Source organism: Chanodichthys erythropterus, chromosome 12, assembly GCF_024489055.1.
Source record: "Chanodichthys erythropterus isolate Z2021 chromosome 12, ASM2448905v1, whole genome shotgun sequence".
In the NCBI taxonomy this organism is placed as follows: Eukaryota; Metazoa; Chordata; class Actinopteri; order Cypriniformes; family Xenocyprididae; genus Chanodichthys; species Chanodichthys erythropterus.
In genome coordinates this window covers 32,266,381-32,338,469 of record NC_090232.1, presented here as the reverse complement: position 1 = coordinate 32,338,469, position 72,089 = coordinate 32,266,381, and the positions used below count along the sequence as shown (strand labels likewise).

Below are 72,089 nucleotides of genomic sequence, written 5' to 3'. Positions count from 1 at the left end.
TTATTGTTGGTGATGATTTCTATTGATAATGACGTGTACTTATTCTTGTCATGTATATTGGACAGTTTTTTAGAATACTTAATTGATTAATTGTATATTTAATTGGGATTAATTGTATACACCAGTTGATTGTCTATTTATGCTCTTTCTACTTGGAGTGAAATTACACCTTGACAAAGGCTTTTTGCCAAAACGTTGGTAAATAAACTATTTGCAATAGTTGAATGTGCAGTCATATCTTTTCATATATATTAGGAAGGCATCAAGGCATGTCCGAATCCAATGTTAGCTTCACTTCCTGTCTCCTGAGATACCTTCATCTGATTGATTTTTGAAGGCAGCATGGATGTATCCTTCACTATCCCACAATTCTTTGCTTTCCATTCTGTGGCAGTTGAGCTAGAAAAATAAAGATGGCGTCTGAAATGCATTTGCTGTTCAATTTGTGTGTAAATGTATGTTTTTGACCAACATTTTCCACTTTTGATGTCATTTTTAGTGAGAAATTACTATTGTAGTAATTAAATATTAGTTTAGTTCTCACCAAAGCTTGTGGTATTATGTGGTACATCATTAAACTGATATGCTGCCTCAGAAGTCTGTCTGAAATCAGTTTTGTGAGATGCCTTCATGCACAAACACTGCCTTACAAGTCATTGCCTGATAGGGCAGCGAGGCAACAAGTCAGCTGCCTAGGTTTCCCCTGGCTTAAAGCATCAAAATACCAAGTAAGTACTAGAGTTAAAGGATTAGTTCACTTTCAAATGAACATTACCCCAAGCTTTACTCACCATCAAGCCATCCTAGGTGTGTATATGACTTTCTTCTTTCTGAAATATATTAATCTGAGCTCTTTAATGGCAGTAAACGGGATCATTGAGTATGAGCTGAAGAAAGTGCCTACATCCACATCCATCCATGATAAACTTACTCCACATAGCTACGGGGGTTAATAAAGGCCTTCTGGAGGGTAAAAAAACATATCCATATTTAGCAAGTTATCAGGGGCGTCGGACAGGGGGGTTAAAGGGTACCGAGTACCCAGGGCCCGAGGCAGGGGGGGGCCCTTAGAAGTCAGTTTTCTATACATACATATACATGCACTAACATTTGTATAGCATTTATTTACAAATAAAAAAGTTGCTGTGCAAAACTAAACTTGTAGTTAGGCACTGGTTTGGTATAAAAAAAAAAGTCATTTTCATGCTGTGCAGGGCCCCACCACCCCTCTCGAATCAATGTAAATGGTACGACCCACAGGTCAGGTGCTTCTGCGGACCTGCGGTGATTCGTGAATCAGTTAATGAGACAGGAGCTGGAGTTAGCCGTGATATGAACTAGGAAGACAGGGGAAGAGTCATGTCTTTCCTTAAGAAAGGAAAATCAGGGGCTCAAAAACGAAAAGAAAAGAAGATTAAAGAGAGAAAGGCAAATGAGGGCAAGCAGTTGCTCACTCAGGTTTTTGAAAAGAAAGGTGAGCTACAAATGCATCATCGAGCATTGACATTGTTTTAACATAAATATCTACTCCAGGTAGAATAGCATACATTTATGTTCGTACTCTATTTGAATAATATACCAATACTTTATAGTATCACACCCTACATAGCGAGCAAACAATATTTCTGAGTAAATAACGGAGTGAGAAGCAGACGGAGGCGGAGCCTGCGCAGCTTGTCTCCTTTTCTGCTGCAGTTCTCCCCAGAGTCAGAACTTTACATGAAAACACTGTATATTTCCCTCCATTATCAAAATCTAACACCCGCGAAAACACAGATCGTTAGCGCCTATTTTACCGCATTGTTATGCAAATTAGCTCGCGCACGCTCTTACATTAAGTACAGGATTGTTCTCAGTTTAATGCACATCTTAATGATTGAAAATGACTTATTTTAAAACGTAATTCAAAGACTGAATGTCTAGTTTGGCGGTTAGTGTACCCTGTGATTCTATAGTCTGCATTTATTTTAAACAGACAAATAATCAGCAATTAACTTGTACTTAGCCTACACTTTAAAAAGGGTATTGTGACAATAAAGGATATTTTAGCAAGTTAGTAGTACTTTTGACAATGAAACAAAAATATATTAATCAGAATGTGGCTTATTTTGTTTACATTTTAAGTGTTTTTATGATAAAAATGCAATACCCCACCCATTGGTATCACTATGGTATTTGGTACAGGGGCCCAGCAAGATGGTTTGTACCCAGGGCCCAAAATTTGGTGCTACGCCCCTGCAAGTTATAAAGTAAAATATCTAGCCTCTGCCAGACCACCTTCCATATTAAAACTACAACAACAACAACAACAACAAAAATGGAACTGGCATTGCATAAGTTAATTTTTTCCGTAAGCTGAATAGGGGAGGTGTAGGATGTAGCATAAGCTTTTTGAACTGCGTCTTACACTTTCTTCGTAATTTGAATACGGAAGGCGGTCTGGCGGAAGCTAGATATTTTACTTCATAACTTGTTAAATATGGATCCCTAATATATCTACAGATCCCTAATATATCTACTTATAGATGACTGCATGCTTTCAAACGCTGCTGTGTCTATCTGTGTAAGCGTTCAGTTAAAAAGAGCATCAAAGGTGTCTATTTACAACATTTTTGAAGCGTTGTTTATTGTAGCCAATCACAGACATATCTGTTGAGTACATGAACACAATGGCCAATCAGAGGAGGTTAAGTTAGTCAGAATCCACTCAAAAAGCTAGATGGAAATGCTGGTATCGTCACATTTTTAGTTGATAATTTCAGTATCAACTTGGTACCGAACTCATTCCTTTTGACAATACTGCAAAGTACTTTTTCTTATCTCATCTTAATATTGTGACAACATATACACTGTATTGCCAAAAGTTTTGGGACGCCTGCCTTTATGTGCACATGAACTTTATTGACATCCCATTCTTAATCTGTAGGGTTTAATATGGACTTGGCCCACCCTTTGCAGCTATAACAGCTTCAACTCTTCTGGGAAGGCTTTCCACAATGTTTAGGAGCATGTTTATGGGAATTTTTGACCATTCTTCTAGAAACGCATTTGTGAGGCACTGATGCTGGACGAGAAGGCCTGGCTCGCAGTCTCCGCTCTAATTCATCCCAAAGGTGAGGTCAGGACTTTGTGCAGGCCAGTCAAGTTCCTCCACACTGAACTCACTCATCCATGTATTTATGGACCTTGCTTTGTGCACTGGTGTGCAGTCATGTTGGAACAGGAACTGTTCCCCAAACTGTTCCCACAAAGTTGGGAGCATGAAACTGTCCAAAATGTATTGGTATGCTGAAGCATTAAGAGTTCCTTTCACTGTAAATAAGGGACCAAGCCCAACCCCTGAAAAACAACCTTAGACCATAATCCCCCCTCCACCAAACTTTACACTTGGCACAATGCAGTCAGGCAAGTACCGTTCTCCTGGCAACCACCAAACCCAGACTCGTCCATCGGATTGCCAGACAGAGAAGAGTGATTTGTCGCTCCAGTGAAGACGTGTCCAGACGTGAGTTTCTGTTGTTCCCAATTTCTTCTGAAGGGATGGATTCTGGAATTCACTGCCGCTTCAATATATATATTTTTAAGTTATTAAATCAACATTTATATTTCTGTTAAATTATTTGAATTTTATATTATATTTCTGTTAAATTATTTGAATTTCTTCAATGTATGTTAAAGCATCTATTTTCCTCTGTACCTCTCACTAAGAGTGAGTGTTTTGGGGAAAGTTTCCTGCTCAGAGCAGAGCTCAAATCAACTCCAGCCTTGAAGAAGCTGTGAATCATGTGTATCTGTGTATGTGCGCTAAGTGTTTTGTGCAGGTCCCTTTGTACTGGACAACTGGCATTCTGCTTGAGACCAGCAGACGCCATGTCATGACCCCAAAAGGACATCCGGTACCTAAATCCAGGGTCCCCCTCATCATCACCGTGACGAAGGGAGATATGCTTCTTATTATCTGTCCATATGTGGAAAATTTCTAATCTTGTCTATTTTTCTTTGCCAATCAGAATCATCCAACCTGAAGTACATAGTTAGTTGACTCTGTTAGAGTATAATTGTTGTGGAAATGTGAATGTACGGGGAGCGGCCTATGAACTCCTTGTGAGACTTGAAACTGGCTTCTGCTGATGAAACTGCAAACTATTCTTCATAAAATTTTTCTTCAATTTATTTATTTTTTTAAACTTTGACTCCGGGTCTTTATTCAACATATCTGGTCCTAAACTGTTTATCCCCAACACTTCCACATTATGATACCACTAACAGTTGACCGTGGAATATTTAGTAGTGAGGAAATTTCATGAATTCACTTAGTGAAGTTAATAAACGTAATTTCGGGAGGAGTACGCCCATTTAATCTTCCAGTTAATACCGAGGTATAAAACCAGCATCTTACCTCTTCCCGTTGTTAGTTCTTTTGGCATTTGGCCCGCCCAAACCGCATCATGACTGACTTCCAGGAAATCGAATCGTTTCCCTCCGACGACGAGCTTTCTAATGTGCCAGAAACTCCTGCACGTTTTCCCCCAAACAGGTTGGATCCTCCTTCACATCATATTTCACCTGTTGATCGCCCAGGTCGCCGGTCTCATCGTTCCACAAACCAGCTCAACACACCTCGCTCAAGAAGACCAATTTCTCCTCCTCCATCTAGATCATCACGGGGCTCGGCCGATCTTCGCTGTGATGCATCTCATCATCATCCTCTTCAGCAGCAACCCCTTCCGTCCCTCCGGTAGAGAAATGGTCCGTCAACGCGCTCAGGCAAGCGTTATCCAACGCGGGTATCCATTTCTCCCGGAGGAATACAAAAGTACAGCTTCACGATCTGCTCGTGCGCTCGCACCAAAACTCTCCGCATCCTCCCAGCAACACGCAAGTTACAACGCAAACAGCGGCTCGAGCTATAAGGTTTGCCTCCAACCCGCCTCAGTTTCAGCCCGCATCAGCAGCAGCAGCGGCGGCAGCCGCGGGCGCCGCTTCCTCGTCCGGCACTCATTCCAGCCGGTCTATCGCGGCCGCTCGTAATAGTTCCGCGTCCTCTCCGACCGTTACTGTTACCTTTCCTCCGCCCACAGGTGAGTCTTCCTCTGTTTACACTTCCAACATTTCTCTTCCTCTTGTCTTTCAGTCTCAGTTTAATTAATCTAGCCATGGAATAAATAATTTGAGGCTACCTTTGCAAACGGCTAGCAGGTGCGGACATGATCTCTCTTCTCTCCTCCCCTCTGTGTCAATAAGTGAACCCTATCGCACCCTTGACTGTGGTCCCATGACGTTAATCTAAAAAATTCAAATACCAAATCGAATCCTATACTGACCATGGCTGAATTTTGTATCGCTTTTGGAAGATATACAGAAATTATTTGTTCGGTCTTCCCCTCAAGGCGCAAAGAGCTGAATGATTTTTTAACCATCATAGCCGAACTGTCCCACTCCTTCGGCGGTACCCATTTCTACACTTATTACAGGCTTTTTTCAGCCAAATGCGCAGCTCGAGTCACCCAGTGGAATCAATGTCCTTATTGGGGAGCTCTCGATCTTGAGCTGTGCAATAAGGTTTTTCTGGGTTGCCGTAGCGTCTCTTGCGTTTTGTGTAATTCCGCCACACATGAGCCGCCCACGTGCCCCCTTTTCAATCCTGCCCCTCCAAGCGATCTGGGCCATAATGCAGGCACTTCTCAATTCATAAATTCCACATCTTACGTACCACAGTCCAGGGGCGATTCCAAAAGCCGCAATTTCAGGTTCACTTCAGGCAGACAAGTATGTAATAATTTCAATCAGTTTGGCTGTACTAGACAACGCTGCAAATATCGTCATGTGTGTAATTTCTGTGGTGGAGCTCATGCCCCCTGTCTATCGCTCCTCAGCAAACTCCAATAAAGAATTGAAAAAGTATCTCTCTTCTCCTATCATTGTCTCCTCTTTAGCGCACAAACTGGTGCATCACCCAGACCAAAACTTCACACAGTATCTACTTGCAGGTTTAAAGGAAGGTTTTAATCCTGGTTTGGAAAGCTTGCCTACCACTAGCCTTATTTGCAAAAACCTACAGTCTGCAATAGCCGAACCTGAAGCAGTTGAAGAGCCAAAGAGCTAGAGTCTGGATTTATGATTGGCCCCTTTGATTCCCCGCCTTTCAAATTGTTTCGGATTAGTCCCATCGGTGTAGACACAAGGAAATTTTCAGGGAAAAAACGAATGATCATTGATCTCTCTGCTCCACATAACAGCACTCATCCAAGTATTAACAGCCTCATCCCGCTAGAAGAATTCTCCTTGTGCTACCATAACATAGGCCAAGCCATCAATCTAATCAAAAATGCAGGTTACGGAGCCTGGTTAGCAAAAGTTGACATCACTTCAGCATTCAAAGTCATGCCCATTCATCCAGATTTCTGGCACCTTTTTGGCATTCGCTGGAAAGGGAAATTCTATTTTTCAGTGCGTTTAACTTTTTGCTGCAAAAGTAGTCCCAAAATTTTTGACATGCTGTCAAAAGCACTTTGCTGGATCCTGCAAAACAACTACGCAGTCCCTTACCTGGTGCATCTTCTGGATGACTTTCTCACCATTTCCCCGAACTTCTTTCCTTCAGCTGCTCACCTCTCCACAGTTCAGGAAGTTTTTTCTAAATTGGGAGTTCCACTGTCCCCAGAGAAAACATCAGGCCCTACCACATCCCCAGAATTCCTTGGAATTAACCTTGACTCTGTTAAATTCCAAGCTTCCCTTCCCAAAGACGAAATAGACAGGATAATCACCATCTCATCCAATCTGCTGGAAGCACCTCAGTGCAGCAAACGTGATTTGCTATCCCTGCTAGGCCACTTAAACTACGCCATGCGTATAGTGCCTCAAGGACGCCCCTTCATCTCCCACATGCTGTCTCTTGCATCTTCTATTCAGGAATTGGATAATACCATATCTCTAACCCCATCTTGTCTCACTGATCTGAAACTATGGATCATGTTTCTTAAACAATGGAATGGCCTTACTTTCTTTTACGAGGACATTCAATCTCATTCTAGTGTTCTCCCTCTGTTTACAGATGCCGCTCCCTCAGTTGGCTTTGGAGGTTTTTACAAGAGTCATTTGTTCGCTTCAACCTAGCCTCCTGAGCTCTCTGAGTCAAATCAACGTGCCGCATCCTCAGCTCTTTTTGAGTTATATCCAGTCGTCATAGCCACTTTTTTGTGGGGTCACAAATGGTCTTCTAAAAGCATAGAATTCCACTGTGATAATCTGGCCACTGTTCACTGCATTAATAAAGGCCGTTCAAATTCCCCTGAAATCATGCCCCTCTTGAGACGCCTCACCTGGTTATCCACTTGTAATCAGTTCATCTTCAAAGCCGTTCATATTCCAGGCCACCAAAACCAAATCGCTGACGCACTCTCTTGTTTTCTGTTTCAGAAATTCAGATCATTAGCCCCGGAGGCGGACCCAGACCCAACCCCAGTTCCTCCTTATTCAGACTTGATATTCCTGTAGCTCACCCACTCAAACATCTCCACACCTCATCCCTGGATTCAATATTCCACGCCATCTCACCCAGAACATTACAATCCTACTGGACAGATTGGAGAGCTTTCAAACAATTCCATTCCTCCTACAACCAGACTTTTCCCAACTTTTCCCTCCTTTCAGTGTCTTCATTCATCTCATATCTCAACCAGATTAAGTCCATCCAACCCAGTACTATCAAAGTTTATCTTAGCGGCATTCAATTTTTCTATAAACTAATCTATGGCCATCCATGCCCTGCCACAACAAACCCTGAGATCACACTCCTTATCAAAGGAATTCAAAAAACCAACCCCACTCGTCCTGATTCTAGGCAACCTCTAACCATTAATCTTTTAGCGAAATGCCTGACTTTCCTCCGTTCTGGTCATATGCCCCCTGATACAGCAAGAACTCTGGATGCTATGTTTACCCTGGCCTTTTCCGATCTCCAAGTTTTAGACACGGACACCATCTGTTTCCTCCTAAAATGTAGCAAAACTGATCAATTAAAAAACGGCAATTTCATCCATATCTTTAATCTTCCGACACCAATTCAGCCATATCAGTCTCTTTCCTATTTCCTTGCACACAGGAAGGTTCAGATCTCCTCTCCGCTTGACCCGCTTTTCATTGATGGGAACAACCTTCCAGTCACTAGGCATTGGTTCCAGAAAAAGCTTAAATACATCCTCACCCACTCTGGTATCCAAGCTCACTTGTATTCATCTCACTCCTTCCGCATAGGAGCAGCCACCACCGCAGCCCAAAAAGGTCTGCCAGATCATCAAATCAAACTACTGGGTCGGTGGTCCTCAGACGCCTTTCAGTCTTACATACATTCTGACCTCAGCCTCATCAAACAAGCCCATCTAACTCTTGCTTCTCTTTAGGATAGCCGTCCCACGAAACTCAATACAACCTATGCCTGCCAAATCTTGCTTTATTTGATACTGCCTCTGCAATGCTCCGCCTAATTTGATACTGCTGCTGCAGTGCTCCACCTAATTTGATATTGCCGCTGCAGTGCTCCGCCTAATTTGATATTGCCGCTGCAGTGCTCCGCCTAATTTGATACTGCCGCTGCAGTGCTCCGCCTAATTTTGATACTGCCGCTGCAGTTCTTCACCTGATGCTGCCGCTGCAGTGCTCCACATGATTCCTTGCTTCCGCCACAGCGCCTCACCTATCTTAAAACTGCTGAAACAGTGACCTACCTACCTCAATACTACCGCTGCAGTACCATCTTCAATTCCTTCTTTTCTTCAATTTTGGGGGGGTCTTCTGGATTATTGAAATAATTCACATGCCGATTCCTTCAATAATCATGATCCATTCAAATCCTACAATTCTTGCTTGCTGTCTAAATTCTGTATTTATGTTTTGGGGGGCAATCGGAGCTCGAGTAGGATATTCTTTCCGGGCCCCTCTATAGCAGACAGCAAGCCAAATCTGTTTACCACTTAAGCTAAGATTATATGGGCACACAAACTCGTGAATTGCACAGTTGGCAACCTATCACAGTACCATGCTTGAATTCACTGCGCTCCTGAGAGCAACCCATTCTTTCACAGTCTGCATGCCTAAGTGCTTGATTTTACACACCTGTGGCCATGGAAGTGATTAGAACACCTGAATTAAATTATTTGGAGGGGTGTCCCAATATTTTTGGCAATATAGTGTATATGCATTACCATTTGTAATATTTGTGGCACATAAATTACACACTTCAGTGACAGCCTACATAAAAAAATGTATTATTATCTTTGTCAGTTATACCATTGCAAATTCCTAGGTTCATGATGATTGTTTTATGATCTAATGTTCACCACAGATATTCCACACTGAGATTTAAAATCTCAATTCAGGCTAAGATAGGCAGCAAAGAAGAATGTTTCAGAAACAACAAAACACACAAATTCTGAATATGGGACCTAAAGGAAGTCTGGTCATCATTTAAAAATCCTAGGCATTTAGGGGTGGAAACTACTTTAGTTTGTTGACCTTGAGTAGCAACAATGCTTTCATGAAACCCTGATTTGAGTTAGAGGAAAATGTTTTTGTTTGTTCTGTATTCAAAACAAGTTTTGGATGACCAAGCAGACCTTGCACTCAATTAATACAGCTTTTCGTAAATAACTAAAGCTCACTTTAACACTGTTACAAACTGCACCATGTAAGAGATGTGTTTTGTGGACATGGTTTATAATGCAAGACAGGACTCTCTCCCTGGCCAATATCCACAGAGCTGATTTATTTGGACTTCATGCAAAAATGTAAGGATAAGAGTGTAAGTTCTCTGCTGGGGGTCTGGCTTGTGTTAGAAAAAAAAGAGGTGAATTGGGTCTATTGAGGCTGCTGTTGCCATGGAGAGCACTACCACAGTTTGTCAGATCTGAAAAGAAATCTATGATAGAGATCCTGAAGGATGGGCTCCTAGTCAGTATTCTGCTCTGAGCTATGTGAACAGCCAAAATTTGACAAATCTGATATTGTAATATTCCAACCTGTGCCTGACTTCCAAAGAATTAATAATAATGTTTCTCGGAAACTATAAAAACATATTTTATTACCTCATTTTTGTTTTGTTTTATGAAATAATAATCAGAATCATTTCTAATGTCATTAAAAGTTATACAATTATATCATGTGAATAGAAATTGCCAAATAATTATGAATGCCAAATTCAAAGCCAAAAAATTTGTCAGTGGACCTTTACAAAATGGCTTAAATTAAAGGGATAGTATACCCAAAAATGAAAATTCTGTCATCATTTACTCACCCTCAAGTTCTGATGAACACAAAAGAAGTTATTTTGAAGATATAGATAACTGAACATTTGATGGGCCCCATTAGCTTCCATAGTATGGAGGGGAAGAAAAAAAAATACTATGGAAGTCAATGGAGTCCATCAACTGTTTGGTACGGACTATCTTTTTTTGTGTTCATCAGACGAAAGAAATTCATACAGGTTTGGAACAACCTGAGGGTGAGTAAATGATGACAGAATTTTAATTTTTTTCACAACACAGCTTTGCACAACTAGAATTTTGCAGGAACATAACAGAGTTTACAGAAACTGATGCTCAAATAATGCATTTTTTTATCCATAGTACCATCTGGTGGGGCCTGGCCCCAACAGCACATAATCTAGAGAAGCCACTGAAAAACAAAATATGGAAATGCTACTCCAGGAAAAATACTAAGTTGATTCCAGAAAAGAATGTGCATTAACAAAAGTTAAAGTGTGTTGCATACAGCACCATGGAGATCCACAGAGAGATATGACATGGATTATGTCCTAGCCACAAATAATTATTTAATTCAATTCACAGATCACTCAAACAAAAGGAAAACAATAAAAGTGAGCAATAAAACCCTCTATCAAGAGGCATTATGTTGCTTGTAAATAGAATGAAGATACTACAGCTGTGGAACATGCCGTGCCTTGGAGGAAAAATAAAATATTCCTCCTGGAACATATGTTCATCAGTTTGTTTACAAACAGCTGTGTCTCATGAACTGTGCCCATGCACAATGACACCAAAGACCAAACAGAAAAAAAAAAAAAAAAAAAAAAGGCAATCTGAAATGAACTGTTTTCAGCTGTGCTACACATGTTTTTGTTTACTTTAATTAATATAATACGCATCAACTTCTGCAACTTCTAGACCATGGTCTTTGTCAGTGAACAGTCCTTATGCTTACCTATCTTATAAATATTAAAAAAAAATAATATATTTTTTTTTTAATAAAAAAAAAAAAACATTAACTATAGCATTTATGGGAAAATGCAATCATCTGAACAAGAACTCGTCCACTTATGCTTAAATCAATGCAGATTTGGGTGTTTTGGTGACGTCCCCGTGAAAGTAGAAAAACTCATCATCTGACGATTGTTAATTTTTTAATAATGAAAAAAAAAAGAAAAAAAAAAACACGCTGTTAATTTATTTGAACTTTATGCGTTGCAACTAGGTATAAACATTTAAATAATAAAAATGGCTCTAGCAAAATCACAAAATAATTAAAGAAATAAAAGTGGTGCTTTGCAGAAGCAACATATAAAGAATAGTTCACGCAAAAAGAAAATCATGTAATTTACTCACCCTAGCTGTGGCATACAAGTCGAGCGCTACATTCTTCTGAAATTATTCCAAATTTTCTGTCAAAAACAGACTGAAATGTAATCGTTATATTGTTATATAATATAATAATCATTATATAATACATTGAACCCGTTTGAATTTGGCGCACACGGGAGCATGCCGTTTTTTTTTTTTTTACAGAAATTATGCAGTAAGATTGCTAATTTTAGTGGCCAACAGTTCACGATGACTAATATCATAGTTCTGCTCTGCCGGGGCCAGTTTCTTGGATGGATGAGTCACATGGATGAGTTTAGAGAAAGTTTAGGCAGATTCCCCTGCCATTGGGATAGCACTGTCCCCACTCCCTTGGGGACAACTTTGTAACGACTGAGACAAATCAGACACAATTATTTGTTATAGTTAACCAATACTTGTTTAAAGCTCACTCTGGAGTCTGTCCCCATCCCCCGGGAAGACCAGCCTTAGTTATATTGCCCTGAAGTATGTGTGTGTTGCACGTGGAAAAGCAGAGACACAAAGAAACCTGCATTTTCCACACAGAACACAGACGTTCTTGCATTAATTTATAGACAAACTGTTCTATAAATGAACATTCATATTCCCAGGAAATAGTATCCATTATTACTGTTGTTGTATTGCAGTCATTGTATTTACATGTTTTATGATTTTTAAGTTTTATGACATTTAAGGTAACTTCAGTTATGCCATGTTTAGTGTCTATGGGTTTGTATCGAGAAGATTTAAATGCTTGTGTATGTGGTATGTCCATACCTGTGCAAAACATTAGTATTACAAGAATCTTTAATAGTTCTTCTTCAAAAACTCAGCCAGGTAATCTGCTCGGTCGTAAAAGCCCCGACAAGGGGGTGTGTTGTCACCCGGAAATACAACATCTTCATTGGTCCGGTCAACAACTAAGAGGTGTGACTTTGACCAGAGGTTAAAAGCCAGTGAAAAAGGCCACTCCCTTTCTCTTTTCTTGCTTCTGGACGACTGAATGGACCTCCTTGCTGCAGGCCTCAGCCTACAACCCAGCCATGTGCTCATCTATAAATTGTTTCATAGTACTTGATCCAACGCAGAAGATACTGGTAACAACTTCGGACTGACAAAATCTCTCCTCAGCCTGCAGATCCAATGCTCCTCAGCCTAAAGGCATCTTGCAAGTATCGTACATTTGAACACTAAACAGCAATTTAGTATTGATGTGTAAAACTTACCTTTGTCAGAAAAGGTGTTTTATTACTGAGAAAACTGATGATTCTTTTCCAGATTGTCTAACAGTTCCCCTTCCGGTTCAACTCGATCATTACTCATTCTTACCTATGTATGTGTGTGACCTTTGTGTATGTTATGTGTTTGTTAGTTTAGCTATGTGTTTGTGAGTTAGTTAATAAAGTATTGTGCACAATACATGTTTGGTTCTGACTCCATCTGCTAATAAATTGCCTCTTAAGTGGTTTAGATCCTGACTACGTGCTCTGAGTAGTACAGTACAATAAGAATGTTGACCAGGGGAAGTGGATATCGATACTTCACCATCCGGGAGTTCAATGCTCGATAATCGATACATGGCCTCAAGCCTCCATCCTTCTTAGCTACAAAGAAGCTGGATGCAGCAGGGGATGTCAATGGATGAAGCCCTGAGTGAGTGTTTCCTCAATATATTCCACCATAGCCTTTTGCTCCTGGATGGACAGACAATAATTCCTTCCTTTATGTAGAACCGCCCTAGGCAGCAGGTCAATGGCACAGTTCCATGGCCAGTGTGGTGGAAGTTTTGTGGCAATCCGCTTGCTAAAGACATCCTGGAACACCCGATATTCATGGGGAACTTCAACCTCCTGATGGGATTCTGGGCTCTCGATGGATGTGGAGTTCACATTGATGGATATTTGGGTCTGTGGAAAGATAACTAGAGCTGGCACATTATGAAGGCAGTTCACTCCATTGTATGACGTCCCCATTGGCCCAGGAAATGATGGGTTGATGTTGTTCCATCCACAGGTGTCCCAGTATGACCTCTGCTGTAGAACCCTCCTGCACCATGAATCAGATTTTTTCAAAGTGGAGACATCCTATTTGCAGAGTGATGGTTGAAGTGCAATGGGTGATGAAATCTCTGCCCAGCAGTTTTCCCAGAATGGTTGGTTGGTGAGGTTTAGTTGGTGCGAGCAGGGGATTTCTCTGAGGTTGAGACATTTGAGGCAGTGGCTGGAGATGAAGTTCCCCACGAAACCAGAATCGATGAGGACCTCCGCTAAAACAGTAACGAGTTGTACTGAGGGTGATCTTGGGATGATTCAGATGAGAAATCTCAGGATTAATGGTTACAGTACTTACCGCTGGGCAAGGGAGTCATACTGGGCACTCCGACGTGAGATGCCATCAGCTCCACAGTAGAGACACAGATGTTTATTAATGCATCTTTGACATTCTATACGAGTGAGGTGATAAGAATCCACTCGCATGGGCTCGTGAGCTGGTGATGGAGGGGAAGCAGCTGATGTTGCGGCTGGAGGATGCAGCATTCAAGTCAACTGCAGTTAGACATTGAGCAATCCATACGGATCAGGAAATTAAACTCTACAGTCCAATGTTATCGTAGTAGATGGCCATTTGAGCATGAATGGATGGTGATAACCCTTGACCATAAGCGGTGAACAAAGCAGTTTCATCCCAGCTGCAAGCTGCAGTGAGAGTCCTAAAATGCAGGACATAATCAGGTAAAGTGGAGCGTCCTTGCCAGAGGTTGTAAAGTTGATAGTGCACTGACAGTGCATTGGCAGCTTGAACGAACACGTTCTTAATGCGAGTAGTGAAAGAGCCCAGTGATTGTGTAACAGGTGCATCGGATTCCCATAATGTTCTTGCCCACTGTAGAGCTTTGCCAGACTGGAGAGGAATTACATATGCGATTTTGGACTGCTCTGTTGGAAATCGCTGTGGCTGCACCTAAAAAAAAAAAAAAAAAAAAAAAAAAAAAAATGAATACTGCAGTAGGAATCTGCTGCAGTCCTCTGCTGTGCCAGAGAATGTTGCTGGATGGGCCATGGGACTCGCAGAACCATCCAGCATCAAAGGTGCATTGGTAAGTGGTAAGATTGATTGCTATAATGTTTGAACAAATTCTGCAAAGAGATTACAAGATGGATTAGCTGTAGAATCACTCTCCATAATGTTCATGAGACTCAGAGAATACATTTCAAAGGGATTTATTTTCAGGAATTCATAATCAGCAACAGGTAAGACACTTGCTTGAATGGAATTCTTGTGCAGGTGTTTTGCAGGTTGAGCAAGCCACAGGAGAAGATAAAGAGATCAACACAGTCCAAGAAGGTAAGTAGTTGGGTAGCAATGCAACATATCATTGACGAGACCAGAGGACCATGGACCATGGAGTCCATGATAAGCGCTTGCAGGTGTGTGGGATTAGAATTCAAGTGATTGAGATCATGTGGGTGGAGTGATGGGATGTGGTGTTGTGGTGTTGGCTGATTCTGTGACAATAACATCAAAATTGGTTCAATGGCACATTTCTGAAAAAAAAACAAAAAAAACTTGACAAGCGAATCTACTGTTTATGTATTTATCATATTTGTGGGATTTTTTCTAAACTTTTGAGAAGGAATGTTAATCATTTTAAACAGACTAAATGAAAGCAAAAAAAGGATTCTGCCTTAAAACGTCTGTTTTCACTGTAAAGGTATCTGCTTATAACAGTGGTTATTTGCACGTGAGTGTTTTAGTACTCAATTCACAAGGAATTATGCAAAAACGGTCACAAAATCTGAGCTGAACACAAATGCTGTTAAGGTCCATTTTAATACTGACCAAAACATAGCCCAAAAAATATCTGTTTCAACACCTTTTTAAAGATGCAATTCCAGAATTGTATTAAAATAATACATTCCATCAAACATATCCACAATTTTTTATCAAAATCACAGAGCAAAACCACCAGACAATCCTGGCATCTGAAGGGTCAAGAGCCTTAAGCAGACATATAGTCATGAAAAAGCTGACTTTGTACTTGTGTCTCATTGTGTTTTAAATGGTCTCTGACTACAGGAACATTAAATCTCAACCCTCCCCCTTGCCTCATCCCCCCTACTTTACTGGAGTAATATAGCCTCTCTACATGAGGCAATATAAAACTCAAATATAGCAGTACCATGCAGAACTCAAATCAAAAGGAATGTTCAGCCTTGTTGGAGCAAAAGCAGCACTGAATCTTATGCCAAAAGATATACCTACTTTATGTAAAATGATGCCGGCTCTGTTAAGTACTAGGATTGACTTTACTGTTGAGTGTTTTCCAAGAACTAAAGAAAATTTGCTACAAGGATCAAACCTATTAGCTAAATGCTTTTTAATCCACCTTTTTAATCCATCTCACTTCCCAATATTCCAGCCCAAATCATCACCCGCTAGCTTCTTGCTGCGTCGCAGTCTTGTTGGAACGTGTTGGCCACTCACCAACCATCCAGAAATCAATCTATCTAGACCATACATTTTGTAGTGCAGCATTCATCAGTGAAACTATATAAAAATTAGTCTTCTATTTCTACACCCACTGTAAACGTTTCTCTTTGTGAGCTTTGATGGTTATGGAGATAGAGGTGGCTAAAATCCAACTGTACGCACAGCTGCCAGCCTGCATGGAAAGGTTCATGAGACTTCAAAGACACCAGCAGCATCAGTTACCTATTTTCTGCTCAACAGTGTTTTTTTTATAGCTGTCCTTTTAATACAATTAATTTTTTTTCACAGAAACTTTCCTTATTAAGCCTTTATCTGAGCGAGCACTCACAAATCTTATGACAGTTCAATGATCTCAATACACACAATATTAGTTGTTTTCGTGCCTTTTGCATAACAGTACACCATGTCATGCTTTTCATCTTCAGAAAGATCTTTCCTCCTCCCCATATTGCATGAGAACTGTGACTTGCTTAATAATGTGGAACAACCTCTTTAAGCAGGGTTTCCATTTACCTAAGTAGACCTGGCAAACTATTTAACAACCCTGTCTGAGATTGATATCTAAAAAGATATGGAGAAATAAAACACAAACACTTTCTTTGAAAAACTAAAATCTGAATGTTTTGTACTGAAATTCCTACTGATATGTCGCTTGCATAATAATTTGGAAAACAGTGTATATATGTAGCTTGACAGAAATTAAATCTGCTGATCAAAATACCTGTGGCTAAAATTGCACATCTACAAATGCCAAACTTAAGACTTTTGTATTGAACATAAATGTATTTGTTTACCAATTTTAGAGCTGGAACTTGAGGAAAGTATGCATTGATGATTGACTGTCGATGAGGATTTGCACAACAGAATAAGAAGTCTCTGTGTGTATTAACCCGAGTCTACCTGAGGCCTGAATTTTCCATTCAGTGGCTTCCTGTAAAATCCAAGCCTTGACAGCTTTTCTGTGAGGCATGCTGACATCGCATCATTACCAATTTATGAGAATTAAAATCTGAAAACCTTTACACAAGTGTACCTCCTTGCTGTCACCAGGAAGTGATGATAAATCACTCAACTCTCCCAAAACACCGGAGCAAAGTTAGCAAACAGTCTCTCTTCAGAGGACATTTATATTAAAAACATACACCGCTCCTGCAAGACCTCTGCTGAAAGTTTACACATGTCTGAGAACAGTGTCACACTATACAGTAGGCTTATATGTGATCATTGTGAAAGTTAGGATTTGTGGAGAGGAATAGATCTAACATTAACTTTTACAAGGATCTGAGAGGATTCCAAGTTGTAGCATTATTTAATAAGGACAGTAATGTGGATAACTGTGAAATTCCGTGGCATACTGTATGTCTGCAAATAAAAAAGCTATTTTTTTCCCATTTAAAGACTTATTGCAGAAGCAAATTTCTATTGATCATAATGAATTTTAAATTGTGAATTTTGACAGTAGCTACAATTTAGTTTGTACACGTTAAAGTACCGATAAAGTAAAATAGATCCTACATAGCTAATGTACATCCAATGCTCTTCTTTACATTGCATTATCACAAACAAAATGTCTTTGTCTGGAAGTGATAAATAGAGAGAAAATGTGTAGTAAGTCCATTTCATTCCAACCAAAATCATTTAAAGCACATCATGTTGTGATTTACAAACTCATAAGTAGGAACTTCTCAAGAGGACTTGAACTCAGCATGATTCTGATATAGCTATTTGTTTCATGTACACTTATGGTGTCACTCATGCAGAACCTTTGTAGAATAACATTAATCTTGCAAAATCTAAATAGACAACCATGAAACATATGGTATGCTGCAGAGTAAATAAAAACCTGCCAGAAAATATGATTTCATTGGTTTGGAATAATAATAGTGGCTCAGCACTGAACGTCTAGTTGACTGTCTCCTACGCAACAGAATCAGATCCAACATAAAACCTATAATCCTCTTTCACGCATCGCACGCATATATTGACACAGTCTAAAATAAAATGATAGACTGAAACAATCAAAGCATACTTTAAAATTGTATTTTGATGCTTTATATCTCCCTAAAAGACAAAATTGCCCAAGTGGGGTACTGTATTCCTGTAGTTTACTAAACCAAGGTAATGAGGTCATGTTATCACTGAGTGCTATCACAGTTATTAAGAGCGCAACATCTGTTTTGACAGGTAGTAATTTTGTTTGACTTTCATATGTCTTTGTATACATTTCAGAGATTAGAATTCTTAAGATTTCATTAAGTTCATTAGGAGGTCAAGTGATGGATCTACCCAGGCCGAGTTGATAAATACAAGCCAGAGGTTTTGTCAGACCAAGTACCAGCATAATATCATCACTGTTTTCGAATAACATCATAAAATGTCATAAGCAGTCATAAAACCCACACAGATATGAACATGATTGATTTAATAGATGAAAATACAGCCTTGTAATCATTATGCTCTGCTCTCACAAAATACAATAGTGACAGTTTGATGAAGGATGAACACTTTATTCCAGACTAACAGCAGATATATGAGTACAGAGAAGACAAATTGAGGCTGTGTGGGCCTCAAGCTTCTAGTTGCTCACTGTTTAGTCTTTGTGTGGGTCACATGCAGATTTACACGCCTGAATTTGGCTATTACTTACATGCGCCAATCTAAGGCTTGTTATTTGACAAAGACTTATCTGTGTTAATGTGAAATAAGCAAGCTCTTCGAAGTCTGAAAAGCTTGCTTCTCGGATAACTAAGCAGGTTGAGACATCAGTCTGTGCACTCCTGAGGACAAGAAAACAAGCCCATTTTCTCCTATTAGAGACTGAGGCAAGAATTCCTCATTACTTAACCAAAGCCTTGAAAGACACTGGGTTTGTTTTTCCCTGCGGATTAGTCCAACAGAACCTGGCAAATGTTCATGGGAAACATACCTCCTCTCTCTATTTCTATCTCTCTCTCTCTCACTCTCACTCTCTCTCTCACTCTCACTCTCACTCTCATTTTCCCAATTCACTAATTCCTAATTCTGATTCAAAGTGATCTGATCTCAGCCTTTTGAAGAGTAACAGTTGGTTTTTGTTGTTTGACTGGCAGGTGCTCTATATTCAGTTCCCATATGATAATATTTAGTCCATGAAGCCTCAATACTGCAAATGTGTTGCTACCACTCCAACAACATGGATTTTAAGTCCTTAAAACTCATACACCCTCTATGAACATCCTATATACCCACCCCCTGATCTGGGAACAAACCAACTTATTTTACACATTTGGCTCAAGAGGCTTTGGATCATGAGAAAACACACATGGGTTGGAAGTTATATTAGTTGTACTGGGTGACCTTCAGACCAACTGTGGTTTATTAGTATACATTTCGATGTACATCATGACCCCACAGTAATATGCAAGGCATATCTGTAGAAAAAAAGCGAGGTCCTAAAAGACTTCGCTTCAAGGAAACTGATGCCAAAATCATCTAGTCTGTCATTAGTTTTACTGGCATTTCTGTCCTGTACACTTTTTTTTTTTTTTTTGCTGTTTCAAATGGTTTTCTTTGGCAACACTGCATTTGATTTCATAAAATATTCCCCTCATATTTCTACACTGCGGTTACACAACTTTTATATGAAGTGAAGGGGAAGAAAATTATTTGAAAAAATCAGTCTCTCTATCAGTGACTTCTGTTATCTTCTTAGACCTATTGTAACTTTGTTTCTAAACTGCTGAAATTCTGTTAGTTCTCTATAAAGTCAATTATGGAGACAATTGTTTACTTCGAGTGTCATTTGTCGGGAAAGACATTAGAGAACTATACTCATTGTGTAAAGGTCAAACTCCAAATGCCAGTAAGACTCTTGTGACTTCACTAAACTTTGTAATCTCTATCTGACCTTGTATAAGTCTTCATGTGACTAAGAATATGAATATGTTATCAAATTACACACTCATCACTATTTTTGCCCAAAAGTCTTATCCCTCTGACATCCTGTCAAACTTGTTTCCTGTGAGTCATATTGAAAAGAGAACATTCTCTAGAAAAATATTGTCAAAGACTGTTATCCTTAATGCAAATAGACATTTCATCCACAGTCTTCTAAAGATCAAATGATTAAACTGAGCTCTTAACAATTACTTATATATATATATATATATATATATATATATATATATATATATATATATATATATATATATATATATATATATATATATATATATATATATATATATATATATATATATATATATATATATATTACACACACACAAGGGAAATGAGCATGCATGGGACAAGCTGTAAAAGAACAAGTTTAAGATGAGGTCATGAATAATTACCATGGGAACCTCTTCTGCTACATAAAAACTAGTAAGGCTTACTTGATTATATCCTTAAGAAAACAGATTAAATCTCAATATATGTTAACACTGAGAGAAATGGCCCACTGTATATGACCAGTGAAGCTGAAAGGGCCAGTTTGGACAAATCTGTCTGTTAGACAGATTACAGATTATCTTTTGTGAAAATCGGAGGCGTAATTTCTCCACACTCAGTGTGATCTATGTGAATGTTAGTATATAAACATTTAGGCAAACCTGACATACCACATTTTTAAGTTTTTCAAATTTGATAAAATGTAGGCTACAGACTGTCAAACATCTCCTTGCACCCATTATCATTCAGAACAAGAAGTAAACAAAGGTGGGAGACAGTGGTCTCACTTGTGGCCTTGAATTATACTAGCCTATTTTAAAGCACATCTCAAGTCATCATGAAGAATGTGAGAAAAACCTGTTTAGTACATTTAGTACTAAATTCATTTACTCTGTACCAAGAATTACAATTTGTTTGTGACTTTGCAATTTGTTTGTAGCAGGATTGGCAATATTTATACAGCCGGTCAGGCTGACGGAGATGTGTGCTCAGTAATTGCTTTGTTTAGTGAAGCAGGAGCCATGTTAATCCTCATTCAGAGTTTAACGTAAACTTCTCAAGAAGACTTATTTCCATACGAATGCAAGCAGGCCAGAGGTGGAAGGTCTCTCTCTCTCTTTCTTTCTATCTTAGCCCTCCCCATTCTCTCACTCTTTAGCATCTCTCGAATGCCAGAGTGTGTGTGTCAGTATGTGTGTGAGCAAGAATGTTTTTACATGTGTAAAAGATCGCTTTTAAGAGGTCACTTCACTGGTCCCTTACTTTGAAAACCTTCTCAGTGAGGGTAATTTGCTAGGCAAATATGTCAATGAGCTGAGGGTCAAATGCCTCTAGCGCCCGTGACCAGTGGTTTGCACGCTTTTTTATGAAGTGCAAGTCGTCAAACTTTTCCTAAAAGGACTAGCAGAAGTTGGGGTTTTCATTTTCATCATTTTATTTTCATTTTAGAACCGAATGTTTTGACCGTAAAATTACATTAAGTGTATGTTGTTGAAGTCAGGATTGTAGAACGTACTCTCTCAAGATACCCCACAGGAAAGGTAAGATAACAGGTGTCTTGGCTGATTTACTATTTCATCTCTCAAAGCAAGTGTTGATCACCATATCTGTTCATTTTATTAGGTACTTTGATGTTGTTTTACAGTTTAAATTATGTTATTACATGTGTAGTAACATATGTATTATGTATGTATGTAGAACCAATCAACTATACAACTATATATATTTACAGTATAAAGTAATATTGTGAAATATTATTACAATTTAAAATATCAATGTTATGGTATTTATTTTTAGTAATGGCAAGGCCGCACGTTTTCAGTGTCACATGATCCTTCAGAAATCATTCCAACATGCTGATTTGGTGGTCAATAAACATTTCTGTAACACTTTACATTAAGGTTCTCTTTGTAAAGGGTTTATAAAGGTGTTTGTTAATAAGTAATAAGTAATTTACAAATGCATTATAAATGATTAATAATGCAGTTATAACTGCATGAATAAGAAGGGTGACTTTAATGCAATACCTGCCAAATAGTGAGCCGTTTTTAACTCACATGTTATAAATGCTTAATAAATGTATTTATTAACACTTATTTAACTCAAAACCAGATTCCTGGTTTATTTCATGATGCAGCAAAAATGTACTATCATAATTAGACTGAAGGGTGTTGTATTTGTTGCAGGTTTTGCATTAAAGTCGCCCGTTTTATTCATGCAGTTATAACTGCATTATTAATGATTTATAATGCATTTGTAAATGACTTATTACTCATTAACAAACACCTTTATAAACCCTTTACAAAGGGAACCTTAATGTAAAGTGTTACCAACATTTCTTATTATTATCAACATTGAAAACAGTATTTGCAACAATTCTGTATGGTTACTTTTAAAATAATTTAATTAATTCTTGCTGAATAAAAGTTAAGTATTAATTTCTTTCAAAACAATCTTACTGACCAAAACATTTGAATGGATTTATACTGTATAAAGTCACTAATCACATCGATAATAAATATAAATTTGCTTTCAAATATGCTAATATTATTAGTGATATGAACATGGTGTGGGTAGTTGTTTCTTGTTTAAGGCTACTGTCACACATACTAGACCACACACAACATGCTCTTGCATGGCCATTTTCCTTATTTGTCAAATAATTAATTGTGTCAGCTGTCAACTGTGAAACAAAGAAGCTTTAAAACCACTCCTTATCTCAGTCACAGCACGTTTCCCTTCTTAATCACTGAAACACGGGCCCTCCATTTGGTTTTCAATTCTATGGGGTGGTTTTTGACATGGAAATATCTGTTTAAAAATAGTCCTTCTGCATTATTTATATAGGTGAAGATTTTAATTTTTTCAATCATTTTAATTTTTCTATACACTGTAGAATGTATAAGTATGTGTGTTCCTATTCATAGGCCTTCAGTGTCAAAATACGATATAATTTATTGCAAACAAACCAATGAGGATGCCAAGGAATGCTGGAGAGTGCAAGATTAGGCCTACCCCCCATGACCTCACCATCTTATCCTCATCGATCTACCCTACCCAAAACAGCCGTTGTTTGAAACTTAAGGGACACCGCAAATTCCAGCATTAACAGGGTCCAGCGCTTCCAAAAGCACCAGCTCCAGTCACAGGACTCCCACACCCATTGTTTCCCAGTTCCGGCAGGAGCAATTCCCAGTGTGTGGGAACAAGCTGTGCACACATGAGCAGACAAGCAAAAGTGTTAGACAGTGCTGGGTCACTGTGCCATGAGGAACCTCATAAATTCCTATGGTGGTCCCTTCCTTTTCAGGCCACAGACTGACTCAAGTGCTTATAGTTGATGGCATAGAATGAAGTCAGTGGACCTGTGTTTGGACCAGGTGTAATACAGAACTGTATCATACTATAATAGTATTTTAATGAACAATATAAAAGTGTATCTCTATGGAACCATAAACTACAGGAATAAATGTCAAATATGTTATGTGGCTTTTATTTCATACATGTTAGTTTGAAAACAATATATGCTAGTACTCTTCTAAACATTGACATAATTCTCTTTCGCATTTAAATATACAATTATCTTCTCATAGACAGACTTCTCAAGAATGGAAATGTCCCTCCCTTAATTCCACCTGCAATTGATTAGAAAGCACAACATGTTTTATGGTCGTGACGTAACCTTCTTTCTTTCTTTCTTTCTTTCTTTCTTTCTTTCTTTCTTTCTTTCTTTCTTTCTTTCTTTCTTTCTTTCTTTCTTTCTTTCTTTCTTTCTTTCTTTCTTTCTTTAATTAATCAGTTTAATGTGCATTAAAAAAACACAGAAAAAAAGAAACAAATAATGTCAGACCAGACCAAAATCCTCAGATCAGCTTTAATTTGTAAAAATCAGTAACTTCTTATAATGAAGGCATTAAACAAATCATACACAAAGCTGCTTTCTTTTGAAAAGAGTTCTGGAGCACAGAGCACAGAGAGTTTAAATAAGGACACAGATTCCAGATTACTTGGTAATGTGAGGGCCAAATGAGGGAAAAATATAAAAGGATGTAAATGGTCATGTAGAACAAAAGAATGGAACTTATAGTCAGCTTCTGAAACTCTTTGAGACTAAAGCTAAGTATGTCAAATGTCCCACTAAGGAAATCAAATGCCTTCTAAATAAGATTATATCAGTAAACATTTAAAGCAACACCAGACGTCTGGCTGATGATGTTATAAGTTCTCCCATAAAGTAATGTGTTTAGTAACGTCAAAGCAAAAGTAACTCCTGTTAATCCTTATAAAACCAGTCTGAACTTTGACCTTTTAGAATTAGACCAATCAAAGCATTCAGTGAAGCAGAATGAGCAAAGCGAAGTCAAATAAGTAGGCAAAGTTACTGGCCACTGCCAAGTATGACAAGCCTTTTGTTTGCTTCAAATAAAAAGCTCCGCAAGTAACTTGGATTGATTTGGAAATACTACATATTCTGCTTGTGGAATTGTACGACTTTAAAGATAACAACAACCATATTTGTATTGTCACCACTAATTTGGTAAAATCATTTATCTTTATCATTTTTTATTTAATAGAAAACAAAGGCAAAACTTTTCTCTCGATTGCCCTGGGAAAACAATTTACCAGCAATTTAAATGTGCATTGTTGTGTATTTTCATAATGAAGTATTCAATAGTGTCATGGCTAATTAGGTTATCATTTACGAACCCTTAGCCCCTGAGCCTATTCAAACTAAACCTTTAGTGTTAACACTGAATGCGTTTGACAATGCATGTTTAGCCTGCTACTTAAAGTATTATTTGAGAAGATCACAAAATTAAATGCAACCATTTGACAGCAGTGAATGGAACACAATGACACAAGTGGGACTTGCATTCCACAGCATTAGAAGAGCACTCAGTGAACTTGAGGACTAAGACCCCCTATGAAGAAAAACCCTCCAAAAGAATTAAAACTTCCCCAAAGAAGCTCACTGTGAATAGGGTGAATTCAGGTAAACTGTTCCACTTTTTGACAGTCACCACAATTTACCCAGCCTCAGTCAAGGTGGCTCGATTAACCAGAATTCACCCTATATGTGTTTTATTATTAATAATACTATGCAGTGTCTGGTTTACAATGTTTATACTACTCTTACTTTATTGTTTTTGATACGGTATTGTGCAAATGTCTTAGGCATGTTAGTATTTTCACCCCACAAAAAAGGTTTTAAGGCAGTTATTTTCTTTTGCTGTAGTGTGTCAGTATACTATAAAATATCAGTTCACATTTCCAAACATTCATTTTGCCATTCATTTTAATAATCCAGTGAGATTTTTGAATGCACAAGGAGTCTGACAACAGCTGGTGCTCCACACGGAGATCTGATCTCACCACCATCAAATCTGTCTATGGTTACATGACGAAACAAATGAAACTGAGACAGACTAAATCCAGAAGAACTGTGGCCATGTCGCTTGAAGAAACCATCCTGAAAAGCTAACTGAAAAATGATGCCCAAGTGTACCTGGACAAAAGCTGTTTTAAATGCAAAGGGTGGTCACCAAATATTGATTTGATTTAGTTAATAGAAGTTATTTGATAAATACAATTTATTTATGACGGTATTTTTGAAAGCCCCCTCACTTTTAGTGCCTAAAACTCTTTACAGTACTGTTTATTTTCAGTTCGGGTTCCTTCAAGTGTCTTGGAGACATGACCACAGTTCTGGATTTAGTTTGTCTCAGTTTCATCTGTTTCTTCATGTAATCACAGACAGATTCGATGATGGTGAGATCTGTTGTTAGACTCCTTGTGTATTCAAAAATCTCATTGGAATATTACAATTAATGGCAAAATGAATGTTTGAATATGTAAACTGATATTTCCTACTGACACACTAGAGCAAAATATATAAATAACTGGCTTAAAACCATTACCATTACCTAAGACTTTTGCACAGTAGCCTACTGTACATTTTTAAAATTAGCTTAAATTGAGTATGCTGAAACTTTTCATTGTCAAAGTAGTACTAAACTTGTATAGACCTACTTTTATATATATATGAATTTAGGTTTGTATTTTAATACAGTATATAGGCAAGTAAGTAGTCCCATGACTACTTTTATCTTGCTTTTGCGTCCATTTTTGAAGCCATGTTCATTGTAATAATAGGCCTATAAAAAAAGCCCGACGTGCATATTCTTCAAAAAATATGAGGATAAGTAAATGAATGGGTAAGTAAAACAGTTTTCAAGCTGGAACGAACTATTCCTTTAAGCACTGCCCTTTCACCTTACACAAAAAACGGCAACTGAAGAGGTTCATTCAGTGCGCTCGTGCGTGAATTGCTCACAATGCGTTTGACGTGCTGTAGTCGACACCTGAGAAAAGCGCGCGTGCCGTGACTCATATTCCTCTCTTGATGTCTCGGAATGTGTCTAACAGCGACCGGAGAGGCAGGCTGGGGAAAAACGTAGAGGGGGAGGAGAAGGAGTCAAAGTAACAGCGTGAAATTGCATAAAACATGCCACAGAGCGCTCAGCGCACTTCCACACTGATCTCTCCGCACGGAGTGGATGTTCACAGGCGCTTTTGACGGGACGAGCTCAAAGTGCATTCCATGGACCAGTCTCGAAGTGTCTTCTTAAAATGTTGGATGTATACATGGGTATTATTTTAGTTTAAGGACAGAGTTTTCTAGAAACCCTGCTGCTGAAAGCTGAAAAAGAGGAACTTTTAACAGACTCTGCTCAGGCTTCAGAGATTGTTTTTCTTTTCTAAAATGCACTTATTTGGAATTTCTGTCTTCTGTCTCGCATTGTTTTATGCAAACCTTGCTTTGGAGTCAAGTCACGACTACTATGATTATGACCAAGATCAAGGAGATGCTATGGTAAGCACCGGCAAGCTCATTTTCAAGTTTTAAGTTTTAAAAAAAGTAGAGAAATTGCTTTAATGCATCATTTATTAGCTATGGTTTGTTGCCCTAAAGTCAGCATGAAGGAAACTCAAACAAAATATCTCCAGTTATTTTAAAACTTAGTTGTACTGCTTGGAGCTTTGAGATGCAGCATATCAACAGCCAACATCACTGGCACTGGTGACTATGCTTGTACTTACTTAGCCTAGATTTTAGATAGAATTTCATTTATAAGGGCTTTTTTTGCAAGAACACATGAATGGAACTTGCATAATCCAAAAAGGTATTTAAATCCCTAAAGCATGGACAGATCTTTAAAAGCCACTATTTTAACCATTTAGGGTGTGATGTTCCATTCAACCAACCATGGTGATTACCTTTGACCTTCCTTGTGATTATATATCACCGTTCTCTTTTTATTTCTTCGTGTTTTATTGCAATATAAGTTCAACAAGTTCGAACTTCATTTACACATGGTTTATAAAGGGAATATTTGAGAGCACGATTATACTGCCACAAGAAGTGGAAGCAGGTGTCATTGGGTCAGCAGCTTTAGAAGTTGTCTCTCTATCTCTCTCGTCTCCCCACTAAGAAAGAAAGAAGAGAAAGTTTCTTTGATCATGTATATGATTATAAATATACTCAATGGGTGTAATTACTTTGATTATCTCATCTTACTTCAGGAGCTTAAAAGAGACCTGTCTGAAAACAAGAGAGATGTCTGTTAATTCTTTGGCTCACACACCCAGCCACATTGTTTTAAATGACACTGCTATTATGATTACTTTGACACAACGTTCTTTCTTTTTGTATACAGCAGCAGAAGAATTTTACTATGTGCAGTGTATAAATGATACCATATGCTACGCGCAGCAATGTGGACATCTTGACAAGGTCTTGAAATGCTTCCCATTGGTCCCATGTGCGACATGGGCCATACACTAATCACGATTGCCTAAAATTAGACTTGCTTTGTTTTCACTGGTCTCTCTCTTAAACTCCTTTGGGTTGCTGTGAAATTTGATGGTTATTAAGATTAATTTAGCTGGAATTCACAGAGAGAAGAAAAAGTCAATCGTAAATGCGACTGCAACAACATAAAAAGCTGTTGAATTTCTAATGGTTTATTTTCAGTCCACTTGGGGGATATTTGTCTTGCACTTATGCCATGGAAATGAATAATTGTTCCATAATTGCACATGTGGCTGTATGCTATATTAATGTATGGGATGGGTGACTCAATAATTCATTGGGCATCAGTCAGCGCTCGGCTAATATACTGACCTTATTTCTCTCCCTTGGACTTTTCCGTCATGGCCATCTCTCATCTGTTTGGCAAAGCTGTCCTGTAAATCACGAGTAATTGTGATTGTAATTGTAAATCACGCAGATTGCGCATGTAGAGAGAGTTAATGTCTAGTAAGACTATCTTTCTGATGGGGTCACCTGGGAAATGTGGGTGCTTTGTGAGTACACATGAGGTGCGGGGACCCACTGATTTGTAGTCTTAAAGGCTCAGCTGCAGTCTTGACCTCATTCATTGGGACTGACGAATGGTTTTGTCATGTGGCATTACAAAAACTCCATCATTTTAACTGGGATGTTGACTGCGTTGTGAACGTCTATTTTGTATCATTAGCCGCTATGTTGCAAGTCTCTTGAGACACTATGGTTTAAGTAAGCATTTCAGCCACTATGAGTGTGTCTTATGGCTAGTGATGAATGCCTGAGAATAAACCACCCATGATAAAGCACCTCCAGCTAGAAGGAAAACAGTTTTTTTTCCCTCTTTCAAACCATGCTTGTTTATTTCTGCCCTTTGGTGATAACCAAGGGATTCCCCAAGGACGTCTTCTCCAGTGTGAGTGTGTGGTCATGTGTACTTCCCAGGTAGGAAAGTTAGCACAGGTGGAACAGATTACTCACATCTGCGTCTCTTATCTTCTCCACTCTAACAGCCAATCCACCTGCCAGATCTGCTCATCCTTTAACTTCAGATTTAGCACAACCACCTTTCAACACTTTCACAACTTTAGAGGGAGAGAGGGAGGGGAGGCGGGGGGAGTCGGACGTTGTGATTACATAAGCAAGAAGACTTCACGTCTTTGGGGAGGTCAGCAGTTCAACCATTCTTTGAATTAGCTAACTTCTGCAAATACGGTGTTTCAGTAGCTGTTACTTCTAAGAACAGTTATTTTCATAATTGTCCAATGCTGTAGTAAAATACTGACATGTTTGAAAGGCTTTAAAGTCTTTTTTTACCTTCTTCATTCAAGAAGGTATCATACCTTCTTGAATTAAAAAAAATGGAGTAGGTGATTTGAAGAGATGTTAGTGGTCATAATTCTTGGTTCTCTTTGGATAAGGCTGCAGTGGCAACAGTTACTGTAAATATGTATAAAAGGGTTATTATAGTTTGTGTTTTGGTTTTCAATGTTAGTTTTATTTATTTTATTTTTAATTTTGATTGTATTTTATTTAGTTTCAATATTAGTTAGACTTTTTATCTCTTAAACAGCACCACAAACTGTTCCTGAAAATCTGACAAGCGAACTTTGCTTATTTTATGTGGCCACTTGTCTAATTGGTTTGAGTCGGCTTGAGAGATTTGTTTTAATGTTTATTGAAAATATGAAAGTCTTTTTCTCTGTAATTTTATTGCAAGTATATTAGTTTAGTTTTCAGTCTTTTGACAACCTTCTTTTATTGTTGTCTTTGACTTTGGGTTTTTGTAATAGTTTTCATTAATGATAATCTTGGTATAGAGCCAATCAAACATTTCTCTCTTCATACAGTCATTCACTGTCAAGGACACACAAATGCTTTTTGGTTTTGACATCTGTAAAAATCTCTCTCTTTACTCTGTAGTAATTGCTTGTTCAATTTGAGTAGCTGGATCTGTCTCTTTCTTTTTGCGCTGTCTATAAACTGGCTGTAGATCTCAGTCCCCTTCAGCAGAGGAATTCAGCCCTGACTGTGGCCCAGCAGTGTGTCTGAAGCAGCTGGGGCACTGAGATTTTTTTGTGTTTTGCACTTTTTTTCAGATCTGAGCAATTTCCTCTGCAAGGAGAAGCACTGGAATGTGTGTTAAAGCAGACAATTCCAGATCACTAAAAATGAGTAAACTTTTTTTTGCTTTTACCTGCCTCCTTCTAGGAACCTCATCATTGACATTATAGCCAGTATGTGGGAGTGTAAACTGTTAGTATTGAGTAGTATGGAGACAAGCATGGAGACTAGACCCTTGGTAGTAGACTGTAAGGCGATATTTCCCAACTTTTATCTTATGTACCCCCAGAGCCCCATCAGTAAGACTTTAGTACTCCTTCATTGACACTAAGTAAAAAATGTTTCCTTTTGCTCATTATACAGAATATCATTTAACATTATCATTTAATGTTGTAAAATTAGTCACCATTACTGTAATGAGGTGGGATTCAAGGTAAGATCCATCTGCAAGCTTTATTAAACAGAGTTCGTAGTAAAACAGGCAATGGTCAAACAGTAGCAAACAGGTATGGCAGAGAGCAGGCAGAATTGTAGTTGAGGAACAGGCAATGAATCAGGGCAGGCAGATATCATTCACAAAACCAGGAAACAATAAACAATCCAAAAGGTCCAAAGGGCAGGCGGCAGAGATACGAACACGGGGAACAGACAGGATCACACAAACAGGCAGGCAGACAGGGTAAATAACGCTCAGAATTGTACACTGGGTGAAACAAGACCTCGCAGTGTGTGTGTGAGTAAGAGTCCTTTATAGTCCAGGTAAAGAGCTTCAGGAGTATGTGACAATAGGTGATTGGTAGAGTGAGTGCAGGTGATAGGCAAGGAGGATGCTGGGAAGTGTAGTCCGGAACTGAAAGGATTCGTGACAATTACGGTGATTAGTTTAAGCTAAAAACAGTAGATAATGCAGGTGAAAAAAACTTGTCATTCCTCTCCCTTTAATGAAACACCTGAACTTGTTGGACTGTTTAGTGAGGAATCATCCAGAAACTTTCCCTAAGACCAAATGGCAGATTTATTTATAAATGAAATTTACATATGGCATTTGACAAAAATAAAGCCGTTAGTGATCTTTGAAATACCACAGAAGCAGGAAATTTCAACCATGAGTGGATATGCAATCATTTGTACAGATCTTAATGAGAAGTCAGGACTTGAAGTGTAGCAAAGACTTAAAGATTAACAAAGACTTACAGAGACTTACAAAGGAAATGAAAATCTTTCTAAACCACTGGAATCGCTGCTCTAAAGGATAAAACTCATTTTGTGCAGTGACTCGTTTATTTAGTCAGAGTGAGACCGCAAAAGAAACAGGTATTACATGTACGCCAGAATGATCTTAAAGTGCCCCTATTATGCCGGGAACACAACAAAAGATTGCATTGCTGTGGTATTGTTGAAAAAATGAATTTTCACCGGCGTCTGCGCGCGCAATAAGTGGGCGGGCAATATGCTATTGTTTTGTTGTGACGTCACAATGAAACGGCTTGGGATTCATTTTACAAACGACTCGTTTAATTGATTCAGAATCGACTCTTACTTTTGAGAGACAATTTATATATGGTGCACTTTCAGATTTAAAACTTTGCAGGATGTTTTCATTCACTTAGAGCTATGTTACACACTACATGAAAGGTAACTTTCAAAAATCCATAATAGGGTCTCTTTAAGAAATGTACAATGCTGTGTAACATCTGCTTTTTTAATTTTCATTATGGTGTCAGTTAATACATGTATACTGCTCTAGAGTCCTGGAAACCGGCACTAAAAAGTCTGTTCTGAAACCAATATACAGTATCAGGCAACTTAATGAGTGGACAAGTGTTAACAATTCTGGAAATGGAGTCAAGAGAGTAGTCCATTAGTCTACAGATGATTAATGTAGTTTTGTTATACATTAAGCAAATGCATAGAGTCCTTATTATTTGGCAACGTTTTTCATTTACTCACCCTCCTGGAATTCGAAAAATGTGTTATATATTTTGTGGAACACAAAAGAAGATATTTTAGTTAAAAGCCCAAGCTGCTCTTTTCCATTCAGTGAAAGGAGCAGAGACAATGTAGCATGGAAAAGAGCAGTTTAGAAAGTTAATCTACTTAATTGCTTAGCCTCTGTATTTCATACAGAAAAGAAAGTCATACAAGTTTGGAACGACATTAGGGTGAGTAAATGATGAAAGAGTTTTCAGTTTTTAGACAAACTAATCTTTTAAAGCTTTCTTAAGACTTAAGAAGAGATGTGCAAACCACATGCCAAGACCTATGAATACTCACAGTGGTTGCTGCTTAAACCTTACTAATGTCGCTCTTGACAGTTTCTGTCCTGGCAGGATATTTGCTTCATTTAATGCTTTAAGTATGCCAAAACAAGAACCCCTCCTACCCCCACTGTATCTACAGGGAGTTTCATTGGGAATTCATGTAGAGCACTATTATGTTTTGGAGAGCTCAAGAATTGGGTTACAGAACATTAGATCTAATATCCCTGTGGTCTTATTGAGTAGTGGGCAACCCTCCAGGCTAATAGCTTTATTGCACCACAGAAACCTTAACCAAGTACGCGTCAGAAGTGCACAGTAATTGCATCCTGACACACGCCCGCCTCTACACGTGAAATGGATCAGAACAAGAAAGCAAATCTTTCTAAAAAAAGGAAGGGAGGTTTTTATGGGACTCAGACCAATCTCTAGATTATTACTCAAAGTCAACATGGAATCAAAATGGTACATTCCTTGTCTTATTGTGAATGATTCATCACTGCATGTTGCTTCAAATTTTCCAAAAACAAATTGTTTGCCTTCATAATCTTTTATCAAAATACAATGGCTTTCTCTGTGCCTGAAACGACTTTCCATTTTGGCTGAGATTCAAAGCCAAATGAATGTGGAAACTGATATCAATTCAATCAAAAACATTATTTTTTTTTTAGTTCAAGTGTTGGAGTAGTTAGTAATAGTGCAAAACTAAGTGTAAACACTGTAATGCAACCCCAGGCAATGTGGAGCTTATTAGCTGTTTATACTGCAAATTGGACTTGGAAAGCATTGTTTTTGTATGTACTGATTCAGACATAGACAGCGCTCTCTGTTGTTACGTGCTCTGTGTTGTATCCAATGCTGCTCGGTCATTTTAATGGATCTAGCAGATACTACACTGAAGACTGGAAAAATGATTTCCATGCGGATGGTCTGGTCTCAAGAGCGCATGCATGTGTGCATTAGCGTGTGTACTGAATCCAGTGGTTGTTTTAGAATCATACGAGACGCCGTAATATAGAATTCATGAGCTTCGTAGTGGAGTCCTCTACCTTGGGGAGCATCTCAATTGCTTTAGGAAAACGTGACAGATTAGAATTGTTTGTCTGAAATGTGGGAAGCTTGGATGTTGAAGAGGGTCTCAGTTACACTTCAGACTTGTGGCCAGACTTATTCTCCAAGGAATTAGTTCTCCCCTAGGTCAAATGCTCAAAGCCCGCAGTCAGTTCTAGGGTTTCTAGGAGATCATTAGGGGGTTAATGATATCTCAGATCCTCTTCCTTTCCTCCTGAGTGTTGGCAAACGTAGACCCAGACATGCCCCCAGCAGACTTCAACGACATCATTCAAGTTCAGTGAGCATTCTCAAGCCTGCTCTCTGGAGTCCAATATTGAGGGTGAAAGGTATGTCTGAAACAGATACAACATGTGTTCTTGTGCATATGCACCACTGCTATAATGTCCATGATGGGGGCCATGTTCCACCTGAGTTCAGTGAGCATGTGTGATGCTTTGTGATGATGTCTATAATACTCCCCAGTGACAGCATTTGTTTTTTTCCCACTATGTTGAAAGTAGAAATTAGTACAAAAATGGCTTTGACTTTGCCTTTTATTTACTTGAAAATATAGCCTATTTTAAGTGTGCAGAAACAATTTGGTTAATCACTGTTATTAATATCTTGTACTGTCTGGTCCTCTCTTCACAGTTGCATAACTGTCCAGTATAGATAATAAACCCCAAGTGACTGCTTCAGAAGCCTTTGTAGCATTAAAATGGCTCAAAATGTGAACACTTAAATACTGAACTAGTGAAGGCTGATGTTTTGATTACGTTTTAGTGTAGAAGCATGGGGTGACTGTAATGGAAATGGAACTGTATAAACCTGGCCTAAATATGAAGCATTTTGACTCAGGCTAAAGGAATTCATTCGATGAGGGTGCCTTCCAGAAACCTCATCCAAAATTGCTCCGGATGCTGGTATCAGCTAAGAGGATAAACTCTAACCTCATTGCCAAAAAAGGATCGAGTTCTTTTTGCCATTGTGTCAGTTTTGTGGTTTGCTTCAGGAAACTCTAAGCCATCAAGAGATTGCGTGTTGCTTCAGGGTGTGTGAAATGAGCCTTCTGTCTAATGATGCACATTTTATAATTGGCGTCAAACTGTTGACTCACATTTGAACTTTGAAATAATGGTAGTCATGATGGCGTCAACGTCATTATTGGGATCCGTGCGTGTGTGGCATCCGATTCTGATTTTGTTAAAGTCGACATGGCATCCTGTCCTAAGTGATAAAATTTGTGGTTTGTGGTTTATTCAATGAGACATACTTTCTAGCATGGTAACATATTTTTTATTGGTTAACAGCGCAATGTACCTCATGTCTGGCCACTGATGTTGAATGCATCTATCATCAGCTCATCATTTCATTACATCTCATGAATCACTGCTCTTCGGGGCCAAATGCAATCTCTTATTGAGGCCATTCTCCCTTCAAGTTGATTAATCAGATGTACTTATTTTCTTTCCTTAAAATGTCAAACCTTTTTTTATTTAAAGGGATAGTTCATCTTAAAATGAAAATTAAGTCATCATTTACTCAGCCTGGTGCCTAATGCAGTATGCTGTTCTTTGGTGCTGTTTGAACGCAGTATGGTGTACTTTATTTTTCGGAGCACAAAAGGAGAAATTTTAAAAAAATGTCTTGCTTGCGCTTGTCCATGTAATGGCAGTGAATTACCGACCAACATCAGGCTTTAAAAAAAAAAAGAAGCAAATATATCACAGAATGGTCCCATGCGACACATGTCATAAATTTCAAAGTGTTCTGGGGGTATATTTGGTGTAAAACAAACTGAAGTTTTTGTGCACGGCGCACGTTCGTGACGCACTATTAGCACTATATTTTACTTCGACTTGCCCAGAAAAAACACAAAAGTTGTGAGAAATCAAGATTAATGAAAAATAAAAAGTCGCTGCAAGTTATTGTATGCAATGTGAATTTGATTTTTATATGAAATTAAATGTGCATTTAACATGATATTTGACACTGAGTCTGACAGGTTAATGTGAAAAAAAATATAATTTATTAAATATTAATAATATTAATAATTTATTATTTTTTATTATTATGCATTGAAATCAATGTTTGTTTGTTTTTTGTAATATTCCAATAACGTAGTGTTATATAATGTTACTTAATACTATGAATTTGATCACAAGAGTGAAACAATGAATGCTTTTCTGGGTCAAGTTCTTTCAGACTTCATGGTTCCCATTTGTATCATTCTCCCATCTGTGTCTTTTTTTAGTTGCCTCTAAAACATAAAAATAGGGCATTGTATCAGCATCTTTACAGTTACCAAACCTGAAGGTTGAGCCTGATTCACGTGTGAATGTGTCTGTATTCTGTGCACCACACATCATTTTCTCAGTCTCCATTGTTTCTGGTAGGAAACAGACCAGTGTGTTATCTCAGGAATCACTGTAAACAAAGGCATGGAAGAGGCCACATACAATAGTCTTGTTCATACTCTTTTTGTGGTATTTGAGTTTCCTGAATAAACAGAAGGGAGTCAATGCAGAAGCGGCCATTTCCTACAAGGATTATATTTTCCCTTTTTCCACGATTAGAGCTATTTTCCTTGGTGTGCAGTACAACTGAATGTTTGCAGGTAACAATGTGGGTTTAGAATCTTGTTCAGCTACTATGTCAAAGGTTTTATGATAACATTTGAAAATATGCAATCTTGAAGTCATATTTCACATAAATGGTTACATTTTTATTGTTGAGGGTGGGATTTTGGCACAATGAAGTGTCCTGTATCATGAAAAATGGCCTTCAAGTTTATACTTTCAAATAATTGTCAAATTGTAAAGCTCTTGTTTGTTCTGAGGATCTGCTTTGAAAGTGAGATAAGTATGGAGGCCTTATATAAAAACTTATTTTATGTAAATAATAAATTTTACAGCAAAATACAAGAGTTGGAGAAAGCTTATTTCCTACCAACTGAGATAGTAAATCATCTACTGTAAACTTGGTGATTTGCCTAATGAGATTTCGATAACAAACAAAGATGTTTATTCACTAGTCAAATGTGGCTGGGCCAATACCAAAGACTGGCCTTTGTAAAGAGGAAAGGGGAATTCTGTTGAGGCTCATTTTTTTTAACACCTCTACAAGTGGAGAGGGTGCTTTTTTTATCGACAGCCATGATCAGCTATGTGGGTAAACTGGGCATGTTTCCTGGAATGTCCCAGACAGCAGTATCACTTTCCATCAGGGATTTCAGGCTGTTTCAGACGCTGTTGGTGTTTTCACACTTTTTGCAAACTTTCATTCCGCTGCGGATTGCGGGAAGGTCAAGACTCTGGGGGTTTGATTGCGTGTGCTGCGGTGTCTCTTGCTGCAGACAGACATGGCTCCGTTTTAACAGGCAACCCTTCAGCTAACTGAGTAAGCAATACTGTCAGTTGGCTGGGTCAAGACCATTGAGTTCTGACCATTCCATTCATTAAGGCATGATTTGCATGTCTCAGTTTCACATATTTTGACGTGGGAAACCTTTTACCTACAGTATATCTGTTGATTGATTTGTGTAACTGTTCTTTTTAAAACCCCATATGATGAGTAAATAGTGATTTGTAGTGTCAGCATGATTAAATACAACATACAATGCTACTGGCATACAGTTAGCCATTCTAACTTTCTAGACATAAGAACGTGATAAAACAATGGAAAAGTTAATCACTTGTGTTTATGATCACTGATTATATCTCCAAATACTGATTCAGTCTCTTCTAAGCCATTGAGCAATTGAAACATCAACAAAAATTAACATAAATCAATTGATAATTCTCCTAGTCACTCTGGGATTTATACAATATTCCATGCTTTATTGTTGCAGTAGGAAGGCAATGTTCTGTCCAGCACATTGACCAAACCCTCTTCAGTATATGTAGCTCTGGTTTAACTCTCTTCTGTAAAATGTATTCTGGTATCTCTCTTAAAGTGATAGTCTACCCAAAAATGAAGATTTTGTTATCATTTACTCCTGTTGTTTCAAACCTGTATGACTTTCTTTCTTCTGCGGAATGCAAAAGAAGATATTTTGAAGAAAGTAAACAGTTTCGGTTCTCATTCACTTCCACTGTATTTTTTGTCCATACAATTGAACTCAATGGGAATATGTCTAGTCACCAACATTCTTCAAAATATCTTTTTATATTCCGTAGAACAAAGAAAGTCACACAGGTTTGGAATGACATGGGGGTGAGTAAATGATGACAGTATTGTCATTTTAAGGAACTATCCCTGGACTATCCCTTTAAAGGATTAGTTCACTTCAGAATCACTTCAGCTCTACACGATCCCAGATGAGGAATAAGGGTCTTATCTAGCAAAACAATCGGTCATTTTTTACCTTGCACTAGCTCTGTGATGCGCCACACATTATGTAATCACGTTGGAAAGGTCACGTGATACGTAGGCAGAAGTACTGTGTTAGTGCGAAAAACTCCATCTCATTTTCTCCTCCAACTTCAAACCATCCAACATCGTTGTTTTACTTTTTTTTTTTTTTTTGTAAAGACTGTTTGACCATTTCAACGTGGTTATGTAATGCGTGGCACATTGCAGAGCTAGTGCAAGACGAGCATTTGTGGTTAAAAATTATATAAATTTTATTTATTTCTTTTTTTTAGAAAATGGCCGATCGTTTTGCTAGACAAAACCCTTATTCCTCGGCTGGGATCATGTACAGCCCTTTGAAGCTGCATTTAAACTTCAACCCATTGGTAGCCATTGAAGTCCACTATATGGAGAAAAATCCTGGAATGTTTTCCTCAAAAAACATAATTTCTTTTCGACTAAAGAAAGAAAGACATAAAGTGAGTAAATTATTAATTTTAATTCTGAAGTGAACTAATCCTTTAAGGGAAAATTAAAAAAAAAAAAAATGTTCAGGTATGTGGTATTGAGTTTACCCAAGAAAAAGTTCAATGACAAAATAAATATAAAGTATGTAACTGAAGAATTCTCTGTAGCGTAAGCTGACAGGCTTCTTTTCCCCAGTTTTATTCTGTTTCTCTGCGTCTTATTAGGAGCATTCAGAGCCAGACCTGGTGGAGCAGTTACGTTCAGCGGGTAGCGTGGATGAACTTATGAGGATAGTTTACCCCAGCTACTGGAGCATGCTGAAGTGTCGTTCCAAGGCGGGATCACGCTTGCCTCACAAAGAATACAGCTCCACAGAAACAAGGTCGGAGGAGGCCTCCTTTGCGGCTGCTTTCATCAATCTTGAAATTATTAAAAGTGAGTGACTATTAATATAAGACCAGCACAGGTTGTGCTGGCAGTGTTTTTTTGTTTTTTTTTTGTCATTATTGTCTTAGAGCCAAGAATTTTTTATGCTTTTTGACAGTCCTGACACAAAGTTTCTTTAGGATGCCAAGAATGTCAGACCCTGATCTGCAATAACTGCAGTGCTTACAAATCCATGCATTTCACTGCTGGCCTTTTTTTAATGTGCCTCTTCTTCCTGTCTCGCTGCGCTTCCTCCAGGTATTGAGACAGAGTGGAGAAAGACCCTGTGCATGCCACGCCAAGTTTGTTTAGATGTGGGGAAAGAGTTTGGGGCAGCTACAAACACCTTCTATAAACCACCCTGCGTGTCTGTCTACAGATGTGGGGGCTGCTGTAACAGTGAGGAGCATCAGTGCGTGAACATCAGCACTTCATACATCAGCAAGACGGTGAGTGATTCTTTCAGCATGTGCCTATGTCCACAAATATGTTTGTGTGAAGGAGGATTGAACCAATGATGAGCAGTATTGACCTTAAAGTGTAACTTGGCCGATTTTCAACCTGCTTTGTATTGTTACAATGTCAGTAGTATATGTAAATGAACAAGGTTTACTCATTCCCTGTGTTACCTGGTCTGAGAAATTCACATTTAATTCACATTTAATTGTCATCCAATGGACTTTTGACAGCTCCAGGACTTATGTGAAAACTACAGATTATACTTCCACATTTTTGTATCACTGCCCATGAGCAATCAATCGGATCGACAGATCCGATTAACAAAACGGTTATAACTGTATCATACTTTGTCTACTCTTTAAGCAGCATTATGGTAAAAAAAAGTGACACTATGGCAGCAGCTTTCTTACCTGTATGTGACAGCGTTTTGCTTCAGGGGGCGGAACTGACAGGATGGCAGTTTCTTTCAGTTTTCCCCTCTATTTGGCATGAAAAACCATGTTTGTGGTCATCCATTCTGAAATGTTGACTACAAACACGGATGTTTTTCAGATTTTCCACTGCAGTGTTCTCTCCGTACTTTTGATTCTCTACAGCCTTTAACCACTGCCTACAACAAGCTGGATCCTTCCCTGGAAACCAAAAGTAACTCAATCCCGCTAAATGTTTACTCTTTGAATTGCGCCCGGAAATAATACAAAATATATCTAAAAGTTTGCTAAGAAGTATTTCCTACTAAAGCCAGTTGGTATTTGACTCTGGAAAGGGTATCCATATCAGACTGGTGAGAGTGGCCTTGGATGGCAACATGCCCAGTGCATTATGGGTGTTTTCCTACCTATTTAGCAAAAGGGCAGACAACAGCCTTTTTCCTATGTTTTCTCTAGTAAGGTAGCATTGATTTCAATTTATTTTGTCTTTCTATATTTAGCCAAGATTTATTGAAAGTCCATTTTGCCAGACGTGAAGTACTCCTTTAATAGTTTGGGAATGCAGGAATAATGACTTCAAAATGAATAATAAATTCTGTTGAATGATAAATATTCATTAGATTGATTATCCAAAAACACAAGTATATATATATATATATATATATATATATATATATATATATAATATAAAAAAAAAAAAATATATATATATAAAAATATTTAAAGTTATATATATATATAAAAATATTTAAAGTTATATATATATATAAAAATATTTAAAGTTATATATATATATAAAGTTATTTCTAAAAACGGGATTTTCATTTAAATTTAACACACATCTGGTTTATTTCTGAATACAGATGCAGATTATTTTTTTCATTGCATCAAATGCAGATACATATGCAGGCAACTGCTTTGCTGCATATCTTATATTTAAATCAATTTCTCCCTCAATATATTAAAATTGTAAACTTGAATAATATTCAATCAAAATGTTCATTACTGCTTTGAATAAAATTGTCTGTTTTTGTTTTAAAGCCTAGTCCCCAGTGCAGAGAGAACTGATCTGTTAAGGTTTGATTTAGAGAATTGTGGATAAGGCAGGGGTTTGGTTGGGAGGTCATGGCTGTGAATTATTTGCAAGAAGGCCTCCTTTAATTGCCCACTTATTTGGGTGGGCTGACCTTAGCAGGCAATGGGTTCTCCTCTTGTGATTTAAACCATGACGCCCTCCCACCAGTTGAGCATCTGAGCAGGTCAAGGTCTCCATGTCCATGCTACTGCACTAGAGACGTAACACTCCCATTCTGGGCACAAAGCCTGAAAAACAGATGCAATGTGAAGATGTTTCAAAATTTTTTAGTAAGATTTGGATTATGAAATTACAAGCTCTAGGTTTCATTGACGAAATGATTGGGTCAAGAGTAAAATATGCATGAGATGAACATGATTGTATCTTGAATGAATGGTATTAGTATTGATAAGATATTGACATTAGCACAATATAATGTAATGACAACAAGACTTCAAGAGTGAAATATCAAGTTTATATCTGTGATGTAACTGTGACAAGAGAAACTGTTAGCTTGTCATCTAACGAAAAAAAAAAAAAAAAAAAAAAAAAACAATAAATGGACTTTTGGTTTCGGCTGACCCTTGTCTCACCTGTACATATGTAATACTCAGGTCTAGCAGACTGTTAATACTGCAGTAAAGTCATTTTATCATCAAGACTGGTGGGCTGACAGATTTACAGAGTGATCAAGTGAAGCATTTGGGATCACTTGTCCTGGTAAAGGCAGTTAACAACAAAATAATGGAGTTCTGCAAACATCAAAGAGAGAGGGTATTTCACAAGCTTTTGACCCTATTCCATTTAGCCAGTTCTGTCTTCTGAGAGCTGGGTTGTTAGTCATTCCATTGTTCTTGATTAACATTAGGTGTTAATGGCCCTTTTAAGAAAGTAAAAATAGTTTTCTTATACTCACATTGTGCCTTTTGTATTGTCTGTGTATTCTGGATTGATGTCTGATACAGTACATTTTCACAAATTTTGAATGCTAAAGCAGTTATCTTTGGATGTCCTGTAATTATGCAGTTAGAAAGTGGCTATATGATGCTTCTGTGTACATAAGAGACAGAAGAAGATGAGTCCATGGAAGAAAAGAAGCAGAAAATAATCTTAGCTGAGTGAAGTGATCTAGCCAGTGGGTTCGGGGATGAGACTGGAATATCCCATAAATCCCTTCCTCATCAGACATAATTCATTTATGTGTGCCTTGAGAGTGATTTGTTAATCCAACAGGAGCTAAAATGGGAGGTTTAACATTCCAGAATGTTTGGAAGATTGTTTGTTTGTTTATCCTACTAAAAGAATTTTCTGCCTTGGTTCATGAAGGTTTCTATAGCAGCCATATTTATGTCAAAGAGACCACACTGAGTATAAATAAGAGTTAATAGACAAGACAATACAGACTAAAAATGAAATTTATGTCATCTATGACTCAGCCTCATATTGTTCCAGGCCTGTGTGACTTTCTTTCTATGTTCTTTTCTGTGCAGTTACAATTGTCTACTGAAGCTTTCAAACTTCAGAAAAAAAGACCATAAAAGGTCAACATAAAGTATCCTAAAAGTGGTGAGTTACCACTTGCAGCTCACTGTAGGGAAAGTTTATCAGTTTATCGAAATTCACTGATGCTATTGTATAGGATCAGAACACTTATAGCACACAAGTTATATGGTGCTTCAAAGCGACAAGCCTATTCTTCAGAAATTCTCCTCTTATGTTCCACAGAAGAAAGAAAGTCATATGCATTTGGAGCAACATAAGGGTGGGTAAATGAGGACAGAATTTTCATTTCTGGGCTAACTGCCCCGTTAAGGAATTCACTGAATCGTGTAGATTAATCAGATCCAATGATGCTTTTAGGCTAATTTATTTTTTGAAAGCACACCTTCTCTAATAAGAAAAAGCATACCTTCTCTCCAGTTTCCAGTTATAAAAAAAAAACATTCTCATAAAAAAAAAAAAAAAAAAAACTCATTTATGATATATACAGGTGCATCTCAACAAATTAGAATGTCGTGGAAAAGTTCATTTCTTTCAGTAATTCAACTCAAATTGTGGAACTCGTGTATTAAAGATATTCATTGCACACAGACTGAAGTACTTTAAGTCTTTGGTTCTTTTAATTGTGATGATTTTGCCTCACATTTAACAAAAACTCACCAATTCATTAGTCTTAATAAATTAGAATACTTCATAAGATCAATAAAAAAAAAAAGATATTTTAAACAGAAATGTCAGACTTCTGAAAAGTATGTTCATTTCTATGCACTCAATGCTTGGCTGGGCCTCCTTTTGCATGAATTACTGCATCAATGCGGCGTGGCATGGAGGCAATCAACCTGTGGCACTGCTCGGGTATAATGGAAGCCCAGGTTGCTTTGATAGCGGCCTTCAGGTCATCTGCATTGTTGAGTCTGGTGTCTCTCATCTTCCTCTTGACAGTACCCCATAGACAATCTTCTCAAGCCTGCGGCCATTCCTTTCACTTGTACACCTTTTCCTACCACACTTTTTCCTTCCAGTCAACTTTCCATGAATATCCTTTGGCACAGCACTCTGCGAACAGCCAGCTCTTTCAGCAGTGACCCTCTGTGGCTTACCCTCATTGCAGAGGGTCTTGTTGATCGTCTTCTGGACAACTGTCAAGTCAGCAGACTTCCCCATGACTGCTGTTGGGATTATTGACCTAAACCCAGTATTTATACACTGAGAATGGTCATTTAATAGAACTTGAAATTAAATATTCTAATAATTTGTGATACTGATTTTTTGATTTTGATGAGCAGAAAGCTGTTATCATCAAAATGAAAACAAAAAACTCTGGAAATATTTGACTTTGTCTAATAAATCTAGAATATATTTAAGTTTCAAATTTTAAATTAAATTACAGAAAAAAAACAACTTTTTCATGATATTGTAATTTATTGAGATGCATCTGTATTTTATGACATAAAAATAAAACTATATGTACTTGGCTATTTTAGCTGCACATTCCCGTTACTACCCCTTATGATTGCACATTCAACATAAATTCCTTGGAATGTTTCCTCATAGCTGGAGGAAGTTTTGATTTATTGGTCTAACAGGATTTGCCTACCTTGCAAATTATTTTGCACGAGTTCCCCATTTCCCATTTCCCCTTACCAGTTTGTTTGATCAGACTGTAGTTGTGGTTGTGTCGATTTCACAGAAAAGCTGTGCAATCACAGTTGCACAACTCCTTTAGACATAAATCCATTCATTAATCTTGATTTAGATATAATTGACTGCCCACAATTCATTTTGACATCTAGCAAACTCCTTAAAGTTGAAGTAACCTTTCATGCGATTTCACTTCTTTTGTCAGTTAGTCTGCATTAGTCTGATTTTATTGAAAATGTGACCTTTCTTCTATTTTTATTCTGCAGTTGTTTGAAATCACAGTTCCTATCAAGCAAGGGACCAAGCCAGTTACCATAAGCTTCGCCAACCACACTTCCTGCAACTGTTTGTCAAAACTGGATGTGTACCGACAGCGGCACTCAATCATACGAAGGGCCCTACCAGAGTAAGTGTTCACACTCCTTCAAATCTCCCTAAGCACTACTTTTGAAGTGTGTACACCCAAATGTTTTATGTCAAGAGTTTAGCAGGCTATATACTTAAATTTTTTAGTATTCCCTCATTTCTCTGTTGTTTTGAATGTTTGAGGGGTTAGAATAGAATGTCAGTGTTAGACTGACACTGTGTCTACACGGGGCACAACGCCAATAGCAGCTTAAGGCTGTCTACACTGAACGTGACAAATCATCGTACCAAATCAATTTGTACTTTTATCGGAAGTAGCACAAGCGAATGGAGCTAAGTTAGAACTAGAACAGGGAATCAATTTATTCCATGTATAGACAGTATTACTGATTATAATGGGTATAAGAGTGGCATTTTGAGTATCAATATGAAACTGTAGAGATTTCCTTTAAAGGTTGGGAGCATTTTAGCTACTTTCCATTGTCTAGTCAGTCACCTAAATAGGCAACTCTTAAACATCATGGACTTCATAAGTGATCCATTTGGAGCCCTCTAGGTAGCAATCAACTTAAGAGACAAATTAGAATGTTGGGTAACACTTTATTTTAAATTGTCCTTGTTACACATAGTTACTATAGTAATAACTATAAATGATGCATAATTATATGTAACTAACCCTAAACCAAACCCTAATCTAACCCTATTCCTAATGTAAGTGCATGTAGTTTATATCACTCAGTACCTACATTTATATAATTACACTGAAACAAGTAAACCTTAAAATAAAGTTGCTTTTGGAGAATGCTGCTAAAGGTGCGGTCACATTTCCCATTATTCGTCAAATTTTCATGTTTTCTTATTTCAGTAGGAATCCATACAATAGGGAATTTTGCAAAAACATACACACTCAAAAAATGTGTTGATTTTGCAACTGCTTCAAGCTGGTTATGTGGTTTCCCAGTGTTGACCAACAGAAAGCTGCTTGATTTTAAAGTGACTTCTGTGTGAGCTGAGCATCATACATCACTACACTATCGACATACACACTGGTCCTAATTTGCAATAATGTGACTTCACCTTAAGCCTATATGAGCTAATAATCTAATTAATATCAACACAAACACAGTAGCACATACAAATATTGACCTTTTTAATCCCTCTGAACGTGTTTATTAACACTTATTTATAATTAATATAATTATTTGAATTTAAAAAAGTTTGTTTACAATAATATTATGATAGGGTAACTTATGAAGATGAAGTATCACTCCAAGACATTCAAGATATTGACTTTATATTGTATACCAAATGTGCTTTGGCCTTGCGTAGCATCTCATCAGCGGATATGTGGCTGCGCTAATGTGTGTATTTTGGATGTAACTGCACACCCAATGACGTACAGTAGCTCATCAAATTGATTTTCATATTGGCGGTATGGTGTGGCCACCCATTGTTAAGGCTGACAGAGAACTTCCTGTTCATCTGTTGTTGCAGGAATTTCGTCAGGAAAATCCCTGTAGAGAATCTTAATGAACTTACCGTGCAGTGTACAGACTTGATTAACTAATCAGCACCGACATGTGAGCTACAAAGCAGATACATGTATATTATTTTGTTCCCTAATGACAAAATGTATGTTATTTGTAACAGGTGTTCAAATAATAATAATAATAATAAAAAGTTAAATTAATTTTAAGCTGGTGGTACCTAATTGTTAATGCTGGTTGCACACAATTTGTGGGTTTGATTCCAGGTACGTATTTTTGACTTAGTAAAGACCATGAATCCCAACTTGCAGTTCTGACCAAAGGTTTATCACTGCTTTTAATGTATTATAAGTTGCTTTGGATCAAAGCATTGGCTAAACGATAAGGAAACGGTTAATAGAACTTGCATTTTATGCTTTATACAATGCATATTAATGACAATATGGATGAAAAACTAGATTCAGATTTAACCATTTTAGGGTTACTAATTAGTTTGTAATGACCCCCTTGACTCATACCATATGTACATTAAAAGGCTTACAGTAGTTTTGCAGGGCTGAGAGAGTATTTATTACAAACTCAAACCAATATTGCCCATTATGGATCACACTGTGTCATCTTAAGCGTATCAAAATGCTTAATGTGATGCACAGAGCAACACTGATGGCTTTGAGTTTTAGCCATCAGAGATAAAGAGAGAGACAGAAAGTTATAAGCCTAAACATATTTTTTTCTCTAGTTTCAAACCCAATTTCTTTTTCTCTGATACCTTCACCTCCTCCCTTGCCGTCACAGTGAAGGATAGAGGAGTCATTCTAATGAGAGTAGGGTGGAGTGGAGACACACAGCGAGAACCGTGAACTGAGAAAGATGATGAATCAACTCTGAAACTTTCTTCAAATTTCCTGCCACATCAGTTTGAAAAATCAGCTGAGCTGAAGTTTTCTGTAATGCAAAGCTTAGCATATTCAGCATTTTTATATTACGCAGTACTTATTCATTATTTAATGTACCTTCAGTTCAGAATTTCATGAAACTCATATATTTACATACAGTATACTGTATATTCATAACTGAAAGTGTATAAACTGATCATTTAAGCATTATATACAAATCTGTTTTAAATCTGATTATCTGATTGAATATTTAGTAAATATGTCTTGTATCAGTTATCAGTGGCATAAATTTTCTTGACTAAAATGGGCTAAGAGAGCTCCCAAGATGTTGGGAAACCCAGTTTTAGATCATGAAATGAGAGTTCCAATTACACACTACTAAACTATCACTTTTTTTCTTTTTGCCAATGACTTAAAGGGTTAGTTCACCAAAAAAAAAAAAAAAAAAAACCCATTTTCATCTGAAAGAAGAAAGTCATATACACCTAGGATGGCTTGAGGGTGAGTAAATCATGTGGTAATTTTCATTTTTGGGTGAACTATCCCTTTAATGCTGTTGTACAAAAGCAATAACACACTGTAGTTTGTGCTACATTGTGGTTTATTGGCATGGCTGTGCTATGGTGTCATGTTTTTGCATGCCAGTAACCATAATGTAGCTCGACCTCTAGTGTGTTTTTGCATAAACATTACAGGTGTTGATCTCATAAAACATCCTGGAAATGAGTTGCAAAATACGGTCTTGAATAGAATGGGAACCCTGAGTCTGTTTTCTATCAGTCAATATTTTTTTAGAATGAAGCACAGCCCCTGTTTTCAACCCTGTGTTGTTCCCTCGCATACTTTGTGTAAATGTTTATCATTTTATCCCCTCACAGAATGAAGGATTAGCCCAATCGCCTGTTCGTGACAGAAGTCAACGTGCTAAACAGTGACTCATTGGCACGTGTATTCAGAGGAAAGGAGAGAAAAGAGTGAAAAAAGACTTGTTAGTAATGTACGCTTTGTGTGCAAAAACAGCTCCTGCTCTTTCTGTGTGGAGGAAACGTATCGGTCCCACATGTGTGGCATTGGAAGCCAGTACGTTACGCCATTGCTCAGAGATCTGTTTGCAAACAGGAGAAGAAAGCATCACAGAGATGTTGGCTGCTTTGGGAAAGGCAGAGAGAGTGACATTCTTCGAAAATCAGCCTTTACACATACAGTGCGGTGCTGCCATTGAACGTTTAATGACTTTGTTTTTCAGAACACTCCCTGACTGATCGAACGAGAACGGCATTATGTCAGTAAAGAAACTAGATGAACTAGTCAACAACTTTTACTTGTTGTCTTTTAATGCTGGTTAGTCATTTGCATTGTATATTTGGTGCTGTATAGTGTATTCAAGACAAAAATGTGCATTTCTAGCACTGTTATACCAGTTGAGCTACAGTAACTTCATTATAACTAACAAACATCTTGCACTGTAAAACTCAAGTTCAAAAAATTTGAGGAAACTTATTACCTCAAAACATTTAAGTAAACTAACTGATTTTTTAAGTTAGTAGAACTTAACATTTTTGTGACAAGTGGGGTGAGGCCGAGAGCCGTGGAAACGGAGCAAGTCCAGAGTGGTGCACAGGTGTCTCTCATTAACAATCACGTCACCGGCATCCCTTCACTCCCACAGTCCCACACTCCAGAGTTTGTGTTACAACTGTTAAAGCTGAAGTTATCATTCATAACCTTGATGTCTTAAACTAACATTAATAATTCAAATTCAAAATGTTATTTGCTTTTAATTTATGTCATTATGTCCTTTTTGAGCAATCTTCTTATACATATATTAGACTAATATGTCAAGTCTGACTAGGAAAAGCAATTATTATAACAGCAAACTCAAAATTGGAGTAAAAATGAACAAACTAGGCTATAAATACTTTGTATTGTAGGCTTGGATTATTATATTATTATATAGCCTAGTGTTTATTTACAGATAGACAGTCAAAAAGATAAATTAATCAATACTTTATCAGGGCTTTATTTATTTATAATAACACACCACAGATCCTCAAGAAACAGTAACAAAAACAGTGACAGAAATGTCAGAAATAGCGTATGGGTCTGTCACTTGTTTAAGGAACGACTCAAAAACCCAAAAGACTCATGAAATGAACTAATCAATTCTCTTAACGGCTCAGAATGCATTGGCTTAGTGTATGGGTCTGTCACGTGTTTAAGGAACGACTCAAAAACCCAAAAGACTCATGAAATGAACTAATCAATTCTCTTAACGGCTCAGAATGCATTGGCTTAGTGTATGGGTCTGTCACGTGTTTAAGGAACGACTCAAAAACTCGAAAGACTCATGAAGAGAACTAATCAATTCTCTTTCCGGCTCAGAATGCATTGGCTTAGTGTATGGGTCTGTCACGTGTTTAAGGAACGACTCAAACTCGAAAGACTCATGAAATGAACTAATCAATTCTCTTAACGGCTCAGAATGCGTTGGTTTAGCATGGGACTGCCTGTCACGTCATTAAGGAACGACTTAAACCCGAAGACTTGTCAGACAAGAGGTGAGGCGAGCTTAATCAGCTTGTCATAAACTGAAGACCCAGGTAATGAATTAATCATTTCTGAATCTTATAGCATTGTAGTTTTGTATTGTTTGTAGTGGGATCAACGTTTGCATAAGTAGTAGATGTGTTGGGGAAGTAACACGTAACATTTTAATTACATTTTGCTAAAATGAACGAATTGAATGAAATGACTCGAAAAAAGATTCGTTCACTTTGTTGAACGAGACTCAAAAGTCAGAGTCAGTAAAATGATCCGAACTTCCCATCACTATTTTGCGGCCCATCCTCAACCTAACCACAGGCTCTGCTTTTTACCACAGTGGTAACCCTACAAAACTAACATAACAGAACCCCCTGTAAATCCCTTAATAATAACTTATTTCTCCCTATGTTAATCTTGTGCAAAAAAACACACAAAATAACACTTAATTTTTAACACATATTTTCCTTCTACAGTCTGACGCAAAGCATGCTGATAATTAAAAATCTGCTGCAACTCAGTCATATTAAGTTCATCTTACTACAATCTTATTTTGAGTTCATGCAACGTTTTCATATTAAATTCAATGAACTTTCATTATTATTTGAGTGAAATAAACTCATTTCATTTAATTAATTACACTGTTCGGTCTTGAGAATTTCAAGCATTTTGCTTAACCTCATGTGGTTTCAAACCCATGAGACACTTGTTCATCTTCAAAATACAAATGAAGATTTTTTTTTCATTTTATACAATGAAAAGATTTAATTTAGGCTTTTATTCACATTGATCAACATTGATCAATGCACATCAAACATGGATAGGAAGCTCAACCATGCTTGACTTGGAAGAACAAACACTATTAATTCTCGCACATCAACCAAGGATGTTTGATCTTCCATTTACCATATCTAGTGTGCTCTGCATGAGATGGATGAAAGAGTTTGAAATGGCATGAGGGTGACTAATTAATGACAGGATTTTAATTTTTGGGTGAACTAAACCTTTAATTATTTATCTAAAATGTTTGCATGTCAAATCAAACCATGTAAATGATAAAAAGCAACTCATGAGTCCCTCAGTGAAGAACTGTAGAAAAGAACTGTTTATTGTTATGTGTTTCAGCGCTGTTTTTTCTTAAGCCATCCCCTGTCAAAGTGATTTGCTGTAGGGGAGTGAAAAGGAAAGAGGCATCATCCCCCCACAAGGTCCTGCACAGCCAGGCCTTGCTTAAGAAAAAGCAGATGTGTTCCTAGGGCGACCTGCACTGTGGAAGTGTGTTATATGTTGTTTTGGTTTCCTGGACACACTGAGGCTTCATCTCCTCATTCCTCTCGTGCTTTCACGCAAGTGGGGACAGCATAACGTCTGCGCATGTGAGGATGTCACATTTTAGAGACCGAGTGTTCAGCTTTACCTTCAGCTGACGTCATTTGCACACAGTCTGTCTTATACACTGTTTTTAATTCTTTACAGCTGTAAAGGTCAACACCCATGTTGTGGACTTGCTTTGGTCCGTGTTTCATAGTGTGCTTTCTGAATTCTTCTTTAATAAGAGAAGTTTTTATTTAATCTGACTCCAAGGCCAGATTAATTCAAGATCACTCCAGGTCAACTTTGAATGCTTTTAGCTTGATTCTAATCTTATATTTGGAAAAATCCTGCCCAAGCTTGTGCCATCTGATAAACACAAGGGCAGTCTGTGCCACCAGGAGGGATAACTCAGGGTGGTCCGCTTAAAGCACCCGGCTTTGGACCTCAAGGTGTTAACAAAGTCTCACCGTTCCCGCTGTTTGTTGTGAAGTAGAAAACATACACGTTTAACCTCCGATGTGTGGTCTAGAGTGTAACATAGCATATAAACGCTATTGGTGTTATCAACGCTTGTGCAATGAAATGGCAGAGGGCTGGTAGTGATTATCAGCAGTTGGCTCGTTGTTGCGTTTCACTTTCTCTCACTCTGTATTGTTTGGGAGATGATGACTCACTATGTTAGGAAAGTAGAGACTCTCAATGAGGAGAAACATTCAGACATCACATCTCAGACTGTTACCTAATGGCTTTTGACCCCCAGATGCTCTTTACATGCCAATATGTCTGTGTATATGTGTTTTTCATCAAGATTTTACTATTGTTTTTCTAGTCTTTCTCGTAAACTGCTTAGTTCTTATTTAACAACTTCTCTAGAAGTAACTTAACACACAAAGAATGAATGAATACGTAGTTGTTGTTTATACGTAGTCAGTTTGGAGGGAACTGCGAAACACCATCCCATTATTCAATTATTCTGTTAATGTGTATAGTATACAACTTCAATCCCTGTAGTCTTCTATACCTTCTATACTGCTTTGTAGAAAAGCTCTTGCAATGTAGACCACTCCATCGATTACAAAGGAAGGTAATTATTTTTAACACAGTGTAACCTGACTCAACTGTAGGCTGTTTACAGTTGCCAAGCAAGCAATGCCGCATATTAGCCCATTAATTTAGATGCAACGATGTATTGCAGTCACGTTAATGTATTAACAAAATGTTCAGTTTGTTTTAGTTAAGTGTTGCATACTGATTCAAGAACTGACCTCATTTGTTGTGAATAATCTTATTTTGTGCATTAATGTCCAAGTGCATAAAAAAAGAGAGAGATTCATTTTTGCAATATTTAATTCACTGGAGTATCAAAAATACTAATTACACCATGGTTATGTCACATAAAACATTATTTTCTTAATGCCTATACCTTTATAAAATGAACTACACACCACTTACTGCTATACTGTTGTAAATATCTCTTGATTACACCACTGATTTCAATCTCTTGCACAGTTTGTATTACTGGAATGTTTAGCAGTCCATTATTGTAGGTATGATAAGTAGTGTTTTCAGCATTGAGAAACAGAATGAAGAGGTTGTGAAATATGTGTTTGTTTGAACAGCCGACCTTGATTTTGGCATCTTAATGTGATTCAAAGGGCAGGCTGACTATCCCTTGTAGCGCAGTTTACATTAACATATGGAAAATGGATATTTATAACCTCTTTAGCCTTTTAAATGTAAATCAGTTGAGCTGCAGACCTTTTCATACAGCCCCCAGCAAAGAAAGAATCAGCTCTGTGTAACAAACAACATATGGGCTTTACTGACCAGGCACTTGAATTACTGTAGAGGTGGGAATGCGGATTTGTCTCAATGCGGCCTAGGGACATGTACGACATATTAGAAACATGCTCTCTAAGTTCTCCTAGCTTATATATTATCTTCCTGACACCTTGCTAGACTAAATGGACTCGTCTGTTTTGCGTTACGCAAGGTGCAAGTGCACCACCTCGCGTGGACCATATCATAAGTCCTTTTTATCTCCCCCCTCTGTTCTCAGGAATGTGTTGTCTTATGCCACTGAGCATATGGTAATTGGATACACATTGAGAACCTTGTACATGTGAAGTTTACCACTGAACCATTTCGGGACTAGTCGGTAATTTGCTTTATTTCATGGTTCTGATATTCAGCAACCTGTTTCTCTTTTTCTAAGTAAACAACTCACAACGCTAATCATGCTGACATCTGTTTGAATAGTGTGCATGGTATGTTTGGAGTTTAGAATGCGTACCGGGCTAATATGTAACGGTGTTATGATGTGTTGTGTCATAAAGCTTGTTGTTCTGTCACAATAGGCAATTTCAACACTTGTGTCAGTTACATCTACTGTTGCTTTTGTTGCCATAAACAAGCATATTCAGTGCTTACTCCAGTTTTCATTATATGCCTTCAGGCAGATGGCAATATTCTGATATTCTGGAGTATTCGACTCAAATTAATTTAGTCAAAACAACAAACAAACTTAGTTTTTTAGACACCAGGTCCAAACCACATTTTTGAAATCTTTGCATGTTGCCAATGTTGTCTCATGCATCTTGTAGGATGGTCACAAGAGGCTAGTTTTCAGTTTTCCGTTCTCTGTTCCCTTTCCACATGCATGCACTGTATATTAGTAATTAATGAATTATTGGATATTTAAATGTACATGCTCATTTCCCTTATTGTTACATTTCCAATATTTTATATCATCTAATTTTCATTTAATTTCATAAGTTTATAGCACTGTTAAATATTTTGCAAATTTCAAAATGAATATCCATTTTTTTCATACTGTATATTTTAGAGCTGTGATGCTTTAATTCATTTTAAAGGCACAATATGTAAGATTTTTCGATTTAAAATATCTAAAAAAACATTAGAACAATATTAGGCCTATATATTTTGTTGACTTGTGTACTTGCATTACCCCAAATGTTTCCAAAAATGTTTAAATGCAGAGAAATTAGCTATTTTAACCAGGACACGGACCGTTTTATTGCGTCTTCTGTCAATGAGGTTATATCAGCGTTAACCTTCCATAGAAACACCAAAAGCGCTTTAATATATTATGCATTTTATTAGACAGGTGAGCAACTGGTTGGATACATTTATCGTCAGAAAAATAATCATTGTTATATTGCTCAACATGGTTTGTCTTATTGTTTGAATCTGTCGTTTTACCGCGAGTATAACATTTTTGTACATGCCTCAGAAACAATGCTATTTTGTTAAGTGGCTAACATAGCCACAGTAACAGTAATACAGCATTTTCTCCATCATATAATTTAAAATTAATTGCATGCCATTTAGGCAACTCCCACGATTCCACGCTCATTCACGGCGTCATCGTTTCACACCTTTGTTTTGAATAAGCGACCTCTAGCGGCGAAAATTACATATTGTGCCTTTAACGTTTAAGATGATCAATATTTTCTAGTGTTTTATTCTTAATTTATGCCAACAAAATAGTGTATAATTTTAATATTGGCCATATGTTGTTATCAGCCATATTATGAAAATCAGTTTATCAGTATTAGCCAGAAATGTCATAGTGGTGCAACCCCAAAAAATAGTTATTTTCTGTGTTGATGCTTAACAACTGAGACATATACACTGCATATTGACTAAAAACCAACAGATCAGATTTCATCATTTTCAAAATTAAAAGTGTGGACAGTCAGTCCTAAAGATCAGATCTGAAACCCAAATCAGACTGAATAAACCCTTTTTGACATACAGTTCTACATGGGTAATATATCACCCATGCTGTCTAGATGGAAAAGCAGTGATTTCTTGGACAGCCAGACAGGAGGGATGATCTATGCATGAGAATGGTCCTTCTCTGGACCTGATCCAGCCTTGGGTCATACTAACTGGTCCTGACCTCTCACCTTCTAGCCAAGGGAGGTTAATGATAGAGGACCTGTAACTGGAGCTGTTACATCCGAGTCAGTTCTTAGCAGGGTGTAACATTGAACACACAAACACGCACACACACACACACTTGCATACAGACACATATCATCTAGTGCAATGGTTGAGGTCAGACCGTGAAGTCTCGTGTCTCTCTGATCTACAGAGGAAACCCACATCTGAGCCTGGTTTTTCGCTGGATAAATCTGAGACCAAATCTGCCTGGGGACCTGACATTACGCCTGAGCCACTTAAACTCACAAAAACAGAGAGAAGAGAGAGAGAGTGGTTTAGGGAAGAAGAGGGAGAGAGGGAGGTGACAAAGTAATAAATAGAGTGGGCTTTAAAACACAGAACAGAATGGCCCCAAACTGATCGTTCACATCCACTTTTTTTTTTTTTTTTTTTCTCAGAAAAATGTGTGCTCTCTGAGGACTGGTTCATGATTGGTATTTCCTCAGGTTAGACTTGGAGAGAGGAGGGTCTATAGGTCTAAATTTGACTTTGTGAATAGTTAAGTTCAATGTTAATGTGCAATATAGTTACATTTGGTTTCGCAATTCAATTATCCTCTCAAAATACGGGCAGTTTCAGTAATATTAGTCAGGAGCTTATTTGTCTTTAACAATTTTGGATATTGATGATGATTTTAAACTGAAAAAGTTATCTCTTCTCACTAGTGTTACATTTGCTGTATCACTGTTATATTTAATCACATATTCCACTGAATGTAACCTCAACCTTTGTGTGCTTTTATCTTGATTCTATCCAACTCAATGCATTTAATAATTTAATTGACTTAAAAAAAAAAAAAAAAAGACAACTGACACATCAAAGATGTCTGAGGCAAAAAGCTTTAGGCTAAATGTTTTCTTAATATGTGGGGACAAACCAAAACAAGTGTGAATTATCATTGCTGTCCCCTATTCCGAAAATGTTTACTGACTAGATTTTGAGTATGACGAAAAGCCATTTTAAACGTACCATTCTTTGTTTGTAGTTTTTCAAGAATTTTGACCATCTTCTTTTCATAGTGAGCCATTGCATTCATTTTTAGGGGATGGAGTCTTTCTAGGGGTCAAGAAAAGCATTGCTCTTGACCTTGCAGTTTCATTGGACTGTATGAATTGTGGCAGTTTTACTACAAAGTATTACCTTTGCTTCAGTTTCTGAGATGAATTGATATGCTAATAATAAATAAAAAAATATTGCATGCTAGAATCTCTCTTTTATGGCTTGACTCCCAAAATTGATAGTCAAATAATCTACAGATGGAGTTGTAATTAAAAATAAATCTCTTTAGGCCCCACGGTATGGAAGTTTATAGATGCCTTACAGCTGTGGATAAATGTATTGCAGATGTTAATAACCATATGCATATACACTGATTAGTTTTCATGCAAATGGCAAAGATGCCTTGAAATTGGAAGAGGCTTTAGAAATGACCTCTTCACAGAGTTTAATAGAACAGGACTCTCCTCGATGGGTTGCTCCATATCATTTTTCTTGCCTGCAGGCAATTTCAAATCCCAGACGATTTGCAGTCCACACTTAATGGAAAAGCAAAGCAACTCTTCACACCAGTGTTGATCCACTCTTAGCGTAACACTCTCTTTCCAATTTTGTAGATTCATATCACTTCAAAAAAGAGAAGCCAGAATAAAGTTTATCTTGGGTGAAGCCTATGGTTTCACTGCCCAGTAGCTGCACTCTGGACTTAAAATCTGAGGCCATGATAAGATAGATGGATAATGGAGCAGACAAGAAGATGGGCTTGTGTGAGTCTGTGACTTTAGTTTGAATCCTCCTAATAGGCAGTATTTAGTTATTTATTACAAAATGCATTAGCTCTAAAGTTTGTTCAATTTGAGAAAAAGTGTTTAAAAAGAAAAAGCTTGATGTAAAATGTTTTTTTTAAGAAATGTCAAACAAAAGTCACATACTCCATATTCTTTTTGCAGTTAAAAAATTAAGAAATCACACTAAATTGCAGAAATGATCTGCAATACTTAGTGTATTGCACAAGACTGAAAGAATTACAATAGCTATATTTGGGGCTGAGTATCGGAAAGTATCATATTGCTGGCAAATCCCATTTCTACATGCAGTAGATCCTGACACATCTGGCAAAAATGTGAGATGAAGTAAAAGACATCATGTGAGAGTCATTCACCCATGTCTTGTTATTGATATTGCACTGGGTTTTATGAAAACTTCCTGTTGAAAATAGTGTTGGTTGGTTTGTTTGTTTCCATTGCCTGATAGCAATTTCATGTAGCTGGAAATCAGAATTAAGTATTCAGACAGACCATTGTATAAGTTTTATTTATTACTTATGAACATATTATATATTTCATTTTGAAGGAAAACAAATATATTTAGTGTTCTTTATTGCAGTATTGTTGCATCTGAATAAGCAATTTAAAAGAATCTGACCAGTTCTGTTCATGATTTAAAGGATTGTAGTGTGCTTATACTTCATTCAACATGACCTCCATGCCAACTACACCATGTGCTACTGGTTAGCAGGACAGCAAGGGACTCTGATAACATCACTCTCTTCTTCCTTCTGTCAGAGTTACTGTATGCTGTATGCCAAACCAAGAATATAATTATTGATATATACACAGTATATTATTATAAATACTAAATACACAATTATATATATATTATACTTTTTTTTTTCTTCCAGAAAAGAAAAGTTCTTTTGAGGTGTGTTTAGTTAAGAAATGAGTGAATAAAACATATTTACTGAATGAAATATATTTGTAGACAGTGAGGTTATCTTCCATGTCCTCCTTGAAAGTAGGTCTTTTTTATTATTGAATCAACGAACGCAAACATTTGCAGCAAGGTTAAGACAAACACCCAGTGATCAAAAGAGATGTGTCTATGAAATATCAGTTTCTGAGTTATAATACAGTTCTGAGTTCAGTACATGGAAATGACATACAGTGAGTTTCAAACTCCATTGTTTCCTCCTTCTTATATAAATCTCATTTGTTTAAAAGACCTCTGAAGAACAGGCAAATCTCAACATAACACCGACTGTTATGTAACAGTTGGGGTGTACGCCCCCAATATTTGCATATGCCAGCCCATGTTCCCAACATTATGAAAGGCATTAGACAAGGGCAGAACGTTTCGATCTGTGCAGAGCTGAATCGACAGACTAGGTAAGCAAGCAAGAAAAACAGCGAAAAATGGCAGATGGAGCAATAATAACTGACATGATCCATGATATCATGATATTTTTAGTGATATTTGTAAATTGTCTTTCTAAATGTTTCGTTAGCATGTTGCTAATGTACTGTTAAATGTGGTTGAAATTACCATCGTTTATTACTGTATTCACGGAGACAAGAGCCGTCACCATTTTCATTATTAAACACTTGCAGTCTGTATAATTCATAAACACAACTTCATTCTTTATAAATCTCTCCAACAGTGTAGCATTAGCCGTTAGCCACGCAGCACAGCCTCAAACTCATTCAGAATCAAATGTAAACAATATAACAGTATACAATACTCACATAATCCGACGAATACACGGTGAATGCATGACGAACACTTTGTAAAGATCCATTTGAGGGTTATATTAGCTGTGTAAACTTTGTTTATGCACTGTTCAAGGCAGGAGCGAGCTCCATGGGCGTGGAGCACGAGAATTAAAGGGCCAGTAGCCCCGAATCGGCTCATTTATAATGATGCCCCAAAATAGGCAGTTAAAAAATGAATTAAAAAAAATCTATGGGGTATTTTGAGCTGAAACTTCACAGACACATTCAGGGGACACCTTAGACTTGTATTACATCTTTTTTAAAAAAAGTTCTAGGGCACCTTTAAATCAACATCTAAATTTTTTTGTGTGTTTATGTGAGTTAGCGCTTGTTGAATTGAAACCGTTTGCCTTTTATTGTGGATTTATTTATTTATTTATTTATTTATATTCTGAATCCCACGCTACCGTCTGTCTCCTTGCTAATCACTTATTTCCTCCACAGATGTCATGTGGCAAATAAAACATGCCCAAAAAATCACAGCTGGAGTAATCGCTTATGCAGATGTGTGCCGCTGCCTGACACCCTTCTTTCAAAACCACATTCTGGTAAGTGCTAATGCAAATGTTTACAGCCTTATAATGAATGCTGTGTTTTGCATGCGTGTCTAAATGTGACTGTATGAAAGGGAAACAAAAAAAAAAGAGGGTCCCAAAAAGAGACAGAACTGATGACAGAATTTTTGTTGACTTTATGGCGCAGAGCACCCTTTCACCCTCAGCAGCCACTTTATTAGATACACCTGTTCAACTGCTTGTTAACACAAACATCTAATCAGCCAATCACATGGCAGCAACTCAGTGCATTTAGGCATGTAGACATGATCAAGATGATCTGCTGAAGTTCAAAGTGAGCATCAGAATAGGCAAGAAAGGAGAATTAAATGACTTTGTATATTATATATTTGTTGTTGCCACACGGGATGGAATGAGTATTTCAGAAACTGCTAATATGCTGAGAACCATCTCTAGGGTTTACAGATAGTGGTCCGAAAAAGAGAAAATATCCAGTGAGCGGATATGGGCGAAAATCCCTTGTTGATGCCAAAGATCAGAGGAAAATGGCCAGACTGGTTTGAGCTGACAGAAAGGCATCAGTAACTCAAATAACCACTCGTTACAACTGAAGTATGCAGAAGAGCACCTCTGAACGTTGAACCATGAAGCAGATGGGCTACAGCAGCAGAAGACCACACTGGGTGCCAGTCCTGTCAGCTAAGAACAGGAAACTGACCCTACAATTCACATAGGCTCACCAAAAGAATAGAAGATTGGAAAAACGATGCCTGGTCTGATGAGTCTCAGTTTCTGCTGCGACATTCAGATAGGGTCAGAATTTGATGAAAACAACATAGCATGGATCCATCCTGCCTTGGATCAACGGTTCCAGCTGTTGGTGGTGTAATGGTGTGGAGGATATTTTCTTGGCACACTTTGGGGCCCTTAGTACCAATTTAAACACCACAACCTACCTAAGTGTTGTTGCTGACCATGTCCATCCCTTTATGACCATAGTGTACCCATCTTATGATGGCTACTTCCAGCAGGATAACGCACCATGTCACAAAGCATGTCACAAAGCATGTCACAATGAGTTCACTATACTCAAATTGCCTCCACAGTCACTAGATCTCAATCCAATCCATTCGATCTCAATCCGTTCACCTTTTGGATGTGGTGGAACGGGAGATTTGCATCATTGATGTGCAGCCGACAAGTCTGCAGCAAATGCATGATACTATCATATGGACCAAAATCTCTGAATCTCTGAATCTATGCCACAAAGAATTCTGTCTTTTCTCAGTTTCTTTTCTCAGAATCGCAAGATACAAACTCACTATTGCGAGAAATAAAGTCATAATTGCAAGTTCTAAACTCAGAATTGCAGGAAATAAACTCACAATTCTGACTTTTTTTCTTGCAACTGCAAGACTGACTACTTTTCTCAGAATTGTGAGTTTATTTCTCACAATTCTGACTTTATAAGTCACAATTGTGACTTTGTAACTTGCAGTTGCATGTTATAAAGTCATAATTGCGATTATATAAAAAGAAAAAAGTCAGAATTGTTTACATCTCTCAATTCTGATTTTATAACATGCAATTGCAACTTTATATCACACTATTCTGACTTTATAACCCACAATTGCAAGTTTATATCATGCAGTTCTGAGAAAAAGTCACAATTGCAAGTTATAAAGTCCAATTCTGAAGGAAAAAAATACTTTTTTCTCAGAGAATTGCGAGTTTATTTCTCACAATTCTGACTTTATAACAAGCAATTGCGACTTTATAACACACAAGATATAAACTCACAATTGAGAGAAATAAGCTCATAATTGTGAGTTATAATTTAGAATTGCGAGTTATACCCCCGGTTTCACAGACAAGGCTTAAGCTAGTCCTAGACTGAAATGCAATTTTGAGCTGTTTTAACTGAAAGTAACTTGTACTGACATATCTTAAAATATGCACACCATTAATGTTTTTTTTTTTCTAGGGTACGTTTATAAAAGTTACTTAAATATCCTAATTGAACTGAGGCCTAATCTTGTCTTAGGCTAAGCCCTGTCTGTGAAAGCAGGCCCTAAACTCACAATTGAGAGTTATAAAGTCAGAAACTCGCAATTCTGACTTTTTTTTCTCTCGTAATTCTGACTTTTTTCTTGTAATTGTGAGTTTATATCTCACAATTCTGAGATATAATTCTTCTTTCTCAGAATTGTGAGACATAAACATAATTGCAAGTTATAAAGTCCAGTTCTCAGGGGAAAAAAATGCTTTTTTTCTCAGAATTGAGTTTTTGTCTCACAGTTATGACTTTGTAACTCACAATTGTGTGTTATAAAGTTAGAATCAACTCACAATTCTGAGAAAACAAGCAGTTGCAACGTTATATCATGCAATTTTAACTTTACAACTCACAATTGCGAGAATTTCTTTTGGGCAAATCCCAAGTATACCAGTCCCCTTCAGTGTTCGGCAGTCTTTACAAAGAAATTTTTATATATCTAATGCAAACCAGCTCATTTATCACATTTCTTTGGACTTTTATGCAGTAACTTAATTAATGTATGTATTCATTCATTCATTTATTCAAATATATATAAAAAAAAAGAATATATATGTATTAATTCAAACAAAAACATAAACAAAAGTACAAACGAATGAATGGGTGGTAGTGGTGCCAGTGCTATTATGGAATATAGGAAATAGTTTGTCGTGAAAGCAGATCACAATCACAGAATAAACCTCTAAATTGTTGCCAGAAAAGCAAAACCCAGCAATCAACACCCTTGACTAAGTGTCAACAAAACAAGGCCTACAAAAACACTGTTGAGTTTCTGTAGAAGGGAAAACTGCCATAATAGGTGCTTGTCTTTGTAGAAATCATTTAAACCCAACAAAAACATCCCCAGCAAAGTGTGCTCGGTTAAAATGGAAACATTTCTCAATCTCAAACTTCTAATCGATCTCAAGCCAGAGTACTAGCTCAAGTGGAGCATGATGTAATTCAGGTTCAATGCAATGGTAGTGACATACTTATCTTCTTTACGCTTCGTAAATGTGACAGGTCAAACCTGAGGTGGATATAGCAGTCGGTTGGTTTATGCACACAGCATAAGAATGCATAAGCTATGCAGTCAGAAGACCCCAAGGCTAATATGTAGCCTCGAGTCTTAAGAGGAGCAAAGATAGCAGTTTCCAAAATAGACATAAATATATACTGCATGTGAGAGTGCAAACCGCTGCACACATATTGGGGCACTATATTAAATTTGAAAAGACAGGTTGATTTGGTGCATGTAGGCCAATTTTGTTGACTGTCATACTGATGTGGAATAACAGATTTGCATTCAGCTCCACTGTAGCGGTTAGGGAGTGAACCACAGGTGAAATGTATCTTTGCTAAAGCAGACACACTAAGAGGAATGTGTCGGGATTGTTATTCTTTTTGCTCGCTGCATGGAAATGTCCCACATCACCTTTTACTTGGCACAGTCCTTGACAGAAAAGCTTTATAGTACACCCTGCAAGCACATTATCTTGCAGATCAGATTACTTTAACTACTAGCTAAGCACTGCGGATTTACCTCTTTCCAGTTGTGTAACTTCATATGTTTGAACATATAAATGCTCACTTCAAAGGTAGCAAGATCTTCCTCAGCTGCAGTGGCAGGTTACATAAGAGGAACTGATGCTATACTGATATAAAGTGTAGAGGTCAATTTGTCTCCAGTAATCTCTCTCTCTCTCTCTCTCTCTCTCTCTCTCTCTTCCATCTCCTCCCCAAGTCTGTTGTGTATATCCTTTGAGGCACATAAACATAGCTGAAATGCTTTGAGAGCAGTTATGTGGCTTGACCATGACAGAGCACCATTGCAAAAACACTGATTGCTGTCAGAGCGTGCAACTTTGGCTGGATTTTGTTTGATGCATATGAAACCACTATAAAAACATTTTCAACAAATGTTTTAAAAATATAGTCCTTTCTTTCTTTCTTTCTTTCTTTCTTTCTTTCTTTCTTTCTTTCTTTCTTTCTTTCTTTCTTTCTTTCTTTCTTTCTTTCTTTCTTTCTTTCTTTCTTTCTTTCTTTCTTTCTTTCTTTCTTTCTTTCTTTCTTTCTTTCTTTCTTTCTTTCTTTCTTTCTTTCTTTCTTTCTTTCTTTCTTTCCCCCCAAAAAATGCATTTTTATTCAGAAACAAAAAACCATGTTCATTATATTCAAGAGGTTCGAACAGGTAGCAATTAATTACTACAATGAATTTCAGTTTTTGTTGTATTTTTAAATGCATTTCTAGGTGAATGCATCTGAGCTGCTCAAGTCCAATAAGCCAAATTATATATCCAACCTCATTTAGCCAACCTAATAATACCCTAAAAGTGTTTCGAAACAGCTGTGTAAATCCAACACCTGCATAAATGTGCTCTCCTTGTTATTTTAACCAATATGGATGCTGACTCGAATCTCAAGTATGGTAAATGAGGTAAACCCCATATCTCTCAAAGGGAATACATTCTCTGAAATCATATATGCGAGTTGAATCCACAGTGACATATTTAAAAAAAAATATATAAAAATGTTGTGAGTTTTTAAAAATGTGGTCACTGCAACAAAACCAGACCAGTATGGTACCTTTCCAGTGAAAACCAAATAGTTTTTATTTACCGTAACTGAGCAGTTCCCCAAGAGAAATGTCTTGAAACTGCAACAGCAAACCGCACTACAAAAATACCATATATTTGACAACTCAAAATCATTCTGGTTTAAATGACATATCATTTTGTCCATTTTGCAAGATTCCCTGTGCATGTGGAGCAACAACATGCTAACAATAAGTTTATTAGGCAGTTTATAAACTCTTTGAACATAGATTGATTCTTTATAATGTGGCCATTATGTGTTTAATCATAGTGACAGGACTTCACTCTCTCGTCAGTCAAGTTTTAGGCCATTTTCTATACTCCAAAAGAAAGAAAGGAGTATACTGTGGCAGAGCTGAATTAGCCACCGAATTTGTTTTCTTCGAGTTGTAAAGAAAAACATCTGTTTAGGCCTTTGGGGTAGCATAAGGAATGCTGGGTAGAAACACTGTATTGCTAAACAGTTTATCATGTCTGACAAATGTGCATGCTGGACATTGTTCTTTACTTGCGTAACGCTCTGGGAATTGGCCAGGCATTCCATAAAATTGACCAAAGATTTCCTCACAAATGTAAAAATAAGTTGTAATGTAAAATAAGAAATACCTAGTTCTGTCATAAAACTCTAGATGGCGCAGACTGATGGGTCCTTAACACAAATGATGATATTTACAACGTAAATTACATGGCACAAGCTGATTGGTTCATGTTGCATCTGCAGCAACATCAAAGTATACTCCTTTGGCTGTGAGTGGGAAAAGAAGCATTTGGTTAAGTCACTGGTACATGCGCTGTTGTACAGTATGTGCACCGTCCACGCAGTCACAGAAATTTAGATGCACGTGAACGGGTGTGTAGACATCCGTGGACCCTTCTGATGGCAAAAATTGCATCACATGGACAGTGCACAGAGCGTCGCAGAATGTGGTCGACCGAAGTATACTTTAGGCTTGAGTCAGGCCTCCACAGACGGTGTGCGTCATGAGCGAGTTCCAAATCCACTGAATGGCCCGTTCAGGGCACAAGCAAGAAAAACTCACTCTTCAGAGAGTGAAAGCTAGTCCACAGTCTAGCAACCTCTTTATGTTATTCTTGACTGTTCCAGTGAACATTGCATCGTGTGAAAGGAAATTTGCTTGCTTGTGCTAACTGAAAACACACATGAGAAATGCCATGAGACAGTAGAGACTCTCAGACATTGCAGTAGGCAACTGAACAATGAACGGGACATCCGTGTGGATTTGGATAAAACAGTTAATCGCTTTGATGCTGTACCTGGTGGATGCCATTTAGCCCTTCACAGTGGTGTATAGCAAACGGGCACGCAGGGCATATACATTATTATTATTATTATTATTATTATTATTATTATTAGACTACTTTTATTATTAAATTAATATTACAATTCAATAATATTACAGTAATTTCATAGCTCTTCACCTCATAACCGATTTGGAATCGATTCACGAAAAAACTTTTTTTTCCATTATGGGCCACAAGAGAAATATTAAAAAAATGAATTGGATTCATCTCTCATCATCTCTAAGAGAATATCCGTCATTAATGCAGCGTCAGATGGCGAAAGCTTGGTCAGTTTTTACTTTCAGTTTTTGTAGTGAATAATTGACTGCCGTTTGAGACTTCTTCACCAGCAGAACTCTTGAGTCAAATGTCTCGAGAGTCAAATGTCACCCATGACAACAGCAATAATCAACAGCAACAGCAGCAGCAGCAGCAGCGTAGTCTATTCCACCAAGACCAAATACATTAGCATTGTCATATCCATTACCATGCAAAAAATCTTCAGAGAGTTTTCATGACAGAACTTCTTTTATTTCTCTTCTCTCCATCTGCAGATATTGAGCAGGACTTTTGCGGCCCCGACAAAGAGCTGGATGAGGAGACCTGTCAGTGCGTATGCCGAAAAGAACTGAGAACAGCAGGCTGTGGACCACTCCGCTATCTGGACAAGAATACCTGTCAGTGTGCATGTAAAGCACAGCCCTCCTCTTGTGGGCCTCAGCAGAGCTTCAACAAGGACACCTGCCAGTGCACCTGTGCCAAGGTGTGTCCTAGGAGTCAGCCTCTAAACCGCACCAAATGCGTATGTGAATGCACAGAGTCTCCTAACAAGTGCTTCTTAAAAGGGAGGCGGTTCCAACCAGCCACTTGCAGGTGAGGGAAGTTTTCTGTTATTTATCAAATGTAAAATGATTGCCTTTTCCAATACTGTCAGAGTCATCATACTAATCAGCCATTGGAAACACAGAGAGTCTGACTCCAAACTCGCACCATTGGTTGAGCCCATCTTGCTGTGTTGCTGGTTCTCCCTAAAGGCCCAGATAAACTTCTTTTCCATTCTTGGCTTAAGGGTAAAAGGATGTTTGAAAAACCCTTGCAGCAATATACTGTTATCTAATACCCCGACGCCACCTATATGCATTTAGAAGAATATATAAAAATATGCTGTGCACTTTCCTCTACACAACAAAGCAGTTAAGAGAGCATCTGATTATAGCTGTGTGCATATGTTTGCACAAGCTCTGCAATTCGGCAGCCACGTCACGTTTATTTACATACCACTTAATACAGTAAATTACTTTTAAGCAAGAAGCTTTTCAGCATTACACATGAAAAATCAGCTTTCAATTAGAATTACAGCTTAAATTTCTACTATAAAGCAGCTCTCCAGTGTGTTCATGTTTTTACTTGCGCCTGACCATGATGGACTGAACAGCAGAAATGAACCGTAGAATATTTCCACTTCAAAGAAGGCAGAGACACAACCACGTATTATGTAATCACCTAGGACTAATGGTAGTTCAAAGATGTTTACCAACAGTTCGCTTTGGCAAGCTGTTTTGAATTCTAGAAACAAACTTTGTTTTGGCCTGATTTTATTTGAAATTACATCACACCAGTTCTTCAATTACGCTTGAAGTAAAAGCATTTGTGTTTGTCCATACTTATGTGACATCCATGATTAACTGAAGTTTAATTATGTCAGCATGTGTAAAGATAAAATATTAAATGTTGTTATCGCTTTATGCAAAGTGGAATAGCAAAAATATTGATGTATTTAATGTATGTACAGCAAATACTTTGCCGAATTAAGGGTAATTAAGGCCTTTCATCAAAATAGTCAATCCTGCATGAAACTGCCACACTTTTCTATATGAATTATGATGGCAGGGTAGTTAATACATTTTTTTTTCTTTAGTTTTAATACTCGGTTTGAAATGGGGATTTGCTTGTCACTAAGCCATTTCCAAGATAAATACCTAAACGTTTAGTATAATGTGGTTTTTCATGCTCTTTTGCTCTGACCTGTGTAACTGAGAACATTTCTATTAATTGAAGTTTCCCAACCCCAAGGCCCTGGTTCATTACCTGTACCCTTTAAGTTGATTTATGCTGTATATGTGAGAGCAAGAATCAAATGTTCATTGTTGGGGGCCTAAAGGTTGTGGGGTAGCACTTTACAATAAGGTCACATTTATTAACATACATTAATGCATTGTTGGCTAACAATAAGCAATGTTTTTCTGCTTTTATTAATCTTTGTTAATACTATTTAAAAAAAAAATGCAGTTGTTCATTGTTTGTTCATGTTAGTACACAGTGCATTATTATTACAAAAATGTTAAAATTAACATTAACTAAGATTTTTACATTATGTAGAAGTATTGTTCATAGAAACCTTTTTGTAAAGTGTTACCGTTTGTGGAAATGTTTTAGGAATGTTTATTATTCCATATTGTTTTAAAATGCAGTTTATTTTTATGTTTAGCTTACTGCCTTTATTTTGTAAAAGATTTATAGTATATTTTCTTCAATTTCTGTTGTTGTTTTTTTATTATTTGAATAACCTTTACAAACTATTACTGCTGCACTTACATGATACAGTGATGATATAAGAAAGTAATACCAATTTTTCCTCTCTAATTGCTAGTTGTGTCCGGCCGCCATGTAACGCAGACTCCAGGAAAAGGAGATGTAAGGATAATGAGTATTTCAGTGAGGAACTGTGTCACTGTATACCCACATACTGGGGGAGACTGGACTAAATACTACCAACAGTGCAGGTAGCGCTGAACACTTATGGACACGCTGGCATTTGGAGCAGTGCTAATGTTCGGCTGCTGCTTATCTGACTCACATGTGCTAGTCATGTGGACTAAGTGGGAGACAAGAAATGTCCACATTCAACCCCACATATCAAGTATGGGGTGAGCTATTAAGGACTGAGAGAGATTTCCTAAGGCTGGAGCCATGTTTTTTCATTGTTTTAATTGAATTGTCTATTCTTTATTTGTCAGATAATGATTATATAATTTATTGCCATGAAATGTTTTGAATCTCCCTTGTTCATAGCATTCATTTCAAATCTCTGCAAAGGAAAAAAAAAAAAAACACTGTGATCAATATTTTTGTATCATGTTAAGTCCCGTAAAATAAAGTATAAAGTTGTATTATATATTGTTAACTTATTTATAAGCTAGACTATCTTATTGAAATAATACTGCACATGATTCAAATGTATTCAGTTTTGACTACCAAATATATGCACCTATCATTCCAGATAAACTCTATCAAACTGACAGTGCAAGCCGGCAAAGAAATTCCTGTTGACAATCTAAAACCATCACGCAAGTCACCTACAATATCGAAATCCAGCATGAAATGAACAGTAAAAAAACCTGGATATGAACTATTAACAACTGAAAACTGGTGCTACATGTATGCAGTTCTATAAGAGTTACATGAGTGACAATGTACGCTTGGATGAACGGATTCAACTTACGTCACATCCAACCTGCCTCCTTAAGTAAAAGCAGTATAAAGTGAACAAGTGGTGTGTGAAACAACTTCTAAGTTTGGAGATCAGTGGTCTTTTAGGACTTTTAACCTCAATGGATTTGTAAATAGGAGCAATGTGATTGGCCCAACTCCACTTGATATCGGCCCACTGTTTCAGCTTGACACTGTAAATATAATAAATCACCTCTGCTTCCATCCCAGTCCTCGCGTCTGTGTCTGCCAAAAGTTGTGCGTGTGATTTTTCACTGTTTCTCATTCCATAGAAACCCCCTGTAGATCCGTAATGGAACCATAATCTTCAGCCATCAGATGGGAAGGATCACAAACAAGCGCTGGAGCAAAATCCAGCACATCTTTGTCTTCTGGCATATTCGTACAGCAGGTGGCCTCTTCCCCATGTGTTTTAAACTCAGCACATGCATAGACATTGTCTAAATGCACAAACGTTCCTGATTCTATTCCGCAGGGCTCTTCAGATCTAGTCGTGTCACTTTTGCATCTACACCATCCTTCTCTAATACTACCATGGACTTTATGCTGTAAAATTGTGCACCATTTATCTGAAACAAGGCTTTCCCTGTAACCTGGTTTGCAACAGATTGTACCATAGCCATCTGCATCCGCTGCACAATCCCAGGAGAGACCTGATAAAAATAACATGTGTGGACTCACAGTGAATCACCGTGAAATAACTAGAAACAGCCATCCGGTCAGTGGATATGAGTATTTGAGAATGGGGGAAGCCATGTCTAGCCTGATTTTTTTTTTTTTTTTTTTTTTCCTCTACCTTGGCTTGCTTACCTAGTTCGTAGTGGTGAATGAAGATGAGGTTTACATTTCAACACGTAGCCGACATTGGGTTTTCGTCTGGTGCTTGTATATTCCAGTGAACTAGAAACAAAAACAAGTACAGACATGTAAATAAATGAGTGATTTGTTCTGTTAATTTAAAGGACTAGAGTTTCAGACGTCCCAGCTAGCATGTTTATACAATGTAAACAAAAATAAGCAATGACCGAGACGCAACACAACAATGAATTTACGGAGAAATGCGGTGTAACGTAAATTTGATTATGCACAGAAGAACTTGTGGTTGCCAGAACATGTCAATAAGCAGAAATATGTTACGCTGCTGAAGTAATATCTGTCCCTGTGTGTGGTCCTGGGAACCTCAGCTAGAGGTCATCAAATAAATCCTCAAGTCCATAAAAACTATAATTTCTGCCTGTATTTTTCACCTGAATGGGCTCCAGTATAATGCACCTGGCATTGGTTAGGTATCTGCTGCATTGCTAGGCTTTTCATTGCAGTTGAGATTACTCTCTCTGTTATGTGCTGTTCTATCACAAACTGGATGCTATGTAACTTAAGTCACCTTTGCATGATTTTAATACGGATTCAGATGTACAAAATTAAGTTGCAATTGGTTAGGGGGTTATTATTACCTTCATGTACATTATCCACACATCACACCAACAGGTCTGCATTATATGCATGTACCTTTAGGGGAAATGCAGCAGTGTTTGTTTTCATAGCTGATTGTGGAATCGGTTTGTGGCATTGTATTACTAAGGTGCTGGCAATCAAGTCCTGTCCTCAGGCATTTGTCTGAACTTCCATTCTGTCTGTTTTTTCTTCAACTCACACAGCTCCAGTTGTCAAGTTGATGTTCATTATACTTTAAAAGTGCCCTAGAACATCTTTTTAAAAGATGTAATATAAGTCTAATGTGTCCCCTGAATGTGTCTGTGAAGTTTCAGCTCAAAATACCCCATAGATTTTTTTAAATTAATTTTTTTAACTGCCTATTTTGGGGAATCATTAACTATGCACCGATATATAGGCTGCGGCCCCTTTAATTCTCCTGCTCCCCCGCCCCCTGAGCTTGCGTTTGCCTTGAACCGCATAAACACAGTTTACACAGCTAATATAACCCTCAAATGGATCTTTACAAGATGTTCGTCATGCATGCTGCTTGCATACATCGGATCATGTAAGAATAGTATTTATTTGGATATTTACATTTGATTCTGAATGAGTTTGAGGCTATGCTGCTTGGCTAAAGCTAACATTACACACTGTTGGAGAGATTTATAAAGAATGAAGTTGTGTTTATGAATTATACAGACTGCAAGTGTTTAAAAATGAAAATAGCGACGGCTCTCTTGTCTCCGTGAATACAGTAATAAACAATGGTAATTTCAACCACATTTAACAGTACATTAGCAACATGCTAACAAAACATTTAGAAAGACAATTTACAAATATCACTAAAAGTATCATGTTATCATGTTATCATGGATCATGTCAGTTATTATTGCTCCATCTGCCATTTTTCGCTATTGTTCTTGTTTGCTTACCTAGTCTGATGATTCAGCTGTGCACATCCAGACGTTCTGCCCTTGTGTAATGCTTGAACATGGGCTGGCATATGCAAATATTGGGGGCGTGCATATTAATGATCCCGACTGTTACGTAACAGTCGGTGTTATGTTGAGATTCGCTTGTTCTTCGGAGGTCTTTTAAACAAATGAGATTCATAAGAAGGAGGAAACAATGGAGTTTGAAACTCAGTGTATGTCTTTTCCATGTACTGAACTCTTGTTATTCAACTATGCCAAGGTAAATTCAATTTTTAATTCTAGGGCACCTTTAATTTGAAAAATAAAATAAACAATAATTTTAAGTTTTATTGTAAAAAGTCATGTTTATATTCTGATAATGTGGATGGTGTATGAGAAGAGAAAAGTTTTGTTTTACTTTGCACTATTACAATAATATATTGTATATTTTATCATTTATGAACATATAGTCTATTAATTTCAAATGCCTTGCTTGTTTCTACCAAAAACATATTTATAATATTTATATTAAATAACAGTAAATTGTGAATAATTACATGCAGCTAACCCTAAACCAAACCGTAATCCTAACCCAATAGTAACTACATCTAGTTACTTAATAATGACTTTTTAACAATATCTAGTGATGGGCGATTTCAAAACACTGCTTCGAAGCTTTACAAATCTTTTGTTTCAAATCAGTGTTTCGGAGCGCCAAAGTCACGTGATTTTAGTAAACTAGGCTTTGTTATGTCATAAGTGTTTCGAAATTTCAATATTTCATGTGACTTTGGCAGTTTGATACGTGATCCGAACCAGTCATTCGAAACAAAAGATTCGTAAAGCTTCGAAACAGTGTTTTGTAATCAGCCATCACTAGATATTGTTGAAAAGTCTTTTTTTTTTTTTTTTTCTCACACAAAATGTATCCTCATCGCTTTATAATATTAAGGTTGAACCGCTAACATTAACTGCTTTAAATATGTCTTTAGTAGCTTTCTGGATCTTGAAAGGATCAGTGACATTGTTGACAATAGAGGCCTCACTGATTTCATCAAAAATATCTTAATTTGTGTTCCGAAGATGAACAAAGCTTCGCTGATAAATGGTAATAAATAACATAATTTGTGTGGGTATCAAAAATGTCTGCAACTTGATGAACTATATTAGTCCTAAATTCAATATTACTTACTGATTAGTTAAGCTTGTTTCTATATTAGTTAATAGTAGTAGCTGAAGTGTTAATGTAGTACTTCTCATTAGTCCTGCATTACTTCCTGTATAGTTACTTATTAGTGGCGGACCATTATTCTAAAGTGCTACCAACATTTTTTATATATTCTTATTAGAATATGTTCTATACAAAACACATGCAAATATAGTTATAAAATGTAAAACATTCCTGGAATGTTAGTCACTTGTTGTATTCCTCATTCATAAATCTGCTAAATCATATGCAAATGTACAAGTGTTCCAAAAACTGGAACAATATACTATAATTAGAAGAACGTTCTGTATTTGCTGGGTATGTTCTTCAAATGATTGAGACATGGAATGACTCCCTCTCAGTGTCCCTGACAGACCCAAGAGCAAATACACAGAGGCAGAATGTGGAATGACTGACTGATTGGCCCAGAAAACAGACCCCATTTCTTTCTCTTCTCTCAGAGGCCATAAATCACGGATATTTCAGACTGAGTTCCTGAGAGGTCACAGATTTTGGCCTCTTTGCTTCTTTTATGGATCCGGCAGCACTGGGAGTCATGGTTGTCCTGCTGTCACTCAAAGTTTCATGTTAGTAAGTTTAGTCATATGAAGCAGTCCATGTTACAGTACAATAAGGCTGGTCAACCTGACCTACAGGATGCAAATCCCTCCATAGCACCTCACCCTCTTCCTGCCCAGCTAGTCGAGCCAGAGCGCCCCCTCCTACATTTTCCTCCTGGCCTGAAACCACCAAACCGCTACAATAAACACACAAGTGTAAGAAGGTAAACACCTCCCGACCACTCCTCCGCTGAGAGATTAAGACTTCCTCTTAATTACACCCACTG

At 37.5% G+C, this 72,089-nt stretch overlaps 1 protein-coding gene and 1 pseudogene across 4 annotated transcripts; both read left to right on the top strand.

Moving 5' to 3' along the window:
* Window positions 1-6,117: 6,117 nt before the first annotated feature.
* Window positions 6,118-7,500, top strand: LOC137032339 (uncharacterized; annotated as a pseudogene).
* An 18,923-nt stretch (window positions 7,501-26,423) lies between these two features.
* On the top strand, window positions 26,424-69,095 carry vegfc (vascular endothelial growth factor c). 4 transcript variants are annotated; one of them, XR_010896659.1, is made up of 9 exons: window positions 26,433-26,910; window positions 37,904-38,089; window positions 38,303-38,513; window positions 38,763-38,953; window positions 43,877-44,016; window positions 58,173-58,276; window positions 64,729-65,047; window positions 66,825-67,101; window positions 67,455-69,095. XR_010896659.1 is itself a non-coding variant. In XM_067403734.1 (8 exons), the coding sequence occupies exons 1-8, from the start codon at window positions 26,800-26,802 to the stop codon at window positions 66,937-66,939; spliced, it is 1,203 nt and encodes a 400-aa protein (XP_067259835.1). In that variant the 5' UTR covers window positions 26,424-26,799; the 3' UTR covers window positions 66,940-69,095. The 4 variants fall into 4 exon arrangements, 3 of the variants coding, with proteins under 3 accessions (XP_067259835.1, XP_067259834.1, XP_067259836.1); XM_067403734.1 differs by having other exon boundaries at window positions 26,424-26,910; window positions 38,303-38,460; window positions 38,884-38,953; window positions 66,825-69,095; XM_067403733.1 differs by having other exon boundaries at window positions 66,825-69,093.
* Window positions 69,096-72,089: the final 2,994 nt, after the last annotated feature.

Excerpts from the sequence above, each read along its gene's own strand:
- vegfc (XM_067403733.1), top strand. The coding sequence starts at position 26,800 with ATGCACTTATTTGGAATTTCTGTCTTCTGTCTCGCATTGTTTTATGCA. Across the intron at positions 58,277-64,728 it reads TCTTTCAAAACCACATTCTG|ATATTGAGCAGGACTTTTGC; the intron begins GTAAGTGCTAAT and ends CTCCATCTGCAG. Across the intron at positions 65,048-66,824 it reads TTCCAACCAGCCACTTGCAG|TTGTGTCCGGCCGCCATGTA; the intron begins GTGAGGGAAGTT and ends TCTAATTGCTAG.